The following is a 72,089-nucleotide window of genomic DNA, read 5'->3' as shown; positions in this document are numbered from 1 at the left end:
AGCTGCTTGAAAAGCATTACTCATAGTGGATAATATCACTCCTACAGGTCCTGAAGACAACCAACCAACACTATAAACACCTTTAAAAGTAAAATATATTTAATTATTTATAATCAAAATATAAAAATTAAAGAGTATACCTATACTTTGAGGTACTGTTGAAGATATATTATCAAAAGGTACATCAGGATCTGCTTGAACACTACGATATCCAATACTGCGAAATGCTATGTCACATTTTAATGTATATTTTTCATCTGTAACCACTGCATTTTCTCCTAAAAATATTGTTGTTTATCAAAAATTATTAGTATTCATAAAATTAAATTATAATTTTTTTACCTTCTAGATGGTTTACAGCTAGTTTAATTCCTTCAATTGTTGTTGTACCTATTATTGAAATAGGTGTTCGCAGGAATAATAAATCAAATAATTTATCTTGAACTTCTGTTTTTTGTGATGCATCATACATGAGTTGTATTAATCGTTTTCGAGGTCTTGGTAAATCTGTAATATTGTATTCATTAATATAAAAAAGGTAATTTTTAATTTATTTAAAAACAAACATATTTAAAATAATTACCACTAATGATTTTATCAATATCATTAATTTGGTCTTCATAAAAATTTGTGCTTACTCCAGGTAATTTCAACATTTCTCTAAGTTCTTTAATAGTAAATGCTACTTGTAAAGGACCTCGACGACCTATAAGAGTGATTTTTTTCACTTTACTTTGTGTTAAAGTCTCTAAACTATATTCTGTGATGTCCGTTTTCTGGAAAAAGTAATATGTAATTACAATCATCAAAGGCTATGATTAAAAACATAAACTGTACCGACTCTCAGTTTGTCAACTGGTGTTAATAATATTCTTGCAACATCCAAAGCAACATTTCCTTGTCCTACAATAACAGCATGCTCAACATTCAAATCTAATTTAATATTTTTATCTGCTGGCAAACCATTATACCATCCTATAAATTTTGTAGCTGATATAACATTGGATAAATTTTCACCAGGAATATTTAATTTTTTGTCTTCATCGGCACCATAAGCCTAAAGAAATAATAAACATTACATCATAGATTTTTTTTTTCATTATTATTATCATTATTCATTATAATTGCTAGGCCCTATGCTATTTACATTATTTTACTGTCATATAATTTAACATATTGAAACTTACTAATACTACAGCATTATAGGAATGTTTAAGTTGTGCCAAAGAAATATCAGAACCAAGTGAGACATTGCCTATAAATCGGACATTTTCATTTGATGCAGTTTTAGTAAATGTATTTATAACATTTTTTACTTCTGGATGATCAGGAGCCACGCCATAACGTACAAGACCAAATGGGACTGGTAATCTTTCATATATATCAATCTGACAACTAGGTATTTTCTAAAATGTAATAAATTTCATAAAAATTGTTTAAATATTAATAAGAGTTTTATATTACTTTTAGTAACTGTTGTGCACAATAAAACCCTGCAGGACCAGCACCTATAATGCCTACATGAAATCTGTTGGCATGTTTTGAATATTTCCTTATTGTATAACTTAAGTATCTCCATCGCATCTGTAAATCCAGTATAAGTTTTTATTGGTATGCTGTCTCATAATATACTTTTAATTTATACATCATAAATCATAATATATAAAGGTAAATTAAGTTAGATTATCAAATTATAAGAATATTATATACTATTGTCTATTATAATAATAACTAAATTAAAATTATTTTCAAGCATTACAAAATAAAATTTAATAAATAATAAATACTAAATAATTTATTTTTTCATTTTGAAGATATCAATTACTCTTAAAATCAAATAACTATATTTACTATTTAGAAAGTAGTAAGTATACATTTCTATAAAAATAACTTTATAATTAAATCAATTTTCATATTACACCTTTATATCTAATGATTAATAAATAAAAATAAAGACTACATATTATTAAATTACACATATATTTTATCATATTGGTTTTTGGAAAAATTGCCAAATAATAATTTCGAATTTGTTTTTTATTTGTTTCGTGACCTATTACAATATGGAGTCAATAATGTATTTTTCCAAGAACACCTGACGAAATCTAAAAAATTAAAGTCTTATGGAAGTGATTGTTAACTATGTTTTTTTTTTTTTAGTAATTGTAATAAAAATGATTGTATTCAAAAATAAAATAGTTTTTACTTACAATTCGTTGATTCCAAAGTCTATTAATATAAAACAAATGTTTTTTTTAAGGTTCAAAAGAAAATTATATTTATTTTTTTAGGTCAAGTTTAAATGAAGACAGAAGTTAATGTGATAGTGTAATATACTACCGACCATTAGGGGCATTAGTCATTGAACAAGACACACGAAAAGAAATACAGTATACACCATACACGTACGTCGTACACGACTGTCTTAGTTTCCAGCGTTCACTATCAAGTATAAAGACGTGCTCGAATGTCTCTATCTTAGATAAAAGATTAATTGGTTAAATTAAATCATAGAGTAATTACTCTACGAATTAAATTGGTCTCTACTACGCTAAACGTTGAGTCTCTACTGTCTCTAGTACGATGTTTATTGTATACTGTAATCTGTAGTGTTACAGGAAAAGAAAACAATAATATAGTGTGGAGTGATGGGAAGTGTAGCGTGTTGCGTGTGCCAGTGTCTTCACCACGGACTAAGATAGTATAAGATAGTACTATACTACTATCAGTCCGCGGTCTTCACTGTCTTAACGTGTCTACTACGTCAAAAGGTCGACGATAAGTGATAACGTTCAGTTGATAACAGAGTTATGATCATTAGGAAATTGTTTACGATAAGGTTAAGTTTTTGTCGAATGTGGCCAGACTGTGTCGACGCTATCAAATGTTCGATGGTAATTTGTTTTTGTTTACACTGTGAAATGTAATTGACACTAAATGCAACTCCATCACGATCACTTGCAATTTGCGATAGCCATAGCCGTCAGCCGATAGTCGACATTCGTAACACTCGTAATTGCATAGTGTATTTTAATTATTCTTTTAATTTTATTATTATGGTTTTGTTATTAATTTTTTTATTATGATAAACCGCAATGGGTCTATTCACATGTCTATGCCACATACTCGTTACGTCCAAACGAGGTAAACAGTTCATGATAGTTCCTAATGTCTACTACACTTGTATGGTCTCCGTAACTGCTCAATAAACGAATCTAATAACATGGAACATCTATTGATATTGCCACTGTTGCTGACCGTTGTCGATTGTGCACAATTTGATTTGTATTTCGATGCCAGTGATGTGGAACCGCTTATGGGCTTGGCTGCACGACTGTATTATGTGCGCGGCGGTCACCTCAATGCCAATGCTGTGCAATATGCTTTGGAAGTACCGTCGTTTGTCAGCACTCTGAATTTTACGTGGAACTCCAAGGGTACTCTATTATACAAAATTTCTATGCAGGCTGACAAGGATAGCGTAGTACCAAAACTCAATATGGCTCAAGAGGGTACTGTGCCTGACATGCAATCTGTATTTTCCATATCTTTGCCATGCGCAGTTAAGTCTGGAAATACTGACATTAGTGTGTCAATTAAAATATCAGACAATTGGCCAAATGATGTTATTGATGTCAACCTTATGTTTAAAAAATTTTGCTTAGATCAACATCTCAATGAAACAACAATTGTTCCTGAAACAGACTCTTCTGTGCCACCTTACTATGAACCATCATTTTTTTACCATATGATAGCTGCTGCATCCTCATTAGTAGCACTAGCTGTAATTTGTTGTCTGGCCACTACTTACCATCGTGATAAAGCACGAGATCTCTTGATAATTAAAGGTTTCCAGAATAATGAAGTAAATATGTTTTTAAAATCTGCACTAAATTCAAGTAACAAGTTCAATCAAAAATCACTACCAGGATCAAAAACCAAAGTAAAAGATTTACATGAATGCATTGTAGAGCTTAGTGTCCAGAGACAACGAATTAGATTACAGAGTATTGAATTAGAAGGTACATTTGGACGAGTTTACAAAGGCTTATACACAGATGTGAATGGAAAAGATGAAGACGTGTTTGTAAAAACTGTTACCGATCAAGCGAGTGCTGTACAAATATCTGTGCTATTACACGAAGGCCTGAGTATGTACGGACTTAACCATAAAAATATATTAACAATACAAGCTGTGTCTGTTGAACAACATGTAGAACCTTTTCTTTTGTATCCATACAACAATAATGAAAATTTAAAGAAATTTTTACAAAACTGTAAGACGTCTGAAAGTATTTCATACACATTAACTACCAGAGAAATAATTGACATGACACTACAAATAATAACTGGTATGCAATATTTACATAAAAATAGACATCTGCACAAAGATGTTGCTGCAAGGAATTGTCTCGTCAACCAAGAATTGAAAATTCAGATAGCTGATAACGCTCTGTCGAGGGATCTATTTCCCAGTGACTATCATTGTTTAGGAGACAACAAAAATAGACCAATAAAATGGATGGCTGTTGAAAGTTTAGAGCACAAGAAATTTAGTACTGCCTCTGACATTTGGTCATTTGGAGTTCTGCTCTGGGAGCTATTGACTTTATGTCAGCAACCATATGCTGACATTGATCCATTTGAAATGTCAGCTTACCTTCAAGATGGTTTTAGATTAACCCAGCCAGTCAACTGTCCTGATGAACTGTTCACTGTGATGGCATGCTGCTGGGCACTAGCTCCTAATGAAAGGCCAACATTTTCCCAACTATCTGTATTTATGAATGAATTCAACAATCAACTTGTTAAATTTGTATAACATTTACCATTGACTTATGTTTTGTATTGCAGTTGTGATAATTCTTTGTTTTATTTATTTATTTTTATTTACTCTCACATAAGAGCTAAATTGTACATATAATTTATTTCTAATGCTTTAAATTCTATTATTATTTATTAAACAGATTGTTTAATTGCAAAATAGTGTCTCTTGGATTAATAACTGCATGTCCAATCACCCTCGGGTCATTGAAAATTTCATGATCATTTCCTCCTACAAATGTTTTATCTCCAAAAAAATGTATATTCCCTTTAAACTCATCCTCAATATAGCGTAGACAATATCGTTTATCCCATCCTATAGGAAAACAGTCAAAACTTATTTGACCACCTAAACAATAATGAGTGTTAGAAAACATAATATGAATAATGTTACATCAATATAAACTGAGTACTAACCAATACTATAAGTCAAACCAATATCTGGTAAGTTTTCTTTAATGTTTTCAATGAATTTCTTTCTGATGTTATGAATTTTATCATATTCTTCAAAATTGTCACGTTCAATTTTTGAGCAAGACCGACCAACAGGACTAATATTGATCATGCCAGTTCGAAATTCTATAAAATTACCACGTTTCACTGGCAATTGTATTTTTGACATGTAATTTAATGCAAAGTTAATGAATGTTTGCAGTTTTTCTTCGCCCAAATAATCAACAATCGTCTAATAAATAACAAAAAAATACCATTGAATATTATGGAAACATAAATTTGTAAAAATTATTTTATAAACGACATTTAATGTTAAATTTCAAACATATTTTTTTAGTATTAAATAGAAATATTTTTGTATTTTATAGTTCATTTTTTTCTTTATTCCACAGATTACAGTACCTTCTATATAGTAAAAAATAATGTTTATATAAATGATTAATGGCTTGTCATTTGAAATTATAAAGAAGTTGCAAACAAAATTAAAAGAACAGATTATGAAATAATTTAACATGTCTTCTGATTGTTTTATATAATTTAATCAACTTTAATATAATTTTTAATTATTTAATACTAATCTAATAAAAATAAATATGTAAACCTTTAATCTTTATATAATAAAGAATTTATAACATAGGTAAATAAATTATTTTACAAAATTATGATGTATCATAAAAGGTTAGCATACTTGTTTTTTTAATTCTTTACCATTCTTGAATGCAACCAGACCGTTTTCTGCAAATACATAGTCAAATTGGGCTGTGTCTAAATAGAAAAAAACAATTTTATTTTTGTAAGATTAATTTTTAAAAATGGAACAGCAATAAGACAAACAATTGCAATCTTACATTCTGGGCCTCCAAGCTGTTCATCTATCTTTGATACATCTGAACCACTCACCAACCCTATGAGTGTTTTTTTCTTCAGCTTATCAACCATGTACAACCTCACAGACGGGTCGATTGGCTACAAGAAGTTTTAAACATATAAAACTGACCATCTGCATAATGTAATAGATAATTTTGGGAATAGCATACCTGTCTAGGATCTGTAACAGTTCCATCAACATCGAACAGACAAATCGTACTTCTACTCATCGTTAGATATACAAAAACTTTATTACTAGGTAATCGCTTTTCACCACACACACGTTACACGCAATCCTATTATATTATAATATAATATGAGTATACAAGGTATAAATATTTACCTGTTGCGCACCAGTTTGATCATTCCGCTTAATAATCTATTGGTGGTGATCGATGTCATTTTAATTGTAATCTTAAGATTTAAAAACTTTAGTACCTAATTAATTTTATAATATAAGATATAAAAATAATAACTAAAAAGTCCACATATTCAAAATCACGTCACAACGCGGCGGTTTTATCACAAAATTATTGTTGCTTGTTTATTATCAACAAAAGCTGCATAAAAAGTCCAATAGAGTGCGTTAAATAACCCATTTTCCAGTTTTTCAGAAAAAACTTATTATATTTTACATTGCAAAAAATAATTTCGTTCTTAGATACGAACTTACAGTGAAATATTCAATTATATCTAAATTAATAGATTTACAAACGAAGAATTATTTAGATATGAGATATTGAGATGTATAATATTCTAGTGTGACAAGTCTTGCACCTTGCGCTAATATGATAAATCATAATATAATCTGTGAAATGAAGAAAATAATATTCAATTGTGTATATAATTTAACATAAAAGAAGAGTATGTATTATTGTAATTTGTTAACAAGTTAACTCCTCTTGGTCAAAAAACTTATTTGGTTATTTGTTTAACTGAAATTGCTTATAATAATACGAGTATATCATTTTTTTTTTTTTGGTATTGTTGAATTGAGTAATACATCAACATTAGCAATCAGCAGACTTGATAGAAAATTAAATAATATTATGGTGACCAAATGTACTATTTTTTTTCATAAAACAGTACCTACTATTTTTTTTATGCATTATTGCATTGTCTTATAGTGTCTTTAAAAATGTTGTTAAGTACATGAAATTATAGATACTAATTTTTAAACAATACTACGGGCTAATACATGGTGGTAATGATTTTTTTAAACTTAATTAATTGTTTATATTTTATGGACTTATGGTTCGATCTAATGCATATTAATACAAGATAATATATATGTACCTACCTATAATGTTATTGAAGTTAAATATACGTACGAAACATATTAATAAATGTTTTGTATTTAAAGTTTTATTTTGCAATTAGACTCATCACTCATTAGAATATTTATTTATTTATATTTTCAATATATTAAGTTTCAAAGTATTTTCATCATAAATAAACTCACCCAATTACTTGACACAATATAATGAAATTGTTAGCTATTCAAAATAATTAGTTTTTATAGTTCATAATAGACATTTAAATAATAGAGTAATCTGATAAAAATAATTTTACATAAATGAAAATGATCTATGGGTAAAAATGGTAAAATAGGCAGAATAGTACACACATTGGCCCATTCTCTCAGAGGATGGTTTTTGTGATAAAGTAACAAAGTTTAAAATGTACTTTTTTTAGATTTTTATAATTGGACACCATAATAATATTCAACCTTACAAATTGTCAATGTATGGTTTAATTTATGACTATCTTAAAAATAATTTAGTTGCATTTATTAATGTTATATAGTGATGATGGGGTTCCAGTAATGTTATAACTATAACTTATAGGTGGAATATCTGCAAAAGTTGTTGACACACAATTAAGAAAAAAAATATAAATAAATAATGAACAACATATCTACTTATCAAAATATGTGGTCACCTCTGAATTAAAAACAATAACAATTAATATTTCCATTTATTAATTTAGTACAGAAGTTCCCAAACTTTTTATTGTATACGACCAGGAATTTTTTTAATTTTGGCGACCCATAATATCAATGAACGATCTTTTTTTTTTGCTGTTTTACTGAATTTGAACATCAACGAAAAGTAATAGCGGATGATTAGAAAAATTATTAATTAAAAATATAACGTGACCCATCAAAAATGTAATAACGACCTACAGTTTGGGAACCTCTGATTTAGTATATTCAGTAAATATGCTGATAATTATTATTAATTTATTTATTTTTGCAGTTACAAGTAGGTATTGGGAAAATGCCAAAATGGGAGATTTAAAATTACATGATACTATAATTCTTGGAATTCTTATATTTTTGTTACCTAAAATTAAGTATTCAAAATTTAGGTCAAAGTATAGCAAGTGAGGAAGAGAGGTGAACAGATTTAAACAAAAAACTCAGTGAGAGTAAACTTAAATTTAATTATTATTATTCGAAATTAAAATCCATGTGTAACCAGCTTAAAATTAGGATAAAATAATTATCACCAATTATAATTAATTTACCTACATTTTTTTATTTCACATTAAAAACATGAAATATTTAAGATCACACAAGTTGGTATAGAATAATGTATATTATATAATACAATATTACATGAATTTTATGACTTTAAATCATTAATACCGCAACCTCATACATTACAAGTTTAAATTCAAATTTTAAAATAAATTATAAAGACTAACTCCTATTAAAGACTATCTATACGTGCAATTGTTGAAGTTAATATTGTTGTTTGTGTTTTTGGAAAAGAATGTTTTTAAGGTTTGAAATATTTTTATAAATTATAATAATATTTAACTTAATATTTGAATACATAGTAGATACCTATATTATATATGCACTGTCACTGTGTGTCTGTGTCCCAATAAAAGTCCTGATCACCCTTAGTATCTTTGTGGAAAATCAATTTATTTAAATGAGGTTTTTTGACAATAATAAGTATGGACATTGTGATTGAATTGATTTGAAATTTTTTCAAACATTTAAAAATTATCAAAATTTTTTTTATGCAATTAAGTTTTCTAAATTGTCAAGATAGCTGCCAGTTTGTGCCTTTGTGGATTATATTTAAAAAAACAGTTTAAAAAAAACTGAAATTGAAGAAAAATCAACCAAGTTAAAGCCAATTATTTTTTTGAATTTTTAAGAATAATATATGTATAGTTATGTTATTACTTATTACCTAGTAAAACACGAATTTCCTTATTTAATTAATCTAGATTGAAACCCTGATTTTTTTTACAACAATTTATAAATATCTAATTATTATTAAGTACTTATTAGTGAAGTTTTCAATTAATATTTCAATTTTTGATAATCGGTATTTTGTGGGTAGAATGTCAATTCATAACAATTAAAAAAAAAATAATTGTTTCACATTTCAATAATATAATGTCTGTTTCAACCTAACAGTAATTATTATATAGGTAGGTACCTAAATAGTAAATACCTAATTAAAGTTTTTATACCCATTTCGTAAATTTTGGTTCACTTCTCGAAAATTAAAATATCTTATAATACATACTTAAAAATAGGTATAAGTATTGTAGTCAGGTTGAAATAGATATTTTATTATTTAAATGAGAAACAATTATTTATTTATTTTTTTTTTTTGAGTTATGTACTATGAATTAACACTCTAAATATCAGTTATTAAAAATTGAAATTTTAATCTTAATATTGAAAGCTTCACTAATAATTAGATATTTACAGATTGTCATAAAAAAATCAGCGTTCTAATTGACTATTGAGATTGATTAAATAATGAAATTCGTGTTTTGCTTGGTAACATAATTATTATTTTTAGAAATTCAAAAACATAATAAATTGGCTCTAACTAAGAAATTCTTATTCTATTTTCTACAACTAATAAGTATAGGTAAATATGCTTCAATCTTCATAAAACTTTTTTCCCAAAAACTAAAATATTGACCGAGTTAATTGGTGCAGTAGCCAAGTAATAATATAGTTTGCAGTTAAATTAATCATCCTATCATCCCTCCCCCTAAATATTCCTTGTTCAACAACAGATTAAATAGTAATATTGGTATAATATTATATCGGTGGTCCTAACTCCAAAACCAAGTAATAAAGTTATTAAAAAAAAAAAAAAACGTTAAAACACTGTCGTAATTCCCAAATTGCGTGGCACTGTGCTCATATACGTACCAGCTATATCAAAATAACAATAATAATAATTATTATATATGTAGTAAATTGCATTTATATATAAATGTACGTATACTGGGTTATTAGTTGTGAGTATTTCATTATAGTAAGCATATATATGTATTATAATAATGCGGGTTCGTGTGCGCAGTGTTTACGACCATGTCTATAATAAATATATATATATATATATTATATAGGTTTACAAATATATATCATAATAGATATGCTTTTTCGTCCATCTAATCAGCTTGGCTTATTAATTATATTTCACTGCTGTTAGTCTGTTACTATATTATTACTATAGACATTATAATATATACACATAATATTACACTCTTTACAGCGTTATATATGCGTATAATATATATTATGTCGTTATCGTAATTTAATAGTTACCAGATATACCTATATAATAATATACTTATACCTACCTGCTCACTATGGCCCTGTAATAATGTTATTATTATTCTAGTATCTAGTTATACAAGTTTATACTTATTTCGACCATTTATTGTAATAAACTTTTATGTATTGTAATCACTTAACTGTCTATCACAACTTGTAGCTGAGCTTACTCGGATGATAGTATATGCTCGAATCACGTGCATTAAAATAATAAGAAAAAATTTAAAAAAAATAAAAATTCTTGCTAAAAAAACAGTTTTATCAAACCTTTACTTAAAGATAAATATACTTATAATTAAATTTAGAAAACTGAAAAAGTAAAGGGTTTTCAAAAAATATTAATTAACAATTTTTAAAAGAAATGGAAATACGCGTGGCTTTTGACAAAAAATGGACTCAATAAAAAACTGTTAACGGTCAAACGCCACACCCCAAGAATCTGCACTCTATATGATATTTTAAACAGAATGATTTTGTGATTTCTAAATGTGATCCCATTAAGATAATGCGATATCAAGAAAAAAATGTAGCGCTTTTACATAAATATCAATATATCATAATATTATATTTCTGCAGCGGTGAAACAGACTACATATACCTATAGATATATGTAGGTATGCATTGTGAATATCCTTCTTAATATAGGTATATATTACATGTTTTATATATCTAAACTTATAGACTACAATTGTTATTACCATTATGTATATTATTCTTTACCGCACTATACCTATAGTCAATAGTATGCGCATTATACGTGTAAACGTTTTAAACCAATGATTAAGTGTCTAATATAAAAGGTATTATAGTTTTTACTGTTTTTAGTGTCTCGGCGGCACGTTTTCTGCATCTCTTAACAAGTCACTATCAACACTGTATATTACAGCCTATTATAAAATCACACGCCTCTATAACATAGGCTATAAGACTAATTAAATATCTACAGCGTAATTATTCTTTCAACAACGTATAAATTGACATTCATTATCACAATATATTGGTGTTTTATATAGAAACATACCTATTGTAATTTTATATTGCTTAAATTGCTATAAAGTATAAGCCATCTATATACATTCGATTTTAATATACTATACCTATCCATAGATATATATATATATATAAATATATCATAGGATACGTCATAATAGATAACATAATATAATATATTATATAAATTAAAAGAGTGAAGTTAACAAATTAAAAATTACTCAATTACATAATATATACTATGGAGTGATCTTAAAATACAAAGAAAAAATATTATGCTTAAAACAAGGTAGTCTAGTTTAGAAATAAAAAAAATATATATGCTATATTTTGCATAATTGTGTGAAATATTAGGAGTATAAATGTTATGTGCAATGTTAAACGTGTCTCGCATGATACCTAAACACATTTCTTATAGTTCTCTCAATTCTAGTAAATTAATTTTTTTTAAAGAAGTCTATGAGCAGAGGCGATGCGGTTCCACATGCCCCGAACCAAAGGCCATAAACTTCCCAATATTGTTTATATGATATACTGCTCTTGAAAAAAGGGGATTGTTGACTTGTAAATGGATTTTTATCTTCGTCCACTAATTTATCTTGGTTAACATAGTCGTTTGTTTCCCATCGAAGTGTGTTGGATCCAGAATCATTCCTTTGTTTTTTGTTCGGTCTGCAATGATGATTATACAGTCCTCCTTGTTGGTGGCTATAATATTACCTTCGGTATAACGTATAAGCAAAGCATTGTACTTTTTCCTGTACTTACCTCAAATCTTTTTTCCAAAATATCAAACATTCTAAAAATAAATGATTAAAAATCAACAATGCTAAGAAGAATTTATTGTAGTTTATTATAATCTATATCATTAAATGACACTTCTGCTATGGCATTTGAGACATTATAACTGCTATATACGCTAAAAGCTGGAAATGGTAAACTCCTATACAAATTTAGTTAATCTCCTACAAAAGATAGTGTTAACTTCTACAAAAGATATTGTTAACTCATACAAAATATATAATAATAAAAAAAATATAAAAATATGGCTATTTTGTTAAGAAGCAAAGCAAAAACTAATGGTATCTATATCATTTTGATTATTAAAAATTTAAAACCACAAATAGTAAATAATTGCAGAAAATATTTCGTACAATAAATAATTAAATGTACCATCTATAATAATATTTTTTCATTAGAACAGAAAATTTTAATTTTCTATACAAGAAAATACTATAATATGGGTAGGTATCTTATATTCTTATAATCATCTGCTAAGACAAAGGTTATTTATTCATTAGATTTATCGTAGGTATTGCATGAATTTCGTCAACTTTTTTAGACAAAGGTGGCAATATAGATTTACGCATATTATGCACATTTCAGCTAATAAGTATAATTAAGATCAGTTATATTTAACTATGGTTATTTTTAGCTTTTTGAATTTTTTAGTTCTAAAATTGTGTATAGTCAATTAAAAATGTTAGAGTAGATTTTTTTGACAAGTAAAAAGGTCTATGTAGGAGATTAAAATATCTTCTATATTCAGGTAAAAAGGTTATTTGTTTAGGAGTTTATTAAAATAATTATAAAATGCATACTGATACCCATAAGACTTCAAAGGATATCAGGCGTATAAATTTATATCTCACCTGTTGTACCTATGCGACTATGCCTCACTTATTGAATATTACATAAAGTATAATAATAAACATTTATCAATACAAGATTAACGTTAATCAAAATTACAAATTTGATTAAAAAATGTTTAGGTTAAGTATTGTTAAATGAAAAAATATATCCTATACTATATCAAAATAATTGCTGTTAAAGTTAATAGGGAAATTTCAAAACATATATGTTGACAATCTTTTATTATATCCATATAGTAAATATTATTACTCATATTAAATCAAGTAGTATAACTTTAAAATATTACATATCGAACACAATGAGCAATGGTAAAGAGGTTCAGTAGTCATTTTTTTATATTTTTGAACATTTTTTAAAAATGTAGATGCAGACTAAGAAAAAAAATGGTGGTTTTTTTAAATTAACAATTATTTTTAATGAGCTTATAATTCATATTGTTTGCAACCCAAGATAATACAAGGTACAAAGTGCATCATAAAAAACTCAATATTGTATAGTTGATACACATTAAAATTTACCTTTTATAAACTTAATCTGATTATAGGTATGTAAGTAAAAAATGTTTGTAAGGTTTTATAAAATACAACAATATTATTTAAAAAAATTATTAATGCATAGCTTAGACAATAATCGAGCTAATCATTTACAATAGCATAAAATGTATAAATTATATTTATCACTAAATGTTTCAGAAGAAAAATTTTATTTTTAAAAATTGTCTAAAACGTAGTGTAAGATTTAAGCATTGTCTAAAGTTTGAAAAAATATAAAAACTAATTAATTTTTTTGAGATAATTTATGTGAAGTAGACTAAATAAATATGAATATATACTTGTAATACTTATAAAACTCAAGGTTGTGTATAATATTTGATATGATAAAATGTTGGAAATGATTAAAAGAGAAGATTTTGAAAAACCTATAGTGAATACATTTGTGGATAAGTAAAATTAATTAAACCTACAAATTAGTAATTACCAATTACCAATATTGTATATTTACCTACAAAGATAACTCGCTAATTATTGATAAAAATTTAATTTTGAACAATAGGATCTATGTTAATTAACATAAATACATTAATAGATAATTTTTGTGCTTTTTATAGCGGATTGTTGTGTTAACAGTGAATCCGTTGAAATGAAATTCAAAATTCCAATATTTAAAAAGGAATTCGGCACTAATTTTGAAGATATAATACCGTTCATTGTTTAATAGCACAAACAGCATTAATGGTATTATAATGAAAATTACGGAGTTCAATTTGAACTTCTTTTAATACGTCCATAAATTGAAATATGTTCGGATGTGCGGAATAAAAGCAACTGTTGAATTAGCTGTGAAATGATTCACAGCAATTAGAAGTTCGTTCTATACGTATTTTGCTTTTTCGTAAGTCTTTATCGGGAACCAATTCGGAGGTGTGTCGCCTGGAATGTTGGGAACCAATTCGGATGCAGCTGAAAATTAAACCTAGTATTTTCCTGTTAACTTCTAGCCCCTTATTATCACCTCCGTACATGTCACAGTAGTGATGTTTTTTCGCCCGAAACTGTTTTGATAGTACCTATACAGTACATGCGGAATATTATTTTTGTACAAAATATCTTATTCATGGAACGATATGAGCAGAGTTTTTATTATTTAAGCTCTAGATGTCTACATAATAATATTGTGAACCGCGAATCGTGATTAATTGACTTATCTACTATCGTAGGTGCATGATCTACGCGTATGCGTATCATATCGCAGCACGGGGCATCATATAGATATAAAATATAAATATAATATAATACTTATATTATGTTATAATAATTTATTTTTCAGTCACATACAATATATTGCATAATATTATTACAATATAATTGTGTGTACACATATACACAGTACACACATAAAAAATAATATATATCTGTAGTCTGTACTAATGTATTTTTTTGTCTTTATTTGACATTAAACAGTCTATGTAATATATATATTTTGTACAATAAGCTTAAAGGGTAATAGAAAAAGGTTTGACAGAGAGACTTGATAGAAGAAGCCCACTGAGACACTTCTGAATATATTTTTTTTTATTACGAGTAATTTCGCACAACGTTCTATAGATGATATAATGAAATATTATAAGTATTTATTTGTATATTAGTTATTATTAAGTATAATTGTAGGTACCATACATACCGAGTAATCACCGTGTGTGTTATATGACATCCCGTGAGTCGGCGGCGCGCGGCGGTCTATTGATCCACACCACACAATATAAACGACTATTATATACGTATAGGTACTTACTTTATCGATAACAAGAGTACAATATTGTGATGATCCGATAAAATACGTGCTGGTATAATACATAATACATCTATATATATAGCAATAGCTATACATTATATTAAAATAGTGATCGTGTCTGTACGTGGGGCGAAGAGTAAAATGGTTCGATTTTTTTTTTGAACACGTATATTATTAATATGCAGTCATTTCATTTTTCTACGTCATTATAATATACATGACGACGTTATAATGTATAGCTAGCTAGGTAGTAGGTATATAGGTACTCGTTTCAGGGGTTGATCTGTCGGTAGAGATAACGACGATGACTTTGTGTATATCGTGTATATGTGCGCGCCGAAGAAAATAATTAAGTTATATACGAGCGTGATGATAAACACATGGCGTGCCCTTAAGCTACAATAATTGCTTTATTAGTAATATATATAAATAATATATAATATTTTTATCTCGTATAATGCATATGTAGATAGGTTAGGTTAGGTTAAACTATCATGGACAAGCCTCCAATAGGAGCTCATCAAAAATAAATAAAAGGGGTTATTTTTTTCTTATACAATTTATTATAATTAAACAGTAATTGGTGTACGGTTTTTACGTACTATTATATTATGCATGGTATTATTGGTATTTAGATCTTGTAATATTTTAATATCAAAGAAACGACCACAATTTTCACGCTTAAAATCAAAATTTTAATTTACATTTTTTTTATAATAGGTACATATAATATATACTCACGTCATATTATTCTTACGAGAATAGTGTTAACTTAACGTATTATACGTAGACGTAAATAATATTTAATATTTTTTGGGGGAAGTGGTCTATACTAGACTCTTATGAGGCTTCTCTGGTATTACAAATCTGCTAAAAATAATGTAGAAGTGTAAAATCGTATATAATTTTTTTATTATTATTTTTTTTGGGGGGGGGGGGGAAGTGTTGTATACAATTTTAAGAGAGTTAACCATTTACTATTGGCGCTTATGGGTAAGAGTAAAATAGTCATTAATAGATATACTCATAGGTTATTTAAATAAACTATGCTACATGAGGTGAAGTAATTATTAATGCGTGCGTGTGTGTGTGTGTGTGTGTATAAACTATAAAGGCTTTCTCAAAACTGTATAATATATAAGCTATTTACTGTACAGCGCGATTTACGACTAAGTAGATAAACATACATAATATATAATATATATAACTAATAAATATTATATCGGGATTCTTAGTCAAAGGTTTAAGGTTCCATTTTATTTTTTACTATAATTTTATATTCTGACCCGTTTTTTGCTTGAACTATAATCCAGCACACCAATATAGAGCGTTGCATGTGTAGTGGTGCATTTATGTCATGTCAATCCGTTCGTTATTTAAGTCTGTATAGTATTATGATATTATTGTTTAACATTCTTAAATTATATTATTATGGTAATCAGTATATACATTTTAGGCATAAGACACGATAACAATAAATTACACAAAAAATCATAATATTGTAAATTATTGATCTAAACCATATAATAACGCGTGGCTTGTTCTAAACGAGGTCTGTCGCTTAAATATTGCAGTACTGCAGTAGTTCCGAATAAAGTACGATCGTTCGCTGTTTAGTTAGGTTAATTTGAAAATAAATGGATAACATATTATTTATTAAATCTACGTGCTTATAATACAAGTATTAGGTACACTTATATTAGGTACGCTTAATGTTCCTTATACTTACCTAATTATTATGTTGCTTAATAATTTTTTTAATCTCAACCATATACATAATAACATACCTACATATTTTAATAATATTATATATGCGTGCAACATTAATTTGTAAAATTATGTGTTAGGCGTGAATTTATAATAATATATATTATTAAACTAACATCTAACCAATAATATATTAAGCGTAAATGCGATATTAAAATGTATAAATAAAAATGGGGGGGACATTTTTTTGTAATATTCATACAATAACGGCGTACGAGTTTTTCTCTCTCTTTCTCTTGCTCTTTCATACACGCATCTCTTATTTTTGAGTATACTTCTCGTTAGAAGCTCATTAATATTTTGGACGCTCATAAATCGTTATTTACCACCGTTTGGAAACTTTTATTAGGTTGTCTCCGAAGTTATACAATATAAATTTTTCATTTTATTTTTATTTATATGCGTATATGCGTAAATTCCAATAAAGAACGTTCAAAAGGTATAAACATATAATATAATATATAATAAAGTACCCGGGCAAAGAAAATATGTCAAATGTGGTTAATTTATATAATATATACGTCGTAATAATAATGAAATAATCGTGTTACGAATAAAAAAATAAAGAAAGTAAATTATAATTGTGTATATACAGAGTGTGACAAAATATACTTGTCGTGAGTATATTATATATATTATAATATATAAATGTTAAAATGGGTGTATGTGAGGGTCAGATATTCGATTTGTATGACAATGTTTTATGATAAATGCGCTTACATACATATTATAATACGCTGTACTACTGCAGTGTTTCACCTCAAACTGTATACAGATTATAATTGTAATTTATAGTCCGTAAGTTAATAAAGCAAAAGTCAATACTGGTTCTATAATAAACGTATAATTCTATATATAATATTTATAATACGTATTTAAACGTCTTTATGACGTTTGATTTAGTGTAAAATATTAAAATATTTCATATTATATAAATTAATTTCGAAGTATAATTAGGTTAGGTTAGGTTGGGTTAGGTTAGGTTAACTCATACATACTTATTGTTAAAAATTCAAAATACACCCAAAAACTAAAAGAATCATCATTATCCAAAATTATCATTTTAATTTACAATTATAAAATATTATTAAATACATTAATTCATTATTAATTGGTAAGGAGTGAAATGTGACAATCACAATACTCATAACATTATCAATATTTAATATAAATTATAATAAAACGCGCGCACGAACGATACAGCTTATAGGTATAGATAGGACATAATATAAGGTACACACAGTGATTAAAGCAGTAGAACGGAGAAACTGCAGAGTCTCCCTTATAATAATTATAGTTACAATTTATCATCATTTATCCCCTTTAGTTTCGATTCTAGAAATCCGGGGAGATAACTACAATTATAATATGTATAACTCTACAAATAATAAAAAAGGCGGGCAAGTGAGTAGTGCTCTGCTGTACGGTAGGTGTCGATAACGGATCACTATAATAGAAGTGCTAATTTTGAAACGGAAAACGATTCTGAGAGGAATGGCCTATCAGCCCATATCAATAAGCATATTTTTTAATATTGTAATTTATTTTAATATCAGTATTCAGCAATAGTAGTACTGCATTAAGTTGAATTAATTTTTGCCGAAAATATTGCATTTGAAAATATACCAATATACGTGAAAGTTGTATAGCCTCCTAATAAAATTTTTTTTATCTATAATAAAATAATAAATATCGCTATTCATGATTTTAATATGTATAATTCATCTAAATTTAAAATAAATATTTTTATGAAAAAAAATTGATATCACCTATACATCAAATCAAAAAATCAAAAATATTATTTATCTACACGCTTTACGCTAAATAGTTAGCAATAGGCAACCAAATTTAACACGAATGCAATTTGCACGGGAAACGAAGTGCATGAGGATAACTAGTACACACATACACACATTATAATGTATAATATAATATATATTGTACCCAAATACATGATAATAATAATACGTATTTACACGGTAATAATAATATAGCAGTGGCTGTGCGTACAAATACATAATATAATGTATATATATAGACTGAGATAGAGCGATTGAACAGCCGCGGAGGTTGTACGCGGGACGCCTGCGGTTTCCGCTACGCGTACGATAATTTACATCCTCAGTAATTCAGTCGGACGTCTTTATTGCTCTCCGCGTACGCGACCGTCGCGGCTTCCACTCGGCAGAGGAAAAAATTATTATTATTATATTATAATACGCACACTGCGCCTCAGAGGCAAAACAGCGCTCATGCGACCGCAATATAATAATTATTATTATTGTTATTAATGGCGACCCGTGCGACGCATTTAATATTTATATAATATGTATTATACATATATAGTAGATACATGCGGTTATGAAACTGTACAACGTATACGATATAATATTTATATATAGGTATACAATATACATAATACGTTTTTTTAAATGCCATTTATTATTTTATTGATTTAAATTTATTCTCTTAACCAACGATGTAGCTCCGCGACCACAGCAGGACTTATAATAATAATATTTATATGTTAGGTGCATACTACACATAATAACTATAACTGCAACAGACAACGCGACGGTCCAGAACATAAGCTGCACGAATTAAGCGATGGATTTACCCGACCTCTATTGGAATTATTTTTTATGCAATAAATAATAATAATATGTATCTATAGGTTAGGTTAGGTTATAACGTACAATATAATATAATATACGAATACGAGTTGGATGTTAAAAATAATAGATTTGCATAGTATTAAGAAAATTGAGATCTAGTTAAAATAAATAAATTATATTATTTAATTCTATACTTTTATTTTATAATGTTATAATATACAAAAATATATGGGTGTTTAATTACACTGTTTATTATACTATTTATTGTTTAGAACCGTTCGATATTTTTATTTATTTATTTATTTATATATATTAACGGGCGAAGCCCTATACAACAATTTAAACACAGAACAATTTAAAATTTAGATAACATAATATAGAAGTTTAAACATATTAATAATTCAATAATAATTGTATTCTAATCTTTATTGTTCAACCACTTAAATATATATATATATATATATATATATATATATAACGAGTGAAGTTTTAACGGATTGTAACGGAAAACGACAGACGGAATTAAAAGGTCCACCGTAGGATTACAAAAATCCAGAAATAAAATGGCGAAAATAGGCTACTCAACAAGTTAGATGTGGTTTTCACAACGCAAAACGTAACGCAGCGTACTAACGACAACTCTCACACATACTAGTATACAACACATTCAGCATAAATACCGGTGCGCCATCGCTGATTAGACTCCAAGTCTTCATATTCAACTTGCCATTACTCTTCAGCTGACAACATCAACAACAAACAAATTAAATACACAAAGACAATAGACGGACACTTAAGAAACCACCAACTCGCCACCAGCGGACGAACTACCATTGGATATTATCAAGACTGACAAGACTTCTCGTTCATTGATTACCAGCGACTGAACTATTGGGCGTTAATGGCAACACCTGTACCAACGATTTAAGTCTCTCACTAGTCACCACCAGCAGCCGAGTATTCATGTACATGCGTTGCCCTATACTCGCTGAACGCACCCGAACTACACCACACGTTCGAGCTTCCGGGCGTGTATGACTATTATTATTTATTACTGTCAATATACTTCCCAGACTAGCAATCGTGGTTTTCATTGACCAACTCAACAAGCGTATAAGATTGCCTAACGACAATGTTTCAAGACTCACAATCACAACATTGTAGGTTCAATAAAAATTTTACAAACTTCTTATTAAAACAATTAAAAGCAACCTAAACGGTATAGTTTGTATTTTGCAAGTTGCTATAGGTTTCCTTGTATACGTATATTGTAGTTTTTTTTCATCTTTTTACAAATAATTGTGCAGTTTAGTTATATTATCATAGGTATGCGTTAAAATTCATAATATTATAAATAAGATGTGTAATGATAAAACTTAAAATAATAAATAGAATGTTATCTTACCTTGTACGATATATATAATTATTATAAGACAAAATCAAAAAAATATAATTTACTACATATTAAGTCTCAAAAGCCTAAGCATGGATACGTATTATAAATGTGATATTTATTACACAACACATTACAGTTGTTGTAAGATAGGTAGATTGATACGGTGGTGGTGACGCGATAACGAAAAACTAAGGGTTCTCCGTACTTTAATGTTATTACCGAAAATATATCAATAAATCAACAACTGTTGAAACTGATTTTACGTTATTAATTTAAAATAAAAAAGGTAATATTCTTTTATTTTAAAATAAAAAATAAAAATTGTATTAATTAATAATTATAAAATAATAACGACATAATATATATATACACACACTGCGACTAGTTTGGGTTACACCTACAGAAAAGCGTTTCTGCCGCTGTGTCAATCTATCTGGCTATGACTGTACCCATATGTTTTAGGTAATATGATCTTTGTAAATGTATTCATAAATTGTATATTTAAATCTATTAAATTTACATAAATTAATATATTTAACCTATTTATTTTTCACTATTGAATATTTTGGACAGTCGCAACACTATAAAAATAGTTTAAAACAACAAAAACAAAAAACATTTGGCCTTGTATAACAGTATTATTAGATTATAGATATTATATACCTAATATCTATATAATGATTTTTTATTTCAATTTCAAAAGATTTAAAATATGATAAAGAATTTAAATATATATTTAGAATTAATATTCCATTTATCTATAGTAAATATTTTATTTGAATGTTATGTGTAAAAATATACAAACCAAGGGAACATGTTATATTACGCGTGCATATGTGTATAAAAAACATATTATATACACGATTATAATTGCCTTTAATTTGTTTTAAACACGTTTAAAGCACGCACGCTACAATGTGATATAATACGAGCGAAAAAATAGTGTAATCCGGATCTAACGATGACTAGACATATTATAAGCTGTTATAATAGTACAATAATATGTATAATATAATACTAGATGAAATTGGCGGGTGCGTTCGTTGAAATTATAGACCTCGTAGCTTATATACCACTGCCACTATATTATAATATTATACACACGCAAATGTGTAAAAAAAAATGGTGATTATCATTTATTATTTTTAAATATAACGCCATAACGGACGGTAATAATAAAACTAATATAGGTAGAGGCGGATACGAAAATCAAACGAATCATTTCGTTTTCTCGGAAAAAAGATATTTCGTGTTTTCTCTTGTTTTTATATACAGGGTGACTCATTAATCATGACTAGGGCTCGGATTTATATGTAAATACATATTTTTACTGTGTCTTGATAAATTAATTTAGATAAGTGATAAATTTATTTCAAGCAAATTCTAATGAAATGAATTATATTTTAGTTCACATTTTTTTTTACATATCTTAATATAAGTACATGTTTTTACATATTTATCAATAATTCCATTTTTTCCTACATATTTACAGCATATTAAATAAAAATCTTGGTTTAACCTGCTTAAAATTAATTAGAGATATACATTGCGGAATGAATGGGGAAATATTGCAGGCTGAGCTTATTCCTTTGGACATAGTAAATATGAAATTTGCACCAATTACCTTTTTGAAGCTGAGCGCTCCTTTAGTTGGTACAAATCTGTGTTACGACCAAACTGAGGACCATTTAACTTTGAACATTTGAGAATGTATATGGTATCTTATTTCTATCAAGTTCAAGATGAATAAGGTTCAATTTAATAATAATTTAAATTCAAGTGTCTTAATTTTTTTATTTTAATTTTTTGTCATTTTTAAAGCAATTTTTAATTTTTTTTTTCAGTAGTATTTTTTTAAAATTTGTTTATGTTCCATATTTTAATTTTTATCATAATACATAATACATAATACATAATACATATAAATCCGAGCACTAATTATGGACATAATTACTCTTTATGATGTGTGTATTTAAAATTTGATTTTTAGAATTTCAGGAGTACTCTTTTTTTAAATCCTTGAATATTTTACCATTTGGGGTGGCCTGTTGTTTTTTTAAATTTTTATGCATTCAAAATTAAATTCAATATTTTAACGACTAATTTATAAATTATTTAACTGAATATGTTATGTAGATTATGATAATTAAATTTAAAATGGTTTTAGGTTAAATATTAAATATATAAATATATATATATACATATATAATATTTAGTCTTGTAATAATTATTACTTTTAATACAATTTTTACAAACATAAAATGCAATTGTATTTATATAATATAATATTTATTACTACATAAGTATATAGTTTACAAATCATGATAGCCCCATATACTTAAGCCTATAATCATGAATTAGGTACTTAATTTCAGTATACATACATATAAATAAATAAAAAAAACGCGTTTAAATTCTGTTTTATACATATATAATTTTTTTTAAATAATAGTAAATCTATAGTAAAAAGGGAAATGTCTATAAATTAAAATAATCATATGGAGTGTACTAATTATTTGAAAATATGGTGTTTACACATATTGACATATATACTTGTCACTTGGACATTTAAAAAATCAGGATCAGAAAAACAGAATAATTGAAAGAAAATAACACCCTGTACGGTTGTACCTACATAAATTCTTTAATAAGTACCACAAAATCATGCAAAAGTGATAGGTACGCACCTACAACCATGGCTCAGATATATGGGTAATGCGTTAGTATAGGCACTAATAATAATTAATATAACAGCTCACGGTCAATAAACAGTAAATGCGTTCACATTTGTTATCGTTATGGAAATATTGATTAAAAATAAAAAAAAAAAACACTGAAACGGTCCAAAAAATCGAGTGTACCTACCGCTTTTATGAGCGGGGGATCTAAATTAAATGATTTACATGACAGCAGTGTAAGCGTGTATAATATAGTCAGAGTTTTTAATATGGAGAGCGCCTGATGTTTAAAACCATTGTGTTGAATTGCTTGCATAATGATGATGTATAAACACAACACTACTGTATGTTAGTTATATCTATACAAAAAAATTTATTAACGTTTAATAAATAAAATTATTTTAGGTTTTAGTAAATATTTTTAAATCAAAAAGGTGTGCAAGTAGAACCGCTCTGTTATACGATAGGTGTCGAGTGGGAAGTGCTGTATATGTTACATTTGAATTAGATAATATTTCAACGTATACGAAAAAACGATTAGGTTAGGTAAGATTAGTAATATAGTAGGTTAAATTAATTTTTTATCAAAAACATTGATTTTGAAAATATTATTGAGTTTATAAAATATAACAACGCATGCGTAAAAGTTTTATGTCGTCAGAAGGCACAAATTATATATTTCACAGAATTAGTCTAGGTCCAAATCCAGATAACGAAATAAATGCTATTAGGTTGATAAACTTGTAAGAATTTTACATTACATTTTCAATTCATTATGGTGTAAAACTAAAAATGATTATGAATTTCTATCTACAAAGCTAATTTTCATGATTTTTATGAATTTTGTTTAAATTTTAACTTTAAACGCTCAAAAATAATTTATTTTACTTCAGGTTTAATTTTTTTTTTTTTAATGGTTGGAAAATTAATTTTATGTAGATATTTTTAATTTTTTTTAGAATTTTAAGGATAATAAGGAACATAATATATTTTGTTAATTTTGAATTCATATAAATGCATGTATAACATAATGTATCGTAACAGATTTTAGTACATAAATATACAAACTTAGTATAATTTAATCTCATTACTAGATATACCTACCATTTTTTTTTTAAAACAATGTGTTATAAATGTTTACATAATTACTAATTTTTTTAATAAATAATAAATAATACTATAATACAATAAATAATTAACAAATAAAAATTGAATGATTTTCAAAATATTAAAAAACTAAAAAGAACAACATTTTTGAGAAACTTATCGGCCAACCTCCTCGTGGTGTTTCTTGGATTACGCTAATATGATGAATATTTGACTAAATATTGAAAAAATATATAATTACCTGTAAGGAATCAATTCAACGGTATCGGTGTAGGTAAACAAGTACCCGGGAATCAACTCGTACGCAGTCGTATATTTTATATCTGGTATACTTACTAGCTATGACTAAAAATTGATCCTATTATAATTATGCTTCTTATAATAACGAATTATAAGCGATTATATATTATAATTTGTGATGATATCTTTAATAAAATTTAAAAAAATATTACTTAACTGTTCTTTACAGTACGGCAATACATCATATAAGATATTAAAATTTTAAATAAATTATATAATTCACACACTTACATATTATATCAGTATATAATAATAATAATAATAATAATATTTATTGTCACCAAATTATAACAATTAAAAAAAATTTATGAGTAACAAAACAAAAAATTACATTAAAATACATTGGTTCTCTTTTCAAAAGCTGACCTTGTGCTGAAAAGAGGGAGTTGTGATACAGATTTAGATATTATTGATTATGATATAAAAGAACAATTAGTAGTTGCATTATAAAGGCTATAGCCTATATGCCCTATATGATATGTTTATAATCATAAGTAAATAGAATGTTAAGATGAGCATATTCTGTGGATTATAATATACTGGTATAATTAGAAGATTAAATAGCATTATTTGATAACAGTAATAAACATTAACACGAATTTAACTATTAACAATGAAAAATAAATATAAATTAATGTCTAAATTAAAGTATAGATTATTGAAACAGAGCATTATTTATATATTTTTTATATATCTTGAAACTCTTAAAGTTATGAATATTAAAATTATAAATAGTACAGAATTAAATGAATGTATATGTTACGGTAAATGACGAAAAATAATAATTTACGTAATTTACCGGTAAATATCGTTAATATCCATTTTTAATTTATATGAGTAGATTTTTATGTCAATTACCGGGAATTTACGATAAAAAATTATACAAATGGTTATTGTTGTATTTATATCATATTATATTATTAACTATTTATTTTCACATATTAATGATCCATGACATTTTGAATTACAAAGTTTACCTGAAGAACGACAAGTACATTTATTATTTTTACATTTAGTTTTGCAGTGACATCGTTGGTACCCTTGAGTGCCCGAAATACTGCTCAAACCAGCTTCCTCTCGAAGAGTTAGCTGTTTTTCTTTGATAGATTTGCGCAAAAACATATTTAGAGATAGTATAGATACTAGAAATCTACCTTATGTAAAACCGTGCAGCAGAAAAACATAAAAGTTGTGTTATAGTCGAATTTTAGTATTATACACAACATTTACCAATTTGTTTGGTGAATATCACAATTAACTGGTAAATATCGAAAATCTCCATTTTGTATACATGTTTACGATAATTCCCGGTTAATTACGTAATTTTCATGTGTTACATCATTTACCGTAACATATATATCACATAATATGAACATGTAGCTATAATACCTATATACATTGAATTGTAGGAGTTTGGACCTTATAGTTATATATAAGCGTAGTGGTGCACAAGAAAAAATAATGTCTAATATCAATATGCATTACACATTTCAACAGTTGAATATATTATGATATGGCGAGGTATCCATAACGCTATTATAGCCATACGTCATTATGTCAAAGTCAGTAATTTCAACTATAAATTACGATTAAATTACATTATATTATATACTTGTTATGTTAATCAGAACATTATTTCAATTACATGTACAAAGTACCTACCATTTGTGCGAGATATAACTATTATTAACTAATAACTATATGTTTGGATAATATGTTAAGTATACTATATGCGAGGAATTAAACAAGCATTATTTAGTTCGTCTGCATCCTCACACGTATGGACCACCATCTATAAATGCGCCCATTTTACCACCTAAAGAATTTTAAACATTTATTGTTATTTTTTTTTTTATGATTTATAATTTTTATCCTACCCAAGGGCGATTAGTAAAATTTGCTTGCCTAAGATTTTTGTCACTCATCAGGAAATTTAAGTCAATATTATCCCGATGATCGAATAATCCAGACGATTATAAAATAAAAAATAATAAAATTATATTAAAGCTGTCGTTGTAGGCGTTTTCCTCCGTGATGATGTCAGTGTTCCGAAACGTATTTTACTGTACAATAATTAAAACGTCATGTTATACATATAGAAGCCTCGCGGCTTTGTATACAGTATACCTATATATATATATATTGTACGATCAGTATACAGCAAGCAAGGTTGAGTATGTAAATACACACATGTGTGTTTTGAAGAAAGTTAATCCAAAATATAATTATTTGTCTACATTGCATGTTATTTTGTATATATACTGTTGTATATCCTACACAGCAAATAATACATCGAAAACTTTAATTTTTGAATAAAATACGTGAATCCTGAATATTTATATGTAAAATGTAATATTATAATTATTAACCTCGTCGATAAAAATCTCTTTATAATAATAAATTTTATTTTACTGAAGCTATAAATGATTTATGAACTGCCATCTGCTTACAAAAAAGCTTTTGATAGACGTATACATCATCATAACATTCATGACCATACGGTTAGGTACCTACCCCAAATACTTGATAACTTATCTTAACATTTTGTACGAATTCACGTATACGTGTAAGATAAGTTATACAGGAATTTTACAATTGACAAATTATAATGATATAATTCTGTTAACACCTAACCAAATTACACTATGTATAATTTATATATTCGATAACCATGTATGATCACTGTAGGTATATAGCTGCATGTATATAATATTTATCATCACCAAAAGTATGTGAGTGTTCTCATAATGCAAAGTTGTAAGTACATTAATAATTAAAATTTCAAATGTAACATAATATTAGAATAAACCGTAAAATTCTGAAATTTATACATATTTACAATTTATTTTTATCGTCTACGCCTTTTAGTTTTCTTATTTAAAAAATAAATATGATACTTATAATATAATCACCGTTGCAGTGAAACGAAAAATGTATAGTGTAGGTACAACGTAAACACATTAAACAACTGTTTTGTGTAAATTAAAAATTAAAAATTCATCGTAAAACATGCTAATTAAATACAGCTTTCCCCGTACAATATTATTAATTTCGACTGTTGGCGATTCTTATCACACGCATATCGCGCAAACACCCCCTCATCAAGCGTTTGTCGGTCACCATATTATATACAGGTACATATGTAGTCGAATAGACTTATGTATGTGTATATATATATATATATATAGGGTATGTATCATCAGTCAATTTTTCTTTAACACATGATTAAAAAAATATATCAGAGAGATATAGTATATTTTAATACTATAGAACCATTATTATAAATACGAGTATTATAGTATATTATAGTATAATTTAATATTTTTTCTCACGATATTTTGAGATTAACAAATTTGTGTAAATATTTAAAAATGAATCATTAATAAATAATAATTTATATTAAGTATTAGTAAGTTTAAGCTTCTAGAAGTTATAAGTATCTTTGATAAGTAAATTTATTAATAATACAGGCAAATGAGTAAAATGTAATATTGTGCTCGTATAGGGGAAAGTGAGTCGGTACACCCTATATATACATATATAATACACGTGTATTACACGCATACATATTATATCCATTAGTCAGAAAAAAAACTAAATGACTGGAATTAGCCGTTTCGATGTCCGGTCGACGAGTGGCCCACGCGAACTTTTATATCTTATTTCAATAATAATCTCTTAAATCTTTTTACAGGAGCGACGGGAAAGGGAACGAAAGGGTGTTCAGTTGTATATATATATAAATTATACAGTACAATTCCTACCGTAGGTACATATAGCTCCCGTCCGCCCCTCACGCCATAAACATATTATATATATATATATATGGTTTTAAAATTAAATAGTAATAAAAACATACTCGAATCGTAAAATCTCACGCAGAGGGGACGTTATGAAGTGTGCCGCCTTCTTGAAAATTAAGACGTTAGTTTTGATAATTTATTATTCTGTACGTTCCAAATTACAGTCGACACAACCAGCAAACGTCATATTATTCTAAAACACAATTTATTTTAATAAACACATCATAGGTACAAATAATACGCTGTATGTATACATGCACCTGTTACGTTATCACGTACATTATGTATATTGTATACATTATTATATATCATCATAATAATAAACTGCTTTACTGAAATATATACATATAAAGTATTAATACTTATATATAATAATCGGTTTAAATCATAAAATGTTTAGTATTTTTAGTGTATATTTTATTTTTAACAAAGAGGTATATAAAATATATTATTAAAATTTATAATTTCATTTTAAAATAATTTTTAGAACCTGTATATTATAGTATTTCTTGATAAATTACCTATACATAGATACGACTATATGTCTATATCTCAGCTACCTATATATAAAATATAAATACAATACATTATAATCATTTCCGTTATAATAGGTTTAGGTACATTTTGAATAGTTTTTTAGAATACAAGTTATATCAACAACAAATAAACAATCATATTTATTTTTCATTGTATTTTAGTGTATTTATTTTATTTATTTTTATTTATTGAGATAAGCGCCAAAATTAGCTTTTATTTACAAATGATCGAAGTGATTTATAAAATTTAAAATTTCGCAATAATACTAGTGTAGAAAATGTAGAAATAATTGATTTAATTTATCATTAATTATTTTAGTAAGTGTAATGATTGTAAATAATTATGGTTATCAATTGGTAAGCTGTTAAAATGTTAATTTAATATTATCAATAAGTTAGATGACTTTGTCAGGAACACTTTATAATAAAAAAAAGTACGTGTAATGAAATACATACTTCAAACTAAATAGTTTAAAAATGAAACAAAATTACAAACTCTTAAATTAGTAATAAAACGTTTTTAGTATTAACTGAATTTTGAATGACAGACCTCTATTATATATTACCGTATTAGCTTTTTTAATTTTTTTTATATGCATTAATTATACGACTATATTTTACTAACAATTCACCATATACTTAGACGTAACTTTTTAACGAAAAAACGACCGAATTTCAATACTTTTGAGATTTTAATAACACTTGTATATATATTCTCAGCCGAATATATTATGCACTTGAAAAATAATTTAATTAAAAAAAATATTTAGGTAGGTACTTAAAGAGGTAGTAACATAATAATATATACAATATGTATTTATCAAAAAACATGAATTATATAATGTATTTTATAAAATTTCTTAAAGTTAATTATTTCTAAATAATTAAGTTTATGATTTATTACCAACAACATATTTAATTGAACAAAAACAAAAATAAAATATCATTCAGTTTGGGAATTATTTAGCTGTGGTAGGTAATGTTGTACGTATTACATCGCATTATATAGGTTATAAGTATAATGAAAAATAAGTGTATATATTTTAAAAATGTTACTGGGATCTTCAACTTTTTGATCTTCACAGTCGTTGCTACGTTTTAGACGTTTTAGTTATTGTATTTTTGTAAAATATTTTCAAACGGCAAATGTTGATGTAAAAATGACAAGTTACATGTATAAATTACAATTCGTCTATGTACAATATACGGTTCACTGTACAGAACCAATAGAGTAACTAATTTAGACATCATAATATCATTATTAATATTATTATTACTATTATTATTGTGCGATTCGGGTTCTCCAGTGGAATGTGGTGAATTATGACCGCCTGCCGTTAGTTACGTGTAAAGTTTCCAGCTGTGACCAACAGCCCACAAATCAATTTTTACCGCTTTATTATAATCTGTTTCTCCGCGTACACCTATTTGTAGGATATATAGTATATACCTGTTTAATTAATAGTACGATTTTTTTTTTCAATGATCACGTCAGAAGTAATTTTTCAAAAACTTGTTTTCCTGTCTCAGTGATGGTGGCGGCTGTGACCCAGAGCAAGACCCTTTCTTAGAGTAATGAATAATGATATTCAAGAGAAATAAAGCAACGTCGACTGTCGTTCGTATTATTTACGAAACAAAATACACACATACTGCATACACATTACACATAAATGAGTAGCTCAGTAGTTTAGATACTTACCTACTATATGCAGGTAATATATAAGTATATAATTCACGTGGTTATACATTTTTAATAACCTACTATTACTATAACTATATCGTTAATTATCATATACGTCAAAGAAAAACAATGTTGTCCACGGATTTCGCGCGAAATGTGTTATGGAATCGATCTATACACATGAAAAATATAACACGGTTAGTATATAATACATATATATTATATGTATTATTATACACAAAACATTTAATATGTGTGTATATTATTTTATGTACAAAATGTGAGTGAAGACGCAAAACACGTTCTTATAATATGTATAAACATAAACTAGTTTGACCAACCGCCATCTGTAAATCATAATAATAGTTATCGCCTGTTATAGAAAAAAAAAACATAATTTGAATTGTTAATTTTATATAAATTCCGTCTACGCTTCATAAGTGGGTTGTTAAAATCAACCACGGAATTTAAATATCAATAAACCGTGTGCGTCAAAAAGCTGTTTATTAATCGTACCTATATTTGTATAATATAAAATATAGGTATGTCTATTATACGCCGTAATTAATACCTAAACCTGTATGTGATGGGTACTGGGTATATGTATAATTTTCAATTGCAAAGAATATTATTATTGTTATTATAGCATTAAGAAGAGCTTATAAAATATACAAATTGGGTATAAACAAATATAATTAATATAATCTGTAGTGATTAATACATTCTCAAGTACCTATACACGTCGCAACAATTCCTATTATGATACAAGATAGTAGATACATGCATATTATACGATTAAAATTTTACTGTATACATAATAATGCAAATCGTGTATCAATATTTATATTAATTTAAGGCGGAATAAAGACAATTTAAAATTTAACTAGTAAAACTATAGAAGGGTAGTTGGCCAACATGTTCAGAAAAAAAATTAATTTAGTGGAGTATGTAATTTAGTAATTATAGTAATAATTGATATTATTAATTATTTTTAGAGCCTAGAGAAAAAAAAATGTTCATTCAACATTATAATATAACATTAAGTAAACCTAAGGTTAGTATTTTGAATCCACAAAAACGTCGGCGCAAACAGTCACAAAATGTCTATTCTTTTAAACTTTTCTCCAAAAGTATTATAGCTAAAAATTTGGTTGATAGCGCATTAAAAAGGGATTATCAAGTAGATACAAAATGTGAGATTAAAAATTTTCAAAAAAAATAATTTAATTTTTCATAGTTAAAAAAATAGTGATTTTTGGCTAGATTTTTATTTAGCGTTTTCAATTAGGAGACGGATTTTGTTATTTGGAGTCTTGTTAGATTCACATTGGTTAGGAGAAGTGCTTTGAAGATTTTCAGAACTTTATCTTCAATCGTTCATTCACTACAAAGCTATAAAGCTGAAAAACATAAAAAACGCCCAATAAAATGTGTTTTAATTTTTTTTTGAAGCTCTGTAGTAAATTAACTATAAAAGATTAAGTTCTGAAAATCTTCACTGAACTTCTTCTAGCCAATGTGAATCTAACAAGACCCCAAACAACAAAATCCGCTTACTGGTTTCAGAGATTTATCTCACTAAATGAAAATGAAAATAAAATACATTATTCATGCATATTGGCATATTGCACACAATTAATAAATTTTTAAAAATTGAGAATCAAGAAAGTTTACATGCCGATCTTTAACTTGGCAAGCGTTTTTATTTTTATTTTTGTGTCTGTCGTCACGTTTTGGAGTAGTAATAATGCTTTGATTTGCAGTAGTTTTCAAAAGCGTCAGGAAAACCCCTGAAAAAGTAACGAAAAATAGGAATTTTTACACATAACTACTTTTAAACTACTTAAAAACGAATCATTGTAAATACTTGAAATTTTCACTAAATGTTTATATTAGCATTATCTATTTAGGATTAAATTTTAAAAATATTTTGACTTTTTTTAAGCTATTTGCAGACAATTGAAATTTTCTAAATTTTTTTTCTTGAAATGCCGATAAAAAAAATTTGGCTTTACCAAAATATTTTTAAATTTAACACAAGGTTTATTATATTAAGTTGTTCTTATTGTAGTAAAAAAAAAAACAAAAATCGTTAGTTATAATTTTTATTTATAAGCATTAAAAGTTCAAATGTTTACAAAATATGTCAAAATTGCGAAAATTTGCAAGGAATTTTGAAATTCAAAATTCATAAAATTTTTGTAATTTATATCTAATATTAAAAAACTCAATGCAAGGTTCTCCATAACTTTTTCTTCAAACAATTGTAAGAAAAACTCCAGCATGAATATCGAAAAAATTTTATGAGCGTATGAAATTTAAATTTTTACGAAATCACGTAAAATAACGATATATTACAATTTAAATATAGGTAATAATATAATATATCCTACTAATTATCTTAGACTGACAAATCGTTGACGTTCAGAATCGTTTTTCGTATACTATGATACCTGTCATTGCACTCAAATTTAACACATCCATTATAGTGACCTACTCTCCATCTCTGCAATACAGCAGAGCGATATCTATCACTTGCCCACCTTTTTTTTTAATTAAAATTAGAAAAATACTAAAAATGTTCAATCATCCGATGAAACCATTAAATTATTAGTTAGGTATTTAACTTAAATAATTGTTAACTAATGATAAAATCATTATTGTTCTATCTAATAATCCATAATCCATTTATAATTTTGTAATCATAGATAAAATTAACCTATATAACCTACTGGAAGAAGGTTTATACATAAAGAATTTAAAATGTATTGATTTTAATTATTGTTTTATTTTTTTTAATAAAGAATTTTTTGAAATTGTTAGTACATATTTTTGCATATTTTGCCTATTTTTAGTGTATGAATGGTTGTATATTTAACACTTTTTTAATTTATTAAATTCACAGCCCTTTAATGACGTGGACACATTATTATTTGGTATATAGATAGGTATATACAGTACATATACAATTTTATGATAATGATTATATAAAAAATTTAAATAATGATCCGACTTGGCGATGAAATGCGTAATAATTTGAAAGAATACTTATGTATGTAGTATGTACAATGTACATATTTTACATATATATATAAAAAATAAAAATTAATTTCTATTGAAACAACAAAAAAAACTAAGTATACTTAACAGTCATAATCGATAATTATTTTTAGAATTCTCATTATAGATTTATTTTAATTGCAAACAATACTATTTAATTTTATTTTAAGATCATCATGTTATATTAAATAGAAAATGTATTTTTCTTTAATTTCAAATACAAATAACTTTTATAACTATACGGAAAGTATATGAATAACTAATTAATCAAAAAATAAATAAATAAATAAAATTAAATATTAACTAGGTATATACTAATTTATGTTTATTATAGACAGCTCATGATAAAAAAGTGTATTTTAAAATTTATGAACATCGATCCAATATCCATGCATTTTAAATATAAATTTACAATTCCAATTTTTCGTAATTCTGGATTTTATTTTCTATTTACTTTAATATATTCTTATGAAAATATATTACTGTAAAGTGCATCGTTATCTATAATTATTGTGTTTGTTTTATTTTAATGTTCCTTTTTAATTTTTACGATACTGTTATGGATATGTCCTATAACTTATATCAATATATCATATTTATGATTTGTGAAAGTTTCGTTTTAAATTAATCCTAAACACTTTCCAGTTGACAAAAAGATATATATTATATATTTCTACGTCTTATACAGAATAGAGCTCGTGTAAGTCGTATATACCTAATATAGTCATCATAATATGAGGTCGTTCTTCGGCTAATTATTTATATAAAGATCGAAATTGGGTGCCCTTAAATTTTTAAACAAATTAGTATATCATCGTAGTATGTCAAGTACTACAAATATCATTTCAGACAAGGTTTATTTCATATATAGGGGAAAAAACTATAGTAAATAGTTATATAATAGTATGTGTAAACATTTGTACATATTAACAATATAACATAATATTTACTATATATTAATCAACTGCCTCGTTTATGTTAATCACGAAAAATCCTAAATAACTCACCTACACTATAATAAGCCTTTAATGTAAATAACACTACAATCTGTATATTTTTCCATACATTTACAAGGATATAATTTATTTTTATACATATTTTTAGCTATTAAGTTAACTATTTGATAGTTGAAGCCTTTATTAAATATAAATATATATATATAGTATATAAATATATATCGTATATAAAGATATTTGATAATATTACAATAAAATTAAATTTCAATACGTCATTCTTCCTACCCTTTTTAATGATGATAACAATGACTCTTAAGATAATTTTAGAAAACGCATGTGACTTGTGTGTCGCCTTTGTCGGAATATTGTTCGTGTTGTACAAAGTAATTTTAGTGCAGCACATAATTGTATACGACATTTGTTGTGATAATATAACATACAGTAATGTAAACTGTAAAGTGAAATTGCAGATAAGTCTGATCGATATGTATTAATAATAGTATTATAAGTATACGATACATGTTTACCGCATCAGAAAATCGTTATAAAATTTTTAAAAATCCCACCGACAATTATATTACGTTCGCGTGCACTGAGACCCAAGAACCAGAATACGGTGCATTGGTACACACAGCAAAAACGACATGACATTCGGGTACTCGGTCGAAAAAATTGTTTACCAAAATAACAATTTTATAATAATATAGTGTATAATTATTACCATTAGTTGGGTACGTCGTGGTGTAAGGTAGCGCTCAGACTGAACATTTTTAATATTTCTATTCTTTATTCTTCACTTGTACACAACGCAGTTTGAGAAAAAATACCGGTTATTCTATATGCCGTTGTACCCGTAGCCTACCAAAAAAAAAAAAAGAAACATTAAAAAGAATACTCGAGATAATGTTATATAAATATGTATGTGTGTGAGTGTGTATATAATATATTTTTACTAGAAAATTATTATTACCCGGTTCAGATCGCCTGTAAATAAGTCATTATATCGTATTAAGTCATTACTGTCGGCCTGCATGGGTTGTAATTATGATGCACACGTACACGAAGGGGCCTTACGGCCGGGTGAGGTACGACGTTAGAGGAGGTTTGAGAGAGTGAGAGGGTTTGAGGGAAAAATATGTTTATGTGTGTAAAAGAGAGCGAGTGAGAGAGTATTTCTGTTTAGTCTTACGGCTCCGATGGCCACAGGGTAGAAGGTGGAGCTCTTTGTTGTGTGTGTGTTTGTATTTTTTTTCCCTCCGATGTAAGTGAAATATAATGATATGGTGCGCAACAACAAGGCTATATGGCCTGTAAATTGGTGCGGTTCTTGTCGATGACCCGCAGACCGGTAGGGAGAACGTCGAAACTCCTCGTTTTCGGAACTTTAGTCGTCGGTCGACTGTAAACAACTATAGTTAAGACTGAAGTAGATATAGCTACAATACAGTTAATTGTATTATATTATTATGATCCACGAGAATCAATTAGAAAGTACCAATAATTATAATATATGTATATTGATCAATACATTGATATATATTATGATTATTTAATCACATCAGACGGGTTTTAGCTGGTTTAAAAACATCACAAGACATGTGAACTGTCAATTATTATTATAACCAGCTTTAATATACACATACATGTGTAAGTGTGTGTATAAATATAATTCTCATTTGTAATGGGACCGCGTGAGATAGTATTAAAAAATTTATTGATTTCGGATCAACTTTTCAAAACATTAATAACCGTAAACCGTGCTACCTAAAATTAATCATTGAAACAAGAAACTATACACCTAGTTATAAACATATAATTACATGGCTTTCAATATAATATTATCTATAATATTTATAAGAACCATTGCCTTTTATAATAAATGAACTAAAAATAAATACAACGCTCTCTATCCTACTTTGAATTCAAGAAACTGAATTATAAAGTTACGATTAATACTATGGTTTGGAGGTTAATTTAAATATTAGTTTAATTAATTATTATTTATAAGTTTTTATTCACAAACGACGTCTTGATAAAATAAAATTAGCATTTTAAGATATAAAATTTCAGAGTACGACAACACAAGACGCAATTGTGTTAATGAGTTGTTTATTATAATTGTAAGTTGTAAGTGTTATAATTGTATAACATATATGAAACAACCGCATTTGTACAAATACAATTTTTTTGAATACCGGCAATCTTTACAATTTATAACTTATAAATAAATTGATTATTATAAGTTATACTAATAGTATAATAGAATATACATGTATACTATAAAAGTTAGGTTAGGTTAGTATACGTATTGTTATGCATTTAGTTCACTCAATTTTATATATCTATTATATAATATATTATATATTAACAGTTATTACGGAATAATTATTATGACGCTATTGTACTTGAAATAAAATAAAATCGATAGAGTTTTACATTAAACATAATTCCGCCATGAATCGGTATATATATTATACAAGATACGTGTCTGTTGAATTAATTAAGGCCGTTCGATTGCCGTTAAGAGGAATTAAATGAGCTGTAAAATTAATCCGGACAAATTTTATTATACAAACTGTGGAACAAATGTAATTAAACTGTTCAAGATGCAACCCGCCACCGGTCGCTCCAATTTATATTACCTATTTACAACGTTGTTTAATTCTCCCCCTTTCTTTGCTTTTTTCTCCATCTCTTTGGTGCCTGAACACTTTTTTCCAATTAAACAGTCCAATGAACACTTGATATGCTTCCAAGCCCTTCTAGAACAATACATATATCAATATCTATCTGTTTTCCCGCCCACTGTAGAAATATTCAACAAAGTTAATAATGTTTTCACCTGACATTTTTTTTTATTTATTCATTAGAGTGTAAGTAATTATTCATCAACATCAGAATATAATTTTCAAATATTAATATAAATAATTTGGTGGTTTTATTTAATTGATAACAATAATTCATAATTATAAATACATAATACTATCGAGTAATTACTGTGTTAATTAAAAATTTACTTAAACCGTCATTATTTCAAACTTATACATACGCTGAAAACTGAATTAAATATTCACATTATTTTTAATTTGATTTTTAGTTCTTCGGAATAAAAATAAACATTCATTTGCACTAATTGAAATAATAATAATATATTATATTCATTATTATGATAAGATATTATTAATATGACATACAGACATTTAAGTCTTATTTCATACACTTATTTTTACCATTTATGTTTAATTATACGTTAAGGAGCTTTTTCTTCTAAATATTATACGATATATGAGCAAATTACAAGACTAAATAATATTATATTTTTTCATCGTTAAAAATAAATATATAATCAAAAGTTGTCTGCGAAAAAAACTTTATAAAGATCGCTATAGGAATATATATAACTATATATTATATGTAAGTAAACATATATTATATGCGTATACAAATTTAAAACCATTTTAAATAAATAAAAATGTAGAATACAATTATTAAACAAATATAATATAGTAACTACAGTAGTTAGTAATTATTAACGTTTTTATAGGTAATCATTTCTTTTAATAAATTATTATCTCATGAATAATATATATTATTTAATATTTTTTAATTTAGATACCAGGACTTCAGGAGTATAAGGTATTTTTATTATTATTACTTATTATGTTTATAGATATTTTATATTCGTGATTTTTTTTATGTATTCATTATTAATACTTAATAATAATTTCAGTTTTCATTAATTTTTATAACGTTAATTATTTTTCAGTTAAAATAGTTATTGAGAGTGCATGCAAATCAGGTATATCATCAAGCTAATAAACTTTAATATAAGAAACTTTGACACCGTGTCTAACCTTAAATATGTATGAATTTTCAAAATAATATTTTTCCACAGTCAACCTTTTTAATTTGTATTCATGACCTTATGTAACTGTACTAAGATATATTAATTAAAGACGTGAATTACAATTAAACTAAAAAATCAATAATAATACATAGTTTAGAAGTTTTTTACTTTTACAAAACATTTAAATAAAATTGTTTAAATTAATTTTAAGACTATGTAGTATAAATAATAGTATACTTCTAGGATATACAAAAGACTGATATTGGTATTAAATATTGATATAATATATTAGTATTACATAATGTATAATATTAAATATTTTAGTACTATAATTCTTTAGATATTACAAAAAAGTGAATATCTCAGTATATATACCAATAACAATTTAATTTAACAACGCTACAATACAAATTATACATATTCTTAAAATAATTTTATATTTCTATATAATAGCTATAGTATAATATATTATAATATATTGTGTTTGATATTAAAACAGTGAATGTATTTACTCGACCGTCCCGTGTGTAAGCTAGATTGAACCGAGATAATATCCGATACAATATCCAACACCTTTTGGGTACACATACATATAGACAGGGCATTTCAAGCCAAAGCCTTAAGTCGGGGACCGCCTTAACGAGCTGTTAGCATGCCACCAATAAAATTAACTCAGCAAAAAACATACAAACACGCAACCCTAATTTTAAACAATTTTATTATTTTCTCTCCTTTTTTTTTCTGTTTAGAAAACTATATTATATACATATCATAATAATATATATAAACATTATAAACCTACACACACCCTTTGTCTTTTTTGCTCCCGTACGCCGGTCCCGTTATTAGTCGGGTAGGTAATAATTATTATTTATGAAATTCCGTATAGTTGTTATTTTAAAATGTTTTTTCTTCTTCGATGCATGATAAAAATGTATTAGTTAGATCAAATTATAATAAGTGTGTATATTAAGTCTATATTAAGAAATCATTATTAAATTACAGCACAGTTATTATAATAATAAATTATGTATATAACTAGTTAATTTAATTGATCCTTATAGCAAATTTAATGGAGACAATTGATAAATATTGCTACTTAATAATTATATATAATATATGTAGGCATACACATTTTATAAATTAATTAATTTGCGGTTGTTGTGATCATTGGATCACCCTATATTTTTTGTTATTGATTTTTTTTAATTTAAAAAGCCTTAATATAAAAATTATGAAAAAAAAATCATTCAAACACTAATTTAGTTATGTCAATTCACTAATAATTAGTTAAAAAAATACTCAGATGAGTGACCATGATAAATTAACCATTTTGTAATTATGATAACATAGGAATAATTATCTTTAATTTATTTAAGAGATTAATTTTTATTTCCAAAATTTAAAAGCCTTTTTCACAAAAAAAAAATATGAATTCAAAAAACTGATCAAGTATTGCTAAGTTTTTAATATTTGCAAAGTCCTTTACACCTTTTATACTTTTAGTTTGTAAGTATAAACATTATTCAACCCATTAATACGTATAGGTACATATAATATTAGGGTTTTACATTTTTATGAAATATTTCATTTCAATGAAAAATAAAAAAACAGTATTTATAATATCTAAAAGTTTAAAGTTAATAAAATGTTTTTAATTAGATATGTACTAGCTATCTAGATTAAAGTTTATATGTTATTTTCCTCAAAGTATTTTCGGTACTTATAATTGTATATCTATATTCATCATATTATCTAAATTGTGATAAATTTCTTTCCAACAGATTTTTATTAAATATATAATATAACTAAATATGTATTAATGTATTATGTAAAATATGTATATTGAAATTGAAAAAAATTTAAACTTTAATATATACGAGTATTAAGATTAAAGTACTTTTTAAAATCTAGTTCTATTAAAGTAGATTCAATCACGCAAAGAATTCAACTAATATTACTTATACCTACTTATTGTAGTACTACATGGTCGTATTTAGTTTGTATAATAACATGGCAAATAAGGATACGAATACCTTAAACGGCTTAAACATTTGCAGTATTAAGCACTTAAACTTTGTCAAAAATGTCACAAGTTAAATTGTTTTTTTTTTTTAATGAATGTATTTATACAAAAGCTTCAATATTAATTAAAGCTATTTTGTTTCAAGTTTCAAGAGACAAATATTAACATTATTCATTATTAAAAGACTAATGTACAAATTAATTTTCCGACAAATGCAATACGGAATAATAAATAATAATATGACGTAATAAATATTTAATATTTTTTTAGCATATGTTTACACATTACAGTGTAGAGTTATTAAGTTTTATTAAAAAAAAAGGAGACATTTATTATTTAGTTGATAGGTATATAATATGAATATATTCGACCATATCACTATGCATTATTAGAGTTCGTTCAGATAGTCCATAAAATAATAAAATTGTAAGACATATATACGAATATCATTTTATAATATTATTGTACCAGACAACAATATAATATACTAACACGCGCGAAGAATCGTTTAACGTTTTACGGGTCAGTGGACAGGGCGTTACGATTCGCGGCTTATTAAATACGTTAGCAATAACAATATAACATAACGGACATGATAATAACAATATTTTAATAATAGTAATAATAATCAACAATCGATCTCCACACACATATACATGTATATATTAATAATATAATAAAATATTGTGGATATATTCCCCTCGTTAGAGCTGCACATATTATATTTTAAATATAATAAATAGTTAGTATCCGGCGGCCCTAGGTAAGAAATACGTTTCGATGTAGGCACACGTCATCCTGTATAGGTATAATAATATATACTAGATAGGTGCCTATAGTATATAGATACCAAAGAATACCTAATATATAATATTAATATACACTGCAGCTAGGTGATTAATCGACGGTCGGCACCTCGGCCGTCTTTAATTTTAGCACATTATAATCACTTACCACGATAAATATTTATTACTTGCACGTTCTACAATCGTGGATACACCATCTCCGTGGCCAAATTATAATATAATATAATATATAGGAAAAAACGACCGCGACGACGACGGATACGACGACGACGTGTGTAGTAGTGGTAATAATAATCGCGCTAAGGAAAAGAATAATAGTAATAAAAGTAAATGGTTTTCTTCGCTATAAATCCATTATCGAGATTAAAAATCCACGATCGTGAGACGTTAAAAAAAATGTTATTATTAATCGACTCTTTTATTATCATTATAACAAGGTAAAACCACCTAGCACCTACTATAGTTATCTCGCGCACGGTGAACGTCATCTCTACAGCCCGCACGTGTGTTGTATCGCCGCAACGCACCGGTGTGAATTATTCGAAGAAAAGCGGTATACACATAAACACACTCGTTACACGTCCGGTTAGATTTTTAAAGAATTTTAAACACGATTTTAAAGAAATATGCGTGGAATGTCTGCATTTCGTTTCCTAAAAGACAGAAGTATATATATACAGAGTGATTCTTATATCAAACAACACTCATTATTTAAAAAATCTACTAAAAGCTTTACAGTCAAAATAAAACAATATTTAAAAAAAACATTTGTTATTTTTTTATTGTTACAATTTTTTTTTAACTTTTTAACTTTTTTGAAGTACAACTTACATTTCTAATTTCATATTCTGAAGCAGAATAATTTTATTTAGATAAAAGAATAACTTATGTGAGATCTTGCATTAAATTTTCATGAATTCTGACCCAAATTTTAATTGACATTTCTAGAAAAAAACTAAAAAAACTAATTTTAAAAAGCCCACCATGGGTCTATGTTAATTTTTTTTAATTTAGAACGCAGTTTTTAAACCGTTGGATTCAGCTTCTCTATTTAATTTTCCCAATTCGAGTACTCACTGCAGTCAAATTTAATATAGGTAATATTATATTTATTTGTGATTAATATTACTATTGACATAATAATATTATAATTGTTTAATAATACATGCAGGAGCTGTGCCATACAACAGATGAAAAATTAATAACTATTTAGATATATTATCCATCGACTATTGGTAAAAACTAATTTAAATAAATATATTTCATTAATCTCATCGTGTGATTTAGATTACTAAATATATATATATTTTAATATTTCTTTTTAATGTCCGTGGGTTTTAAAACAATCGCGCCTACGTTCGTCTGTCGTCGGCGGGCGGCAGGCGGTGGTCAAGTTTGCTTTTGTACATACAATCAGTATGAATTATATTATTATTATTATTATTATTTTCATTTTCATTATAAACACCAGCAAGGAAATTAAGTCATTGGCTACAGTGCGTGTATAATATAATATATACATTATACTTATACCGCATAATATAATAATAATATATACCTAGGCTGCAGGTATTGTAATCGGAATGGTGTTTTACTGCGACGACCGCGGTCGTAAATCAACCGGCTTGTTAACAACGGGGGGAAGAAATAACGATTCGGAAGGCCCCAAACGATTATGTGTTGTATTTGTGTATAGGCAATATGAAAAAGTCACCGTGCGCCGCAGATGACACGTGAAAGACCGCCAGATATGCGCACCGGATAGAAATTTACATAGCGATAGCGATATAATAGACGCGTAGACACTCTGCCTCCTCTGTATTCACCAGATATTCGTATATATAGGTACAAGTATACCCATATATCATTGAGTTATTTACGAGCTTTACGACTACCTACGATTTTATAAAATTTATTTTTTCTCGATATATATTTTGAATGATTTTCATCGCTATACAGTTTTCAAGTGCAACCACGGATTTAAAACGATGATATTATATTATTACATTGTGTTTGGAATATTTTTTTCACGAAGATTTATTTATGTATTTTTTAACGCCTTTAAAGTCAATTATACAAAAGTGGTACCGCATTATTACAAATATTTTGGTTTACAGATACGCATAAATTATAAGTACAATATTCATACCGCCAACACTTATTATACTATCCTGTCGGTTCAAACCAATAAAAACGATTAACTAATTATTATCCTATTCAAATATTTAAAATCTTAAATTCTTCACTATAGATATATCAAGGCACAATATTACAGTTATTCGACAAAATATAGATATATCTAATTGTCTACTATATAGATTTTTACCCTAACAGTATTTTTATCAGATAACCATTTTTCATCCACTTACACAACTATAATATTTTAAATTATTGTTATTTACCTACTTATCTAATATAATATATATGATATAATATCAGCGAATTAAAAAAAAAAAGATTAAATATAACACATGAATTAATTTAAAGATAAAATATTGTACAGGCGAAGTAATTTATCAAAAAAAGTCTGCAATTGAAGTTTTTATTTGACTTCGGCGTATCTATTTATAATACTTATAATATTCTGTGACATTACTTATTATTTTACTATAATTATATGCTACAGCCTATAATATTATACAGTATGCCAGTATGCATGGATTTTATTTCATTTTAATGTTTAAAATCAATAAGAAACATTTTCACCTCGAGTAAGTTTTTCGCATTTTCTTTTAACTTATTAAACTTTTCTTCCTAGAAATAAGTACATAGAAATATATTTGTATTACTATTATATATTTTTACATTATGAACTCATCAAAACAACTATTAAAATGGTTTTTAAATAAGGGTGAAAATGTACAGGTTAATTAAAAAGTGTAGACTACCAGACTGTATATTATATGATTTAAACGCACGCACAGACATAATATTTTTCATTAAATATTTGTATGGTTTGGCAATAAAAAAAATAACACGAAATATATTAAGGCACTTAAACATTAAACCTACAAAAATTTTAGAGTTTTCTAAGTTAAGCTCGAAAATAAAAATATGGTTAATGTAAAAAATTAGTTAAAATATTAATTAGGTAGACTAATAAAATAACCTATTAAAAATATTATAATATGTATTGAATTATTAAATTGCAAAACAGATTGCATGTTTTAACAATGTACAATATAATAATAAATAATATATTGTATTCTATAAATTGTATTTAAACATATGCACAAAGATTATAAAATAACTCACTTAGTAATTTTATCGAATCACTAAACATTTTACTATATAAAATAGGTACATATGAATTTTTAATATTAATTCTCGTATTTAAAATTGTCTTCGATTTATAAAAAATCAAAAAATCATAGTTGTCATTATTGAGTACAATGATGGAAAAGTCAAACTTTTAAATACGAATAATATTTGATGTGATATTTTCTAATAATTTAATAAAAATAATAGTAATATATTATGTTTATTAGTATTTATTACGGTATCGTGTTGTTAGGGTGGTGGTATATTATAATATTAGATTGGCCACCGCCTGTACGTTTTCGTGTTTTCGACACCTGATTTGTTATTATAACATCGTATTCATGTAATTATAATATTTAAAATTAAACTTCTATGATCCAATCCATTATGAAAATGAAACAACGTGTCGTAAATCAACATGACTCTTCGTTATAATGGAAAAAGACGCTCGCACTCGGGCTTGTAGTTTTGTGGTTTCGAAACAAGCCGCAACGATCATCATCTGCATATAATAATAACAAGTCACAAATTAAAGAACGATATGATATTGTATAGGTGCTGTGTTTTCCTACTAAACGATATTATAAGATAATCCGTGTCTCGGGGCTCAGAAAGTATTATTGTTTATCAATCAAATCAACACGTTAAATCCAATTATCATCTATATTATATTTATACAGCTAGTGGTTATTTTCTACGATAATTTGGCAAATTTCAGTTGTTATAGCTGTCATTTCCTGCTGAATATTATACATTATGAATTAGTATTTTACATATAAAATTTTGATTGCAATTTAAAAACCATTTATTCAGAGAATTCTGTATGTACATAATATACTGGCATGAGATATTCGTGACGCTGTGACGGTATATAATAAAAACAGATTATCTGTACGTATATAATAGTTAAATTAAACGATCAATTTGACGTACATTTTTTTCAACACTTGATAATATTATACCTACGTTTGAAAGATAAAACTATTTGATACTTGTTATTGCAGAATATGTATTATGCGATGGGTAAATTGTATAACATGTTTAGGGAAAACGATATTTGAGAAATTTAATAATATATTATATTATCTACAGTTAACTTATATTTATATGTATATTATTTGGTAAAAGTACGAATACCAGCGAAACCTATGGTACACAAAATATTCTAATCAAATCCCAATACTGATTTTTGTAGTTAGAATTTTTAAGAACGAGATCTGTTAAATTTTAATATGATAAACAATCAGTGTTGGTGAAAATCCGAAATTTCTTACCTATTGTATGATATTGATTAAAATTTGTATAACAATATTATGTATAAATTTAAAAATAATAATTAATATCAAAAAATATCACACAATTGGTAGAAAATTTCCGATTTTCATCAACACTAATCAGTTTTAAGATTTAGGTATCAAATTTTGTTTAAAAAAATCCGAACTGCAAAAATTATTCAAGGTTTTACCAAGCTATTTTGTGTATCCCATAGATTTCACTGCGGTATTCGTACTTTTACCGTAACACATACACATATGTATTCCATTAAACCTATGATATATAATATATGTCCAGTGTCCACGTATTAAGGACTAAGGTACATTAATATACATTATACAATAAGGTAATTTTTCTTAAATATTAAACACCTATATCTAAAAAAATATATAAATAAAGGTACTATACTACTATAGGTAAATATACCTACTTATAAACTGTGGGTTTTTTTAAAATTAAAACTCATACTCTAAAATCTATAGTTATAGGTACGTATATACGTAAACAATGACATTTTCGTAAAAACCTATAATCTCTAAAAATATTTGTAAGGTCTTCAATCTGGTATAAATTGCTTAATAGAAATTTATATAATTTTATATTATAAATAGTAGATATTTATATTAGATCCTGAGCGGAGCGAGGAATGTATTGATTTTACAATGATGTATGTTTTTTTGTGTCTAGGAACACATTTTGAAGCAGTAAAAATGTTTCGATTTTCAACTTCAATAACTTTTTTCGTAGAAAAATAAATTTAGTTGGTACTTTTGGGGGTTTCAGTATTTTTCTTAATAACCAGGATAAACAGACCAAAAATTAAGGAAAAATGGGAATTTTACACAAATTCAGTATTATTATTAAAATAAGTACCTAATTATTTTGTAACCATACATAGTTACCATAAAAATCTTACGTTATGTTATTAATTACATGGAATGAAATTTAAAAAAATATGTAAATTAATTTTAAGATAGTTCCTACCTATTTATACTATGAATAAAATAGAAAATATATCATGAAATATACTTAGTGATAAAGGCTGACAGATCGTTTCCACTCAGAATCGTTATTCGTATACAATGATATAATACCTATCATTAAATTAAAATTTAACGCACTCATAATAGACAATAGTGAACCACTCGATTTCTTATGTACAGCAGAGTGGTAGCGGTACATATTTGCCTACCTTTCTTGAAAATAATGATAAATAATAAGTAAAAATTATTTAAGTTTTAAAGTTTTCAAATTTAAAATAAAAATAAGTGGGAAATTTAACAGTTATTATTAAAAACTATATATCTTGTTTAATGTTCCTGTAGAAAGTTTAATATTATATTGGGTATTTCTAGAATTTAGACTCTAAAGGATGATGATTCAATACTGAAATTACATTTAAATATCATCTATAGATACATCCTGCATATAATGTAATTTTAAATATTTGGTTTTCGTATTGCATAAGAATCTATGAAATATAAAGTGTCCTGCTAATATAAAGTATAATATGTATTTCATGTAGGTACATCCTATACATATAATAAAATGTGTATACATTTTAATATTACTTATACAACTCGTTTCAGGTTAAACAATAATATTATAATAACGCGCTGATAAGTAGGTGTATTGGTATTATTTTGTTTTTTGAGAATCACACTCGTGTGGATCAAACCAAAAGATAAACACCGATCAGGACACGAACTAATCGTTTCTCACAGCTAGCGGCCTCATATATACGTTTTACCATACAGCTATAATAATAATATGTAAGTATATAATACTCGACACGCCATCGCCACGCCGCCGCAGTCCCGCCCGCACTGTAGTCTTTATATTATTATTATTTTTTTTATTATAAACATAATACATTATATCTAGTTTGGTTTATTTAATAACATATCTACTCTTTAACGCCGCTGATACCGCTGATTACGTACCCAATACACCAATATTACCTCTCATTCGGCGCAATATATCTAACCATTTAATTATTTTATATAATGTGTGTATAATTAATATACCTGACACGCGACTTCTATAACCATATTAAATGTACAACAATAGTAAATTATTATTATAAAATCAATACTATAACATGTTAATAGTTATGTGATACCTAAATATTTTCGTAAATATTTACAGACCATTTAAAATATTATATTTTTTTTATACAGCAGGTATTTACGATTGTTGATTCTTCAGGTTAAGTACCAGGTAAGGTCATCATATTTTGTCACAGAGTATTATTATTAGGTATTATATTTTTATATATTAGGATATTGCTAGTATTTATACAAAAATATTTGTATTCGATTTTAGAAAACTGTTCGAAAGAGGCGAAGAGAAGTTTTTTATTATATAAAAAATGAATTAAATTATAATTAACGTTTAGTTTAGTTTAAAAATATTTACATACAATTTATTCTATGTTTCAAAGATATTGACATCTTTAAATATTCTTATTACCTTCCGTTTAGCGTTTTATCATCTAGGTATTTAAAGTCAGCGAACGTCTAAAATATATAAAATATTATACCTAATACTGTTATAATTTTAAAATTTGATATTGGCTTTACAGTAAATATACGAGTATTTCTATATAAGACTAAATAAATGCACATACCAATTTTGGAAGAAAAAAAAGTTGTATATTTTAATAAATAATAATAAAGGTATTTTATATAATATAATACAAATCAATAATTTAGATTATTTACTTATTTTAATTATTTTCTAAAATTTTAAATTTTAAAATATACCTAAATAAATAGAAATAAATAATTTAATCAAAAATATAAATGTGTATAATTCTTAATTTAATTGTACGTAACACAATAATATACTCGTACTGTATACTATTACTGTTGCCTGTTTATTCGAGAATAAAAGTTTAAATGTTTTAAACAACTATTGAGGATCAAGGATGTCATCATAGTATTTGTTATTTCCCTCTAATCCACGCGCAACATAGCAAATTTTAAGTTTACAATAATATGACTATAATACCATATTAATTTATCAAATTAGAGTGAAATCATCTTAACAGTTAAGAACATTATCTAGGATATCTCATAAGCGTTTTATTATATTTTAAAATTAAAGCGAATTATGAGTTTTCTAAGGTGTACCTATAAATAATTTAAAATTTAAAAAACTCATAACTCGCTTTATTAGAGAGAGAACACAAATAGTGTACTGACGTCCTCTTAATATATCGGGGCAGGGAATAAGACTAGTTTAAAATAAATTCTTTAGACATAAAATATTTAATATCCTATGTTATACCTACTTACATATGTATTATATTTGTGTATTTTGTACTTTCTTATATACTTGAACATATTTCTTATAATCTTATAAGTCATAATATTATATTTTATGGGTATATTATTATATTCAATATGAATAGTAATTAATATCATAAAGATGAGGCGTGTATTCAAAATTTTATAATGACTTGCAGAAACATAATATTATACAAGAAGTGTTTATTACTTTTCTAAAGTAAAGTTTTAATAGAATCTTTAAAATATGTTTGAATTAAATGCTGCGATGTTATTATTTGTATACAGTAAGTTATAGATTCCTCGTTAATTTATTCACACACAACATTGCTCTTTATAAATACGTAATTGATTAATAAATTAATGAGTTATTATAGTTAAAGTTTATAAGATATGTTTCTATACAACTTTTTTGTGTTTTTGATAATATTATTATATTGTAAATTATTTAAACGTTAATATTATAATTCAACTCAAATCAAAATATATTTTATGAACTTTGTAATAAAATAGGTTAAATTTCTCTGGTTTGGATATTTTGAGCCATATGATAGATATATTTTAATTTACAATAATATCTTATGCAATAAAGATTATAATTATAAATAATATTAAATATATATATATATATATATTCGTTATTATATTATTAAATTTAACTAATTAGTGTCTATTGTAGTAAGGTAAACACGAACCCGGATATACTGAAAATTGCATACAAGATTCTATTCTTATATAATTAGATTTTTTTCTGAACAAGATAATCATACAACACTACAACAGTACAACACAATAGTGAAATGTGTATAACTAAAACAATAATATGAATTAAAAAAACTTAAGAACCTATCGAAGATATATAAGATATAATTTCTGAAAATCATATGGCTGTAACGACTAACGAGGTACCTATCTAAAGCTATTATTTTTGTAAATATTATTTATAAACTATAATAGACCTTAGTGAACGTTTTTATTATATAGAATAAATTATGTATTCCTATATTCATGCATTATTTTACAAAAATTATACTTTTTCATGTTTATTAATTTTCTATTAATACGTATATTAAACACTTAACAAAAAAAAAAAAATCGGTTATTTCATTAAAATATAATAAATAATTTAAATGTATTCAAAGAAATATCTACTTGTGTGTGTCTTGGGTTTAATTAAATAATTCATACACAATATGTGCAAAATTATTGATGAATGTTTATAATTATTTGAATTTTCTGCTAACCTATATATAGTACATTCCCTCGAACATACCCATTTTAAAATGAGTATTGAAAAGGAAAAACTAATTTTTCAAAAAAACAACTTAAATTCATACAGTTAAAAAACCAATGATTTTTAATTTGTTATTTATGAGCTACCTTTAAATATGAAATTCATTGAACTCTGAAAAGTTCTAGCTTGCTTGATTATTTTAATATTGATATTGATAACATATTTCTAAATGGTTGTATTAATTTAACTTATAAGGTATAATATATACTAGTATACTACAACTTATTTATGTATTAAAAGTACAAATATTTTTGTCAGAATAATATTATACTAGTATAATAGTATGTTAACTATTTATTATTTATTTAAATTTTAGTAAGAATACCATTATTTAAATTAATACTTACAATTCAATTCAGACTGAAAAATTAAACTATGAACGAAAGTAATACTTTTAATTAGTAGAAAAGTTCAACTAAATTAAATTAACTATTGACTATTGTATTAATAGTATATCGATTATAACTAGTTCTTAAATTTGTAGGTATATTATGTTATATTTTAAAAAATCGAAATAATTTACAGTATCCGATTGGCAATGACGTTTGGTAAACCTTTTAAAAAACTTTTGGTATACTTTGGTATACTACTAAATGGTTTGTATAGTTTTCAATATTTAAGTGTATATTAATTTACCCTACTCATTATTCAGAAAACATGTTTTTTATTCAAAGTGGAGTTCGAAATATAATTTATACTATAGAAAATGATGTATGGTTATTTTAAGCAGTATTAAAATGTTTTTAATTTCTCATCTGTTTTAGAAAAATAACGTTGAAGAAAATTGAATTGCAACCTAAAAGAATTAGAGTGTTTGACAAAACAGCCACACTTCTTATGTAGTATAATTACAGAAATAAAATACTCCATTCAACAAAAGACGGAACTTCCTAATGCCTAACTATACTAACACGTATACAAACAACTTTATCAAGCACAGCATAATCGTCCACTGCTTAAATTTCATTTAAGCTAAAAGTGAACTCAACATCTAGTACAAACGGACTCTTGTCTGGCCTGTTAGACTCCAGTCAACCTTGAAAAAGATAAACAAACCAACCAAGTATAGAAAGAAAATCATGAGCAAATGATGAGTTGGGGCATGTTCTGACCATCTTCCATTATCATAATACATAAAGAATCTGTAAAGGAAATTGTATTATATTATCTAATAAACGATACAAAAACATTATTGATGTTTTCTAGATTTATTATTTTTTATTTTTTAGTTTATAATTGTGTTGTATTATTAATTTAATTATACCAATCATTTTAATATTTACACAGTAACATATTATATATATTTTGTTAAAAAATATAGTTATTATTTTTATATTCATAGTTTGTGTTTAAAAATTTAGCCTTGGAATGCGAAAGATTTTAATCAAAAAATAATTAAATTTAACGAAATATGGTGTAACTTTCACTTTAAAATGTATAAACATTGCTAATTTAATATTCAGGTGAGTTTAGAGAAGGAAAAAGAAATTAAAAATTCAGTTAAATTGTATTATTTATCGTTTGCATCAAATATGTAATTACTAATTTTACTATGCGTGCGATAACTACTAATTGATTAAATTAATATTAAATATAAAATTCATAAATATTTTAAATATATTGTAAAGGAACTAAGGAGATTATATCGAAGGTCACGTCAAGGAAACTAATTTGTCTATTAAAACCAGGTTAATAATTTGAATTAATTGATTTTAAAATGAAAAAAATAGTTAAAAAAAATTTTAATATATTTTTTTCGTCTTTGAGGTTAGCTATATCATGTATATAATAGTGATATAGGGTTATCTATTAATTAATACGATTTATTATGCATATATTTATTAACTTGCACAATAAAGATTATATAAATTGTTTAATTAAATTTTGAAAAAATAATTATTCATCTACGATTTCATTATTATCATTAATATTGTAGTTATAACTATATGATACAATCGACATTAATTAATAAACTGTTTATTAACATTTTTAAATAGTGTTATACCTATGTTAGGTAAATTACAGGTAAACACAACACATATTATACCCATCATAATCAAATACATTTCAAAATTAAACAATAATATCTATAAATTGAAATTGTTTTAAAATAAGATAAATAATTGCATTTTATATTAGATTCTTACGTTACTAATTTTGAATATAATCTAGACAAATTTAATCTAAATTTACTTAAAAAAGCTTAAACTTTAAACTGTTTAGTTTATACTTTAAATCTATTAGTAATCACTTACTTATTATGTGTTCTATTTCTATAGTATACCATAAACGTTCATTCTCGATTCATATAGGATATACTGATATTAATAACAATATAAAATTGAAATCTCTCAACCAGCATCCATAACGTGTACCACCGGACTCAATACATGAAAATAAATTAATAGACATTACCTGTATGTTTATTTATATAATAATATAGGACAGAGGTGGACAACTGGCGGCCCACGAACCTTTTTTATCTGGCCCGCGCTACATTTTCAAATTACAATCATACAATTTCAAAGTCAATCGTCTATACTATATGCTAAATTAAAATGCATATTTTGAATAACCTTTTTTTTTTGCTCTCTATACTCTGGCCCACTAAATTTTAATTTTCTAAAAATTGGCCCTCTAATAACTTTCAGTTGCCCATCCCTGATATAGGACATCGGACAATGAAACGTTTTTTTAGATAGAACAAAATTTAACGCGATTACTTAAACTTTAAATTATAAACATAAATACAATATGTCTTTCGTAGGTTAATAGGCATCTATAATTTGATATTATTCTATTATTAAATAATGAAATATAATGAAATATTAATTCTGTAAACTAATTCATCTGTTAGCTATAACCTTATAGAAGTCGTTTGAACACAATGATAAAAAATAATAATGTAACAAACGAAACATAAAATAATTTGGGGGCCCTGTAGCGATGTCTCATTTATCAGCCTATAAAGATTAAAATTATAATGGGCAAACAATAAATGAAACTTGATAATAATAATATACGATTGGGAGTGTCTGCTAATGATATTGGCTTTGGACGATAGATTTCGGCGCGTACAAGTGCAATCTATTAATTTAAATATCTGTTAAGGTATATATTATACAAGTTTTTATTACAATTATGCAATAAAAAAAATACCTACAGACATTCATAATACACACACACACACACACACACACAGTAACTTGCACACGAGTCGCTTGACGGAGAATTACAACGAGAGAGAGAGACAGCGTAAGGTAAAGAGACGGAGAAAATTAATAAGCTCCGGAGGGAATATATATTTTAATAACATGTTTAGCCGCGGTCGACCACTGCTAGACCAACGCATCTATAAGACATAATCGTAAAATATCAATTTAAAATAATTACCTGGAACACGTTAAACGAAATAACTACACGGATTAAAATAATAATAATAGTAGAAAATGAAGAAAAAAAAGGATAACAACCGAAAACAACAAAATTGAAGTCTCGGGGACGGCCCAAATTTGCATATTAATTTGCTTATAAGTCGGTGCGCTGTCGTACAAACAAGCTTGTATACCTATTATATTGTATACGTAGTCGTCATCATCGGCTACTGCACCGGATCGAGTGTTCGGAGTCACTATGTACGGATACACTGATTTAAATGAGCGGCTTAACATTATCCACTTGTGTTTAACCGTGCACGTTTAAATGATTCACGCTGTATACATATAGCTGTACGGAACCTTATTACTTGTTGGTGTACTGGTTACCCATTTAATAATAGTGGTCAGTGAGTAATAAAACTTACTTATTATATTATTATTTTATTGTATGTTTGTATACAACTTTTACAAAAATCCAAAAACTCCAATGAAAATACATAGACGTTATATTATTATAATATTAGTAGCTATGTAACTATGCATAGTAATAATAAACGAATATATCTTGCCAAGACCGTACACTAGGGGTTCAACCCTCCCAGACTACCAAAAAAAAATTTGTTTTTCGCATTACTCAAACTTGAAAATTATTTCATCATTATTTTATACACCATTTACTAAAATTTTCATTATCCCCCCACCAGAAAATTTTTTGCGGGTACAGCCCTGTACCTTGGTAATTGTTGTGTTAGGTCATTGTTTCTAAAAATGGTCATCTGAATAGTAAATAGCAGGCATTTATACGTTTTCGTATATTTTACCTGATGTACCTACAGTATAGTGACTATATACTATACTGTATTCAATATAATGACCATAAGAAAGTATGATTTTCTAACTTGTGTGGGAAAAGGAGGACTGAAATGTATGTGTTTCATTATAGTTTACGTTAGTTATTATTAGGGATCAACATTTCTGAAAAAAAATTGGGAAAAATTGGTTTCATTTAAAATTTCCAATTACCAATAAATAGTGATAAACGATAATCATAACACATAAATTATTAATATAGATTATCAATTATCATTACTATATTATTCAATGTCTGCATAGTGAATGAATCTTGTGCTCTATATTTTATTTATAAATAATTATAATTTGTAATAATAATTATATTATTAATTAATTAATATTATCGTCTTTTATCGTCTTCCGTATATGATATTTTGTTGTCATGTATTTTCAGATTTTACTAAAATATTGTCAATCATGTACTATCTATATTTATTTACAACTTACAAATATTAATTATAAATTACCTAACCTAACCTAACTAAGGTCTGGGGAAAAAACTGTTTTTTCCGATATTTTCCTTCTTTGATCCCTAATTATTATTATTCTACATAATTTTATAAAAATTGACGAAAATCAAAGCTAATAATTTAAAAAAAAATCAATAAAATATTATATAAGATATTTAATAATCAGGTTAATTCTATTATAGTTAAACGCTCATTATTTAAAAATCTATTAATGTGTTTGAAAATATTTTTTTACGTAATTTCCATCAGTCAAAATAAAACAATAATTGTTATCATTATAATTATTTAATTTTTTAATTTTTTGAATGATAACATACATTTTTTATTACATATTCTGAAGCATAATATTTTTTTGAGTATTTCAATACATAAAAACCGAACTTTGGACGAATAGTTTTCGAATTATAAGTATTTTAAGTTTAGTTTAGTGATTAGTAGACTATTATTTTTCGAGGTATCCAAGTGCTACTCCACTCCACTAGAAGAATTCCAATACATTTGAAAATATTATAACATAATAACTTATAATAATAATACGCAATTTTTATCCATATATAGCTATTATGAGATATTGATGATATGTGTATGTGGGTATACAGCCATATCTATACCGTATCGCCTGTTGTCGTTTGCGCATCACTATTGTTAATTTTGACCTTTTTTGAAAGATAGTTGTGTATTATTCGATTTTTAGGTTAAACATCATTTGCGCGGTATCGCGAAAAATAATTTCAGAAAAAATAACCCCGTGAAAAATATAACCACGGAAAAAATAACCCTACGTATATGAGATTTTGTAAGATTTTACAAATTAATCTTAATATTAGTATTATAATATGTTATTGCATATAATACAATTTATAACATATATACGTACAATTTTTATGTCCCTACAAATAATGTTAAATTTGGATTCAATAAACTATTATATACCTACGAAAAAACGATTCGGTGACACGGTCTGTCTGTCATATCGATTAGATATATATGAACATAAAGATTATGTGAACGGTTGAATACTAATCAAATTAAAGTGGACACATTTAAAAAAAAATTTACTTCAATCTGAGAAAACGATTATTTTGAAGAAGTTTTCATTTTGGTGTGGGATTGTTAGGCTTTCTCTGAATATCGGCAAATGTAAAACTATATCATTCTGTCGGACTCGAGATTTTATAAAGTTTGACTACTCTCTTAACGGTTTGCATCTTGATCGCGTTGAACAAATTATTAATTTAGGGTTTTTCTTCGACCCATATTTAGACTTCCGTCCCCACATTGATTATATTGTAAGTAAATCCACACGTGTTCTTGGGTTTATTAGACGACATTTCGCGAGTTTCAATTCTCCTAAGTGTCTTTCCGTGCTTTAATGCACATTAGTACGTTTGGTATTAGAGTATAGAGCTATTGACTGGGCTCCATACACCATAAGCAATTTACTAAGGGTTGATAAAGTGCAGAACAGGTTTCTGAATTATGCTGGTTACTGTTTAAATATGTTTCATCCACTCCACGATTATCAACCTTTAAACGATGTTCTGTGTCTCGAATCTCGATTTACTTGCAATTACATTGCATTGAAATTATTAAACGAACAAATAGATGTACCTCGTTTGTTAGAGAAACTCAGCATCCAGGTTTCCAGCAGCACCCGATCCCAGGGGACTTTTTACATACGAACAAGTAGGTCTAACTTTGTCGCTAATGCACCTCTCCTTAGAATGATGTGCATATACAACTCAAAATGAGAGTTTATGACAATTTCGTATCTAGGCTATTTATCTATTTATCTTTTGTTATTACAGTTATACCATTCTTATATATAACTTTAATATTTATCTAGTTTATATATTATGTTATGTATAAGTTAATGTATCCTTGTTAGGTTAAGTATCTATCTCGTAAAAGACGATTGGCGTTAATATATGTAAAATAAAAATAAACAAATAAAATAAAATAGGTGTTATATATAATTTTTTTATGTATTATAATTGACATTTAATATTAATATTATATACATTTTTATTTTATTTATTTATTGTTTACCGTAATTTAAAATATTGACTATTTGTTTAAAATTATTATATTATTAAAATTGTATTAACGCATTTATAATTAAGTAAAATAAAAAACACAATCATTTATATGGTTATTTTTTCCAGAGTTATTAATTAGGCAAATCCATTTTCGCATCAGCCGTTTGAAAGGTCTTACATCATTTGCGCATCAATATTATTTAACAATAAAACTAAAAAAAGGTGTATACACAAAAATGCTAGTAGTTTTCTAACTTTGATCTTAAAATTCGCACATCTCCACATTTACTCTCGTAACATCCAATTTTCAAATATTGTACAGATATTTCTGTTTTAAAATATACTAAATACATAATAATATTATGATTTATGATATATATTGTGTAATAGATAATCAGTTAGCAACAACACAACTAAGGTGTACAGTTGACTAATCGATTTTTATCGTATAAGACGTATATCAAATGAGATAGTAGATTACTGTATAGTAAAATGTGTGAGACACTGTTGAGACGTACGGTTAGGCTACGGCTTTACGATACGTGAACATTATATTATTATACTGTAATTTTGACTTTTGAGGATATTTAAGAATGAGTCAATTAAATTTTTTAATTCAAATCGTGAAATAGCTGGAATCATTTATTACAAATTATTTATAAAAATCATTAAATTTTCAATCGAAAATTATTTTTTTTACAATTCAGCATGTTGATGCGCATTTGGTGTATAATAATTTGGTGCAGGTAAAACGGACAAAGCGCAAACGATAATTAACGTTGATGCGCAAATGATATACGGCCCTATCGTATATTCTATACACGACAACAATATTATAAATAATATTTGAACTATTGTAAAATACATTTAGTGACCAGCATCCAGTATGAATTGTAAAATAAAACATAACACGAAATTTTATCATTTAAAAATTAAGTTTTTATCATCAACCTTGTTATCAAGCAATCATAATCAAAACCCAGGGAGTATTTTATCCATAGAGTAAATATTAAAAAAAAAACTTAATTAAATGAAAAAATATGAAAAAATATATTCTGATAACAAATCTATAAAAATTTACATTTTAATATTTTTATTACAACCACGTATCAATAAATAATAAATATGTAGGTAGGTACTTAAAATTATTTTAAAGGCTTAAATATTTATTATATTTTTATATTTGTATTAATTTAAATGACTTGATTTTTAAAATTATTGTAATATTGTGATTTTAAATTATTTTGTTTTAATTGAAACAACTATAAATAATGCAGGCTTGTTAAGGAAGTTATATTAAATTAAATAGCTTAAACGATATTTTTAAACCCACCAGTCTATGATACCAAAATATGATTAGACAGAGAGTCATAACGTCATAAGCCTTATAAAGGGTGAAGGAAAATTTTGTTTGAGTATAATAATTTTTCACCATTAGTAATGACTGATTCGAAAATTTGGAAATATGCAGGTTATGTACACTCTATACGTGATTAAATTTCTCCAAAAAAAGGTTTCTATTGTTCGAAAATTGTGCGCAGATGAGTTGTACTAGCCCTATTCAGTAATATAGCATAAAGGTAAGTATGGTAGGGTGCTTTAAATAACGTTGACCATTTCTAAATCTTATATGTTTATATTTGATTAAAATAAACACATTTAATATGTAGGTACGTATAACGTATTCACACCACAAAATCAGTTGTATCTGGTAAGTACTTTCGATAAGTATACCTCAGGTGTGCATACAATCGTTATTATTATTTATTATTACCATGAAAATTATAATTTATTATATTGTGTGTAATAATCACTAAAAAAAAAACATAATGACTACTTATATATCAACTAACAAGCTAATAGTTTTCGCTGCATCATATAGGAATATAGGACAATAGTTAATAGGATAAATTGTTATACCTACGTTAGTAGTTAATATTGTTTTCTATTACGAATTACGATTTTGTGTATCATTAGTCGTGTATTATAGTTTAAAAAATATATACAAGGTATATAATATAATTATGTACCTAGTTATGTGAATTTAAGTTGCGATAATTGCAAATTATACATAGTATAGGTACTTATAAAATTATAACCTTATAAGATTATTGTGATCCCAGTTGAGAAATAACCTTGTGAAACGTATATTATAAAAAGTACAAAATATCCTGGAATATTTGTAAGACAAATTTGTACAATTGCATTATTTTGTAAAATATAATCTATATATTATATAATATAATTTATAGGTAGATAATGAAGCCGCAATAGCCGAATAATTGAAACACGAGTACATAAGAATAATATTATGATAACAATATAATTGAGAACTCGCTAAAAATATGTACTTATAATTGTTTTTTAGTTGGATAATAGGTGTACTTTGAAAATATAAATTATATGAAATATCATTTAATTTGCAAACGCTGGTTTTTAAATAAAAATAATGTATTATTTTCATATAGTTTAATTATTATCATCGTTTTATAAATGAATATAAATTTATTATTACCTGCAATTATATAATAAATGATATAATTAATAGATGTTTGATAAATGATTTATATTTTAAAACGTATATAATCGTTTTAACGATTGAATTTGAATAATTATTTAAAATTCTTTTAAGTAATATATAATTTTAGGAAAAAAAAATTAATAACGACGTATACCAAAGTATTTTAAAATTAAAAATAAAATTGATAACTATTAAAACCTGCTACTAGTGCATACATTAAAAGTTATAATAAGGCAAATAAAAAATGATTTATCGAAAACAAAATTGTTTCTGGCTGTATATAATATATGTACCTATACTTATATAGTATATGTATGTACTGTACATATATATTATTTTTCGAAAATCGCAAGGTAGATATGCACTGCAAAGTATAACTAATAAGTCGGAATGTCGGATATACCTAATATTATCTTAGATAAGTCGTCAAACAAGGCTTAATACGTTGTGATTGTTTTATAATAAATCAAGCATCTGCTATATCTGGTTATCCTGGTTGATGGGTAACGGCGAGGATGGCGAGGACAGTGAAAATGTTGTTCAAGTATAAAATATAAATCAAGTCTGAACAAATTACGCGTGTTCGTGTGATTATTCACGTGTAGCTGTGTACATACTCAATTCTCAGCGGGCAGCGCGACAGACGTTTCCAAAAATTAATTGCATCAACTGAACTATTATTATAATATGCAGAATGTACACAATAATACTCGGTATTGGACATATCCAGTTTCGAAAAAAAAAATAACGACCGATTACCATAATCTCACACCTGGAAAATCACTGAGTAAAGATTTCGTATACTGGTATATACATTATAATATGAGTAGCTATGTATAATATTATATACTACGTATAGCGTGTGATCATCATATTATTATAGTATATAAAATAGATGCGTACTGTATTTCGACGTTTGCACCGGCACGCCGTCTTGTTTAATGCCTTGGATAGGACTTATGAATAATATAAGTTAAATGTGTTCAAATTTCTCGAGGTTTTCAATACAACAAAAAATTCACAAATAGTAAAGTCCTGAACGAAAATAATTTATTTTTAATATTACATTTCATTGATACATTTAAAATTTTTTTAAACATTTTTTTCAGTAAAATAACAACTTTCAGATGAACGATAAGTGCAATAATATAAAATCTAATATAGTCTAATACATAATAATTACAATCGAATATAATATTATTTCACCAAAAAAATATTTAAAGATTTTAATGTATATTTATATTATATATTGTTTATATTTTATAAAAAATATATTACTCATAGTAGTTATATAGTATTTTCAGTTGATATACGTTTTTCTAATCCTAATAGCACCACGTATTTCAGTATTAACTATTAATAATTGGTTTCATTATCCGAAACTTACGCTGAAGTCAGTAGTAACTTGTTATCTACAAGTACCTATAGAATTAAAGATCAAATAGTGTTAGGTAGTTACCTATAGTCTTCTATTCACAACATAGTCAGCCAATTAGGTTGATCAATTATATAAAGCCAAACATTCTTACAAACTTTCTATTGATTGGTTCAACTATTTACTTCGACGCATTTTCACCATCAATTCCTGACAGTTACTTAAACTAATACAAAAAGTACCTATAATTCGAGTATATAGTAAATAAAAACAATGAATAATTAGCAAATAAGGTACTCTTTACATAAGTTATGGAATTATTGACTTGGCTTATTTAGGTATTTAATTGACTAGATACAACTAAAAGTCAAATACATAATATAAGTACATTTAATATCGAAAACTGAATAAATAATAATTATAAAAACAATAGCTATATGGTTTAAATTTCAAGTAGAAAAAAGTTATCGTTTGAATTAATTTAATTTTTATATCATTTTAATTAGCTTTATATTTATGTGTTTTAATTGATTGGAATTCAAATCTATTTAATGCTATAGTATTTTTAATATTTTAGAATAAGAAGTAATTTTTTAATTTATTCTCAGAACGTTTCTTCAAGTACAAAAAAAATGTAGAGGAAAACAATAAATTTAAATACAGAATTTCAGGTATTTTTCGGGTGTGCGAGGTATTAAGAAATTGAAATTTCACCAGGTCATATAAAAATAGTTATACGTATAGTAAATTATCCTGTTTTCAATTATTTGCATACATCAAGAACCAAATCATTGCATCAACATAAAAATCGATTTAAAAACTAAAATATAATAGAAATTGATAGCACGATATTTGTTTATAACCATTGTAATTTAAAGTTGTAATCATAATTGACTGCAGTAAACCAATATTGATAAATGTCAATATAAAAATTAAAATACAGTTTAGTTTTTATTCATATTTATAATCGTACATTATTTCATCAGAGGGTAGGCTAATTGGAACTATTTTAAATGTAAGGAATGGAACCATACATCCTACTCCCCCAAATGACGTCCCTTCGTCACTATATAGATGATCATACAATAATACACCGGCAGTGTTCTGCTTTGAACTGAATGATTTTAGATGAGTTCCAAGCACGTATTCAAGATACATTTTCAGGAGGGGGAGGGGTAGTAAAGTAAATTTATAATACATGAATTAAAAATACATTATTTTATTATTATTTGAATGATAAAAAATAATTAAATATAACAATTAATATATAGATTTGTCGTAAAGTTTATAGTTAGTTTTTGTTTCTATTTACCTAACCACTAACCCCCACCCGTATATGGGCTTGATAAGTTCTTATTATTATAGGCCGTGTTCAGATATGCTACGCAGCATTGCTGTTCTATTTAATTTAGGACGTAGGTATTTCATTTTTAAATTAATAATATGAATACATCTTATGAGTGTGTTATGAAAGAGCACAAAATATTACGATAATCTTATCTAATCTTCTAACTTATAATATGAAAATTCAATTACAATTCACCAATAAATTCAAATTACCTAATAGTATTAAATATGTCAATATTTACAATAATTTTTTTTTGTAGTAATTATTAATAACAACTATAGTTTTATTATATAACTTTCCGTAAATTATTTTTAAAACGTTTTTTAAACAGCGATTTCTATTAAACTAAATGTACTCATATTTGTAAGTTAATTATTTCATAATCATCTACAGCAGTTATAGTCAAAGTCTAAATAATTATTATGATTCCAAGTAATAACGTCATCATAAGTGTGGAAGAGGCTATTTGCTAGGCGATTAATCGATTTATGAACCGTAAATATGTGCATACCAGTACACCTTTCAATAATTTGTGGTTGATAGTTAATTTTACTTCATTAATTCTACTCTAGACACCTGCAATAACCACCACCTCAGGCTAGTATGCAATCGATCAACGAACTTTATTAGTAATATTGCAGGTTGTTGATTTTTTGTCCATTTTTTTTTTTTTTAATGATAAATATGCCTTCCATTATAATTCGAAAATAATGTTGTTTTAACAAGCTCGATATTTTGACACGCCAAGTGATAAATGATAATGTCATGCACTACCTTATACGTGTATATGGGTGCGAAAATCAAATACGTGTCGGAGAAATTTAACGTTTTAGCCTCCGTGATAGATTCAATAGGCAGGTACACCACACCACATGTATATATAAACTGTTTTCGTGTAATTTAAACTAGTGGGATGTAAATAATTATATTATACTGTATGTTCTACTATCGCATATTCAAAAGTGAACGCTTGACTAATTGTGTAATTCGAAGGTATACGAGTACAATATATAATAATAAATAGTACTATATATAGATAGTCTATAATTTTAAATGTTAAAATAATTATGACTATTGATGAAACATTAAATATTTTAATGTCTATCAATCAAATTTACCGTGAACTCCTTTTTATAATCATACAGGACCATATCGATGTTGCGTTTACATTTTTACAATAAATTAATAATATATATTTTTATTTTTATAGAATAATAGCAACTTATATGTATGCAATTACGTTTTTAAAAAATAATTGTATGGCTTAGATTTATTATAAAACTATCATGTTAATTGAAATATAACGTATAATTATTAATTATAGTGATATAATTTATGTTTTTAAAAATTTGTATACTTAATTTTATAATTCTTAGCAATAAAAGCTATTCTTTCTTAAATATTTATATTAAATCTATCGATAATCTATAAAGTCCATCTCCTTTATTTTTATATACATATAGAAGCCTGAAGGGAAAACAACTCTAACAGGATTATTTTCCCTTCCTCCTGTTCGTTCCCTATGTTTAAGTTACGATAAAATCAACGCTGACGGCTAATATCATTTATGGTTAGGCCATTGAAAAACTTATAACGTATAAGAAATAATAAAATTGTATAATAAGAATGGTATACCACACATAACAAGGAGAAAGAACAAACTACTTAGAAACGTCAATACTAATATACTTACTTGACCTCTAAAGATTCTGATCAGCTGACAACAAATATTTTGAGGTAATAATCATATTCCTTAATCAGGCATTTATACATCTCAAGTAATTATGTTAGGTTAATTGTTTAAAATTACATTTTTTAACCAGTTATTAATCTAAATATACCAAAAAAATACTTATACATACCTTATTAAAAATTAAAATTTTACAAATAATAAAATAGTAAATATTATAAGATTATTTGTAAAATAATCTATAAAATGCTATACATTATGATATTGACTTAATATACAGTAAACATTAAATGAAAATAAAATATTGTATGTATAAAAATATAGGTAAACATGGGTTAAAATTAGTTATACCTTATAACTACTAAAAAAAATGATTATTAACTATATGATATTGTTACGAATATTCAGGAGGGCATTTCTTATCTAATTTTATCGGTTATCAAACATAATGAATTTAGGAGTTTTAAAAATTAAGATTTACGCCGGTAATTTTTAACTAATCGAGGTTTAACTGTTCTGCAGTGAAATTTCTATTGCATTCCTGGTCCGACATTCAGCTGCTAATTTATGCACGGCCAATATGATGACAGTCTTATTTATGTGACCGCAACCTGTTGTCACATTATTTAGGGAGCGAATAAACTATTTAAATATTACGTCTTGGACAAATTGCCAAAGTTGATGGACATCAAGTTCAGTATAATAATTATAATGCAACAAATTATTTTTACCTACCCTATACAAAGAAATATTAAACGTATACAATATATCAATTATAACGATTGGTTAAAGTTCTATTAGAACAATTTTCAAAAAAAAGGAACCTACTATATCATTAACTAAAAGCAAATATTGCCTATAGAAATTCATTATGACATTAAGTAAAACAAAATTGAAAATATTGATTTTGACAGCAAAGTAAAAAAAGATCTAGAATTCTTAATTTTTTTGTAATAGACTCGTAATGTTTTTTTAGGGCTTTGACCCTATTTGGTTTCCAATATCAATATATCATACAGTTTAATTAATAAATAATATTTTGCATGTATACCTAACTATCATATTTAATTGGTTGAAACATTTTGATTCCCGTCAACTAAATAAAGTTTAGTAACTTCTTTGACTCGAGAAATTTGATCTTAATTATGAATAATAATAATAATTATTAATTTATAAAAGCGCCGTAAACTGTTTCATGAAACCATCTTAATATCTTAATTCGTACATTTCATAATTTATTTTTTAAACACCCAGTATAATAATGTAGGTACAATAAGAGTATTAAACAATAATGCCTAGATAATTTATTATTTTGTTTTAAAATATGGCGGTTCAACTTTAATTTTATACTACGTAGTAGATTTATAGAAAATATTAAATATCTTAAAACACACGTACAAAATGTAAGAAAATAAATGAATAATATGTATATTACTGACCAAACAAAAAGTGTTCTTATTGGTGGAAGATACAATTGGATCGTAACAACAATAAAGCAACTGACTGTACTAGGTATGTTTAACACTGTTCAAATTTTTAAAATGGAATACATTATTATATAAGCATTACACAATATCTTAATTTTTGTAGGTATATTATACTGAAAGTAAATTTGTCGTCATTATTGTAATACAAGACAAAAATATATGCAGTAAACGTTCATTAATTCCTATGACCTTACGTATCTGTATAATAAATTGTAGAAACATAGTAGTATGTAAATAAAAAGAAAAATATAGGTATCTTTCCCTTTTTTTCATACAACAAAAAAAGTGATTTCATGCAACATGCACTACAATTGTCAACGTAATATTTTTACTCAGTGGCATAACCAAAATTTTGCTTTAGGGAAGACTGATCATTTGTTATATATATATATATATATTATATAATAATATATAAACGATGATGATATAAGTGATGTGGTGCAAATGCCTAAAGAGCTATACATAATTTTCGTTAATATTTTATACTCATGTTTAAAATATTATATTTTCATAAAAAAATAATGGTTTAGATTACTAAATTATGGCCTATTTATATTATTGGTTAATGTTTATTGTTATTTTTTTACAAACAAAAATGAAGAACTAAAAAAAATTGTAAACATTAGATTTTTCCAGTATAGCTAAGTAGTTTTATAAAATATTAGTTTCTCAATATTTAAAACTGTAAAAAACTATTTTTTTTTATGAAAACACAAATATCGATCGAAATAACGAACATCTTGGTTACGACAAATCATGGATCTATACATATATTAAGCAGTGTATTGTACAGCCTATTCCTTAATTAAGTCTTTGCAATTCGCTAATTTCGACACACCAGACGCTTTATTATTATTGTATTATTACATCGTTCGATGCGACGACCTACCTCGTCATCGCTCAGACACCATGGCATTATTAATATGTTAACGCGCCTATACCTCTGTACCGCGCGCGCACCTAATGACGTATATCTTATTATTATCTATTCGTCTACCGTAGTGTAGCTCGCACAATCCTTTCGGGTCACTTTAAGATTTTAAAAAAACGTTACACGTACCTTTCAATAATATAAAATATAATATAACGTTTTACCATTCTCTCTCACACATACATAAACACGATACTCTCGAAACCGGTTAATTACTGTCCCTCCTTCCCACAACCACTCATCAAACGCCATTCGTCGGCGAGCCGTCGTTTTCGTGTTGTTTATTTTAATTACACCACATCATATCCGCGTTGTCTCATCTCACACAGTTTAAAATATACCTATAGTCTGTATGTGTATTCTATAATAAAGATGTGTATGTTATTATGCATGTATGTGTGTATGTATAAATGTGTGCGTGCGTGTGTGTGTGTGTGTGTGTATAATGGATTCAATTATGTACAGGTACCTATTAATATTATAATGTATCGATGACGTTCTCTTATATTGTATATAATTTCAATTAAAACGCCTTGATAACGACAATTTTATTAGCGATCCATGAGTGTATACAGGTACAAAGTCCAACTACAGTCGAAATATATTATGAACGTCAAAAACAAACTTTTACCAAGCTTATACCAAAAAGTTCGCGAGCACAAAGTATTATTTTAAAATAAAAAAATTATTTTTGGTTGTAATAATTAGGTATATGGTATTAAACAATTATATATCGTAGACTTAGTCACACTATATTGAACAATATTGAATTTATATCAGTATTAAACTTAAGTCATCACAACAGATGTATACATATATTATATGCATCAATGTCAATGTACATAAATTATGTATGTAGCAGGATACCTATATACGTCTAAATAAAAAACATTAATGATTTCTATGAATATAAAGTGTATATTATATTTAAATGTTCACTCAATATTTTAGAAAATTGTACTTTCATAAATAATATACCATATTAATTTAATAAAAATAAATTAATTTCCATTGTTTTATACATAATATAAATACCTATATAAATCCAAACCACGATAATATAAATATAAAAGCTATTATTTTTTCGATACATAATATTACACGCAAACAGCACCCTAATGATGTACATGTAATACTATTATGGATAAAATATTAAATATTTCAACGTTGTCCTCATCCTCTACTATCAACAATGATGACTATTTATAATAATAAATTTATTATTATATCGATTATCGACTACAGATATATAGTATTTTAAAAACAAGACACGTCTACACAAGCGGTTTCGGCGTACAGGTCTCCAGGAGAAAAGTGTTGGAAATAGGCGGCCGTTTGTCGTGACTAAATCGTGAGCCGATAAATCAAATTTTGTTATTAATAACAGCGTTTATATAAATATATATTATTACGTGTGCGCGTGCTTATTCTTGATGAGTCAAGTAGGTACATGTTCTTCGAATAAATTGTGCATTGCTTCGAGAGTAATGGAAAGAATATTATTCGCGTAACTCTTTATATCACATAATGTGATTCACATATATAATATAAATAATATATAATAACTAATTAGTGTTATAGATAAACATTTAAAAATTATTAGAAATACTTCTGATAGATATAATTTTTATACAGGTTGTACTTTTACAAATAATTATATTTTTAACGTAAATAGTGTTTATACTTTATAATTTAAATAATATACAATGCTTAATTTTTATTAAAGAAAAACACTTTATTTTTAACTATTAAATTGATAATTTATGCCTATCAAAAAAAAAATATATATATATATTATATATTATTAGTGGTTTGGGAGTGATCTTTAAATCTAAACTTTTGTTTAAACATACTGATCATACACAAAGTAAATCGCTTATGAAATTAGATTTAATAAAACGTATATCAACAGATTTTAATGAAATATCTAATAATCAAAAAAATTTGTTGTCTCTATCTTATAAATATAAATGTAAAACATGGCTAATTTTCTTAAGTAAAACGATAATTTTCTATGTTGTTCGATTGCAAGGCAGTATAGATGTATAATCACTATAACCACAAGTCCACAAATGCGGGTACCACGTCTTCATAAAAGTTTTGTGTATAATTCTCTAATTCGCTTCAAAGTTGAATATGCTTCTTTAGTTTTGTATACGAATAATATTTTACAAAATCAATGCTTAATTTCAGTTTAAAATAATTTTTTAAGATATTTATACGATGGAAGTAGTATTGGAGAGGTACGTTCCATTTAGCACCACCAAATTCGAAGATCGTTAAATAAATTTTAAGTAATACTGTATCATTTAAAATAATTGAGAGATATTTTAATATTTGGCAAAGTAAGTGATGGTGTAACGTTAAGTTAGCAACGCCCGAGAAAAGATTGATTTTGGAAGGTTTGGGAAGGTGTAAAAATATTTAAATTTAGATTAAAAATGTATACAAATGAAATAACAATCATTAGAAGAATTTATTTTTCGATTTTCTAATTTGGTGGTGCTAATATTAGTAGTACGAAATACGAATGCCAGTACTGGTAAAGCGTTATAATACCAGGTATAATGACAGTACTGATGCCAACATTGGCTGCCAGTAGCGTACCATGGCACCAGTATAGTAGCATATACAGTACTGGTACAGTGTTGCGCCCTTTGTGAATTTCCGATTGGAATGTAAGAATGTAACGTATCTGTATCGATAGATGCTCCCTTCACTCATATTTTTCAAATATTGTGTAAACGTTAACTAATTTACTTATTGTATTAACTGTTTATATAGTTTGTAAACATCTTTTAATTTTAAAATATTTCAAAATTGAAGATTTCACTCTTCTTGAAATATTTCTATACTATAATTTCTATATTACATGTCATCAATACGTTATATATTTACTTTGTTTCATATACAATAAACCAACTTTTAAAAATATTCACTTGCGAGTTTACTAGACTACTAAACTTTTAGATATAATAAAAAAAAATTATTTTTTATTAAATTATTATAAAATATTTCAAGAAAATAAATTTAATGAAATTTTAAAAACCAATATATATAATAATATAAAAACAGAGAAAATATATTTATACTTTATATGTTATAAATACTACGATTTAAAAGAATTCCTCATTCAATATTTTCATATTATTAAAATATATTAGTAGTTTTTATAACATTATAAGTATAGGTACCTATCTCATTAAACAATATAATATGTTGATTACTGAAGCTGAAACTTGTATTTAAATTACTTTATAATCAAATTGATTGTCCTGAGCTACTTATTCAGCGTTTAAATTTTAAAATCAATTATTTTAATTCTAGAAATAGATCCCTCTTCTATCCTTTATCTGTTTCTAATACATATACTTTATGTAAGTACTCTACTACTCTGTTGTTAATAAACTTATTATGTCAGTTGGTAATTTTGAGAGCGACATTGATTTATTATATATACATCACTATCTGAATTAACAGCACCATTACATTTATTAATTTATTATCAATTTAGGTTATTCATTCATATTTATAACTTTTATAAATATATTTTTTTTTAATTTCGAATTTTTTATCAATTAGCTTTATACGTGTATAATGTAGGTAATATGTATATACTATATATATGTTATATTTTTTTCATAAATATTTCGTTTTTAAACAATATATTTAAATTGCATTATCTGTATTTATCTAAAAACTATCACATTTTTAATTTCTACTAAATTGGAATATTATTTACGTAATAAAGAATATTATTATTGTAGTTCATAATAGTGATCATTCTTAATCTTTTGTTTTTAAAAATAATATGTTATTGTAATTATTGTATTTACCTTCACCTCACCAAACTATTAAATAATAAATTAGTTTTATTATCATAATGACTATATATTATTCCGTAGTTTACAGATTCAAAAATTTAAACTTTAAACAGTAGAGTTTTGAGTAATGTAGGTATTTTGATTCAAATCTTAAAAACGAAAAATTCTCATTATAGTCACTGGTTTGTTTCGTGAGAAACATATGGAATCATAGCAATAACGTTTTGTTTTTCACACAGTAATTTGTCCACTACTATATATAATATGTGACACTCTACCGCACGAGTAAATTACACGGTAAATGTTTTAAAACTAATATATCTACGCATTAGTGTAAGACCGACACAATAAAAAAAAAAACTACTTTATAATCTTCGTTTAGATATAACATGAAATTTAATAATTAAATAATATAAATATTTTACAACCAAAGAGAGACTTAAACGATCGAGTGTAAGGTTAACAAGTTGATATATATTATATTATATATACTTTTATAAAAGAATATTGTAAATACTATAGTATAACATATATATTACATCCTAAAAACATTGAAATTAATTATTCTCATATGTAATACACATCAATCGAATAAACATGAAGTATTTATTTATTTAGAATTATATCTTTTATATGTTTAACTGAAATCATTATATACAGTTACAGTATAATTAGTACATTGTAAACGTAATATTATTATATATATGTACTACTGTTTGAATAGTTATTAAAATTATGAAAAACATGAAAATAGCTACCTGTTTGAATTAAGATACTACCTATTCTTTACGC

The 72,089-nt window shown here is 25.9% G+C and overlaps 3 protein-coding genes and 1 long non-coding RNA gene across 6 annotated transcripts in view; 2 read left to right on the top strand and 2 right to left on the bottom strand.

Annotated features, from left to right (window-relative positions):
• LOC132928797 (NADPH:adrenodoxin oxidoreductase, mitochondrial) overlaps positions 1-2,643 on the bottom strand; it is a 3,193-nt gene extending 550 nt beyond the window's left edge. Inside the window, exons 1-8 of the mRNA XM_060993689.1 lie at positions 2,211-2,643; positions 1,465-1,584; positions 1,188-1,406; positions 842-1,057; positions 584-776; positions 343-507; positions 141-278; positions 1-80 (exon numbers count right to left, since the gene is read on the bottom strand). The exon at positions 1-80 is cut by the window's left edge and continues 88 nt beyond it. Coding sequence (XP_060849672.1) covers positions 1-80; positions 141-278; positions 343-507; positions 584-776; positions 842-1,057; positions 1,188-1,406; positions 1,465-1,584 — 1,131 coding nt within the window. The 5' untranslated portion in view covers positions 2,211-2,643. The remainder of the gene's footprint in view (positions 81-140; positions 279-342; positions 508-583; positions 777-841; positions 1,058-1,187; positions 1,407-1,464; positions 1,585-2,210) is intronic.
• Positions 2,644-2,956: 313 nt separating this feature from the next.
• LOC132928796 (tyrosine-protein kinase Dnt-like) lies at positions 2,957-4,984 on the top strand. The gene has a single exon (XM_060993688.1). It carries the CDS (start codon positions 3,224-3,226, stop codon positions 4,820-4,822), a length of 1,599 nt encoding a protein of 532 aa, XP_060849671.1. The 5' UTR covers positions 2,957-3,223; the 3' UTR covers positions 4,823-4,984.
• On the bottom strand, positions 4,864-6,653 carry LOC132928798 (uncharacterized). 3 transcript variants are annotated; one of them, XM_060993690.1, is made up of 6 exons: positions 6,488-6,653; positions 6,315-6,366; positions 6,126-6,243; positions 5,966-6,042; positions 5,242-5,509; positions 4,864-5,173 (listed from the first exon to the last, which is right to left on the bottom strand). In XM_060993690.1, exons 1-6 carry the CDS (start codon positions 6,544-6,546, stop codon positions 4,953-4,955), a joined length of 795 nt encoding a protein of 264 aa, XP_060849673.1. In that variant the 5' UTR covers positions 6,547-6,653; the 3' UTR covers positions 4,864-4,952. The 3 variants fall into 3 exon arrangements, with proteins under 3 accessions (XP_060849673.1, XP_060849674.1, XP_060849675.1); XM_060993691.1 differs by having other exon boundaries at positions 6,315-6,440; positions 6,499-6,639; XM_060993692.1 differs by lacking the exon at positions 6,315-6,366 and having other exon boundaries at positions 6,488-6,627.
• Positions 6,654-48,741: 42,088 nt separating this feature from the next.
• LOC132930267 (uncharacterized) lies at positions 48,742-52,590 on the top strand. The gene is made up of 2 exons (XR_009662205.1): positions 48,742-49,019; positions 52,148-52,590. It is a non-coding gene; the product is annotated as an uncharacterized LOC132930267 (long non-coding RNA).
• The last annotated feature ends 19,499 nt before the right edge of the window (positions 52,591-72,089 follow it).

This window comes from Rhopalosiphum padi, chromosome 4 (genome assembly GCF_020882245.1).
Source record: "Rhopalosiphum padi isolate XX-2018 chromosome 4, ASM2088224v1, whole genome shotgun sequence".
NCBI classification, from domain to species: domain Eukaryota; kingdom Metazoa; phylum Arthropoda; class Insecta; order Hemiptera; family Aphididae; genus Rhopalosiphum; species Rhopalosiphum padi.
This window is presented reverse-complemented; position numbering and strand designations above follow the sequence as displayed.

Bases quoted from the DNA above. Each gene is read 5' to 3' on its own strand.
- LOC132928796 (XM_060993688.1), top strand. From the start codon at position 3,224: ATGGAACATCTATTGATATTGCCACTGTTGCTGACCGTTGTCGATTGT.
- LOC132928798 (XM_060993690.1), bottom strand. From the start codon at position 6,546: ATGACATCGATCACCACCAATAGATTATTAAGCGGAATGATCAAACTG. The intron at 6,367-6,487 runs GTAAATATTTAT...AACGATGAGTAG, and splicing joins ATCAAACTGGTGCGCAACAG to AAGTACGATTTGTCTGTTCG. The intron at 5,174-5,241 runs GTTAGTACTCAG...ATTATTGTTTAG, and splicing joins TGGTTTGACTTATAGTATTG to GTGGTCAAATAAGTTTTGAC.